The sequence below is a fragment of the Lynx canadensis genome, chromosome C2, assembly GCF_007474595.2.
Source record: "Lynx canadensis isolate LIC74 chromosome C2, mLynCan4.pri.v2, whole genome shotgun sequence".
NCBI classification, from domain to species: Eukaryota; Metazoa; Chordata; class Mammalia; order Carnivora; family Felidae; genus Lynx; species Lynx canadensis.
Window position 1 is genome coordinate 71193088 of NC_044311.2, and position 65134 is coordinate 71258221.

The following is a 65134-nucleotide window of genomic DNA, read 5'->3' on the forward strand; positions in this document are numbered from 1 at the left end:
AGGTCTACTTATGTGATTGAACATGAATTTAAGTAATGGAAATAAAGAATTTCCTATCTCTGAGAAGGTTCTTTCAGGTCACGTAAATACACTTTGAAGTAGCCAATCCAGTTGCGATTAAAGTGCTCTGTCCTTCAACTTATTCACAAAAATGCAGAGGGACTGGATAGATGAATAATTAGCCCCAAGACTCCCAGGAATTTTCCCAGTTTGACCACAACGATGTACTGTTGGACAGAAAAGCTCACATCACTCAATGGACAAAGTCCTGAGTTCTCTTCCTTGAAGAATCTTGTTGCCGTGTGCACACCCTGACCACGGTTCGGTGGAGGGCTGCGTCCTTCTGAAGCACCCCAGGCTGGATATTGAGCAAGGAGTGCTGCAGGGTCTGTCTGGGCAACAAAGCAGGGGGGTTCACCGCCCTGTGGTGCATTCTTCCTCCTTACTACTCACAATGTTCTGGCTTTTTGATAAACTGCACTATCCCAGTCAAAATCTCAAGGTTTTCTTAAGTGGAAAGTAAATTTTCCAACAATATTAAGAGAAATATATTAATGGAGTGCTTTTAGGAGATTATCTGATATACAGTTAGTGCCTTACAAATATTGTTAAGTAAATTAAACTCCTGTCGACGAAAAGCTAATTGCACTTAAAATAGGACAAAGCATTTGCCTCAAGTGGTTTGATATTTGCTGGATTAGAAATTCCATTATTAGGCACACCTGGGTGGCTCAGTGGCTTAATGGTCCGACTTCGGCTCAGGTCATGATCTCCAGTTCGTGGTTTGAGCCCCGTGGTAGGCTCTGTGCTGACAGCTCAGAGCCTGGAACCTGCTACAGATTCTGTGTCCTCCTCTCTTCTGCCCTCCCTGCTTGCACCCTGTCTCTCGCTGTCGCTCTTTTCAAAAATAATAAACATTAAGAAAATGCACAGTACGAGATCCTGACCTGAGCCAAAGTCGGACACTTAACCCACTCAGCCACCAGGTGCCCCAGGGATGGTGCATTTCTAATGAGCTCTTAGGTGATGTAGCAAGGATGTGGTTGTGAGTCTTTCACACATAGGCCTGTAAAGATATGTAAAAAGCATTCACTGTAGGGGCACCTGGGTGGCTCAGTCAGTTAAACATCTTACTCTTGATTTCGGTTCAGGCAGGTCATGATCTTGCGGTTCATGGTTCGTGGGTTCGAGCCCTGCATTGGACTCCTTGCTGACAGCGCAGGGCCTGCTTGGGATTCTCTGTCTCCCTCACACTCTGCCCCTCCTCTGCTTGTGTTCCTCTCTCTCTCTCTCAAAATAAATAAGCTTAAAAAAAAAAAAAAAAGCATTCAATGCAGTATTGTTTGTAATAAAGTAATACTGAAAGCCACCTAAAGGTCCATCAACAGGATGAATTAATTACAGTATATATGGACAATGGAACACTATAGAGCACTTAAAATGGATAAACTATGGCTACATGTATCATCATAGATAAATCTCAGAATGTTGAGAAAAAACGGAAAATACAAAGGTATTTGCACATTATGATGCCATTTACATTAATTTTGAAAGCATAAAACAACAACACTGTATTCTTTATGGATAGATATGGTATTAACATAATATACAGAGAATAATAAATACCAGATTCAGATTGTGGTTTATCTGGGAGGGACAAAGATCAGAACTGGGGAGAGGTGCACAGTAGGCTTCAACTGAAGCTATGTTTTATTCTCCTAAAAATAACAGAATATAGCAAAATGTTAGGATTTGATGGTGCTGGGGAGCTTGATGATGAGTGCCTGTATGTCTATTTCATTGTCTTCTCTACTTTGCATCTGTGAAATAATTTCTAATTTTTAAAAGTTTTAATTAATGTATACCCTGGTTCAGAGCAACATTATTCACCATAGCTTAAAGGTGAAGCAGCCCAAAAGCCATCAACAGGTGAATAAACAAAATGTGGCAAGTACATATACTGGAATATCATTCAGCCTAAAAAGGAAGAAAATGTTAACATACACCACCATATGAACCTTGAAAATATGCTAAATAAAATAAACCAGTCACAAAAGGACAAAGAGTGTATGATTCAACTTGTATGAGCTACCTATAGTATCAATGTCATAGAGAAGAGAGTAAAATGGTGGTTGCCATGGGGCTGGAGAGAGGGAAAAATGGGTGTTATTGTTTAAAAGGGTTATGGAGCTTTGGTGTGAGATGAAAAAAGTTCTGGAAACAGCTGGTGGTGATAATGTAAGACAGTGTGAATGTACTCAATGTCACTGAAGGCAGACGTGAAAATGGTTAAAAATGATAAATTTATATTATGTACATTTTACAACTTTTTTAAAGTTTGTTAATTTAAAAATCGAGGGTCAAAGAAGAACCAGTAAAAGAACATTTTGGAAATCATATGAGGGAATACCATGTAGTCAAAAAAGAGTAAGATCCACATGTGCTGGTAAAGAATGATTGCCAAGGCACACTGGTCACCAGAAAAAATGAAATGTGTATGGAAGGCCACCATTCATATTGCATAGAGATCTCTGGAAAATACCTAAGAAACTGGTAACTGCCATTGCCTCATGAGAGGAAAACATGGCAGCATGAGTTCATGGGTGAATACTGCCTTATCTATTCAAAACCTCAAACCGATTTTTAAAGAAGATCAATTCTCTAAGTTCTCCATGCTACTAAGAGGACTAAAAATAAATAACTGGAAATCACACTTAATACCCCAATTCTGAGTACTGAAGAGTCAAGTGACATGCCCGGGGGACACAGGTGACAGAATTGGCACCGATTATCCTAGAATGCACTTTTTCTAAATTGTTTGAAGTATTTAACGAGACTTTAAAAATGTCTACTTCTGTACTGCCAGCTTATTGAAGCAGAAAACATCATATTTTCCCCAAAATAAATTATGCTTGGGAAAAAGTTTTTGTATTTTGCATTTTGTAGTTTAGTTTTTATATTGTCAGCATCATTTCCACATATATTGTAACATTTGCCCCTATATGTATTTTATAACTTTAACAATCTCCTTTGATAAGACATTTTCTAGTCCTTTCCTTCCAATTTGAGGCTCTCATTGATCATTATTCTATTTATCCTCCGTATTTGTTGTTACCTATCCAAATATGCATGGATAATGGATTCTTTAAAGCAAAATAGACATTTTTTAAAATCACAAAAATCATACGTACACACATAATGTGCATTCTGATTCCCAATCCACCATTTTTCCCATTCTGCATACTTTAGCACCTAAAGTTATAAAAGAATACAGCCCTTGTTATTTCCTAACATGATGTCTGCCCTTACATTATTTATGGATTAACAACTCTTCTCCTCCACTAGATGGTTTTTAGCCAAAGATCCTGCTCCCAAAGTAGTGTACCAACCACATTCAAACTGCTAAGATTTAGAGAGTCCACAGGGTGGCACTAGATACCTTTGGTCAAAGTCCATAACCCAGTAAGCTATTTCTAAAAAAACAGGGATAGAGAAGAGCCTCTGGCATTAGCAAAGATTAAAATTAAGCTACTATGAAAGACATCTTGTTCCTGTCTGGAGGGATGGCTGCCAGCCAAAGTATATTTGAAGCTCTAATTACATACTTAAAGACAACCAAAGTACCAAGCAGACGTTATAGACTCCTATGATGAAGCATATTTCTTCCAGTGGCAATATCCATCTGTTCCTTTGAACGTACTTCATTATACATACATACAACCATACTTCCGTACACTTCCTCCTAATACGCTTTTCTCTCTCTATCCATGTATCTCCACATCTTTCTCTCTTACACACACATACACACATGTATCTACACACCATGGAATGTACTTTTAAGTGATTTTTTTTTTTTGGCAAAGATTCATAATCACATCCCTATTAAATATTTACAGTTCACAACTGTTGCCTGTCTTCATCTTTTTGTAGGTTTCTACTTTTCAACAGCTTGTGAATATCCCACAAGTAGGAATAAAAGTTGGTGGATTAAGTTTCAACTCAGATGATAAAAATCTTAAAATTCATCACAAAAATACCTATTTCTGATCTCTTTACAATCTTATATTAATTTATAACAGACTGTGAAATTTCATTACTAGTCTTTTACATACAGGCAATTGTAAAGGATAACACCCAGCAATTGATCGTGAATAGATTTTCAGCAAATAAGCTTCAGAAATGTCTGAAGAAAGAAAAGCTGAAAAGCTCTAGTGGTTAAAGACTCTCTTTTTGATGCCCATTATCATAGCCTTCTTTTAAGTTAAAAATCTCTTAGAGATGATTTAATAAAATGTGCTGCCTTGAGTATTTTTGCAACACACAGACAGATTCAATGTGATCTATTCACTTCATTCAGAAACATTTTTTTGTGCAGACACAAGAATTTTTCCCACGACAGTAAGTGTATGTGTCTTGCATCCTGATTAAACAAACCATAACAGCACCTTCCAGCCCTATAATCTACTTTTTAAAATGAGTATTTAAATTCAAAAGCACATTGCATATAGTAACCCAGAGTACTTAAATGACCATAGCTCAATATTGCATATAAAGGCTAATTAATAAGCGTATTTTATATGTGAAACACTCAAAAGATTAATGGGTAGATCCCTTTTTACATTGTTTATTTCAGAAGCAGTGATTATGGTCCTGCTAAGCCCAAAGTTCCTTAGAATTTGAAGGAAAGATAAATTTAAAATACTCAATAAATTAAGAACTTGCTCCAGGCTCAGGCTAACTCCAGTGATATACAGAAGAAGTCGTGTGAGCAGCTAGGTCAATTCTACCGCACCCAAGAGCTGACATACTCTGTATCATTCAAGAAGTCTGGCAGATCATATGCGACTGATGAATGGGAAACCTAGTCATTGACCATCAGCATTGAAAATAACGCCGCAGTGCTGACAATGTACCTTTTCCCTGTGATCTCCAACTCATAACCAAACAATTTGCAGACAAGACTCAGAAACTGTTTTATTAAATTGAACACAAAATGCCTGTTATAATAATGTCAAGCTTTTATCAGAAATCAGTACAGAAGTGAGGATACCAGCCAAATGAGCCATCAACATAAGCAGTGTAAATTTTAAATAACTTTTGGATTTCTATATTCGATATGCGAAAAAAAAAAAAAAAAAAAAAAACCAAAAGAGCAATTTCAATTTCACAATTCACAGTTGTGTAAACCACAGTTGATTGGTTTTAATCCCATACTTTTGCCATTTTATGGCCCCAGAATGCAAAGATTTCCAAGTCAGTGACTGGCACTTAGCCCCAACAGCATACACAGATGTTAAACCCCTGAATGACATTTAGAAAAATTTCAGGAAACACCCCAAGTTTCATACAGTTCTGGCTGGCGCTTTTTAGCCATATCCTTTACTAGATATTTTTCTAGTGAACAGCAAAAGCCAATTTTAAAAGTTTGCCGTGCCATTAAATAAAGTGTTCTAAAGTCTCCCTTGGTTTTTTATGATTTTATTCTCTAATTTAAAACAATAACTACACTAAAATGCAACCTTAACAGTGAAAGCAAAATCAGTTTTGCTTCTGGATCTAGAGCATACATCCAAGACAGGCAACGTATTGCCCTAGCAGATGCATGGAATGCTTGAGAGCAGAATCGGACATGCTCTAGTAAGGCATTTCAAAGCAGACACACCATACCCAAACTAATTATTATGGTCAGCTGAGGATACCACAGGTGAACGCCAATGTACACAGAATTAACAAGAAATTCTTACAAAATGACACACTGATTTACAAAACCACAGAAAGGTGCTCAAGTACCAAAAGAAGGCAAAACAACGACCGCCGCTCTAAAAGAGTTTTGTTCCAGGAAATGCCAGATTTGCAGAGTAGAAATAAACTTCGTGTGTGCTTTGCCCTAGGATATCACTCCATCCTGACACATGGGGTTACTTTTCCTTAAAAAAATATATCATGTCGACAATATACATTGAATCAGTGATATAGAACATTATTTTCACTAGTGAGGGGGGTCACTTAAGCACTTACATAGAAAAAGGAGTGAGTCCATGAAGGTTATTCAAATGCAAAAAGAAATCTCATAAAACCTGCATTATAGTCAGTATTCAACAGTGAAGTGAGATTTTTAGTAATTACATTGGCTTAATTGAGGAACATGACCATGAAAAAAAATCTTTAAGTTCAAAGATCGTAAAATGCCTAAAAAACGAAAGTCTAACTAGTAAAAGTACATACTTTCATTTTAAGGTCCCCAAAGGAATGTTCAGTTATTTTGGAAGCCATGATTTGTATCATACAAGCACAAGAATAGGAATCAGGAATAGTCAAGTTTCAATTCTGACTTATTTGTTCAATCTTCATGACCTGGAGCAAGTCACTTAAATTCTTCAGATTTTATCCACAAAAAAATTTGGCATAAAAATAAAGGCATAGGTCAAAAACTTTTTTCTAGACGTACTAGAGTAAAGCTAAAGATGCTTACTAAGGCTTACAATTTCAACAACTCATTGTACAGTACAATCGTTTTGATCCTGCTAATTATGGCTAAGAGGAAGCATGGACAATTACATTCTCAGGGAATTCAAAGTCCTTAAATAAGTTAATGGTTTCAACTTTCTAACTACAAATCTGTTCTTCCTCAAGTTGTTTAAAAACCACTATCATCTACAGGTTGACTTTCCTCCTCTCTACATTCTGGTGGAGCAGGTAAAAGTAATGACAGAGATGTAGTATACGTGGAGAAAAGCAGCAATAGATTAAATGAGGGTATACACTGATTAATAAACCCCAATTGGTAATTTACAGTTTTTTTAAGAAGCTGCATAGTTCAGCAAAAATACATCATAGAAGAGGGGTAAAGAAAAAAAGTTCTTATCATCGAATTTTAAAATGTGTGACAACTAAGCATTTAAAATGACCAACCCCCAAAATGTCAGGTTGGAAAGGAACTGTCTTCCTTTATGCTACGCACATGTAAAACAGAAAACCTAGAAAGCTAAAGTTCACGAGAGAAAAAAAAAAATGCATGTTATTTGGTTCAGGTTATCAACTTAATACACTGCTTTTTAAAAGGATATTAAATTTAAACAAATAATAAACTCTAGTTAATGCTGAAGTGTGTAAGGGAAATGTACTGTCTGAAATTTACACTGAAATATGGATTTTAAAAAAACTCCATGGATGGATGGATACAGGGATGGATGGACATGTGGTAATACAAACCTAGTAAAATGATGATGGTAGAATTTACTGGTGCATATATGGTAAAATTTTTCAACTGCAATGTACTTTTAAATTTTTCATAATAAAATGTTGAGGAAATGTTAATATTTCTACAATAAAATTAATTTAGCAGTGTGTTTAAAAGACTCAAAGTACCCAGGCAATTTAGAATTTAAATTAACTGAAGTAGGGATTTTTGTTTTAAAAGTCCTCACCCCTGATTTGTGAAGATCCTTTCTTTAACATAGAGATGAATTAACACGATAAGTATTGTGGCAAGGGTAAGATAGTCTCTTCACACATCTCATTTGCAAATAAATAATTCTCTCCTCTCTCCTGGATATACATGTTGGGAAAAGACCACTGGAAAAAAGTTCTTCCAACATCAATGTCAAGCCCTTTCAACCCACCACACTACTATTCACTAAATATAAACGTAACACAGATTAAGGTGAAAAATAATCTGACTATTGCCAGCCTGGGATAACTGGATTTATTTTCAGGGGTATGGTTCCTGATCAATAATGTTAACAATTTACTCAATATCAAATTGAAATTGCACTAAGCAAAAAAAAAAAAAAAAAGACGTAGAACCAATTCACACAGACCTTTGCTATTCCAAGCTTCTGTTTTATGAATTGTGATTAATGGCAATAATTCTATCATCTCTTCTCTCTGTAAAATGCTAAAACTTGCTAAAGGCACTCATATTCTGGGCTTAACGGAGACATGGTCACATGGGACCACAAACCAGTATTGTTTTTTTGGTAGCTACCCAGAAGGGAGTTTACAAATGATCTTCCCATTCATAATGGGAAGAAAAGGTCAAAGAGCTATCAGTAGGAACGTCGTATGAGAAGCTATTTACACAGCTATTTGTCCATTCAGCTAGACCGATAGTAATAACTTACGATGGTAGAGGTCCACAACCCCCCCCCAAAAAAAAAAAAAAACAAAAACCCCAAAAAACAAAAGCACAACAAAACACTATTATGTATGAAACTCCTGAACAATGATTTGGCTGTTAAAAAAAAAAAAAAGTTGGCAAGGTGGAATATTTTTCAAGCATTTGTTCAAAAGCCTGCATTAAACTTTTGCCTATATTGACAAAATATTTCTATTTCTAAGGAAGCTTTATTGTTCTTAGTATATGCCTCACCAAGTTCTTCAAAGAGCACTTCCAGCCTACATCCTGATATTAAGGAAACAAAATAGGTTCCAAATATACCATCCCTAGACCTCTCTGTAGAGGATACTCCGCCTAACGGTTACATGTCCTCCCCTGAACACAAGTAAGGCTCTTTTTTACACAGGTCACTGGACAGTCCTCAAGCTGTCATTGCTCATGGTCCCAGCCAATTCAGGAGTGAAGAAATCCTAAATCCCACCGCTAATCTTTAGAATCTATCTACGAGAAAGATTTACCAATATATATACGTATGTTTATATATAAACATGAAATATATATTTCTCCATTTATCTTCATTGAAAGTGTAGATAGGTAGCTATAAGCAAGCATTATCAGTTCTATAGAACAGCTTTATAAAACAAGGTGGAAGATTCATGCTTCCCTTTAGCATGTTAAAGTCAGAGGAACATAAGGATGATCTCAGACAGCCATGATTCTTCATTCAATCTCAGGGTTTCAAAAATCCTAAATGGTTTTCTAAGTTTACCAACTAATTACAAGGGGAAATAATGAGGGAGTTGGAGAAGTTACTTTTTCTAAATGAATGGTATAAATATTATTCATCTTGCAGAATCCAGTGCAATAAGAGAAAAGCAGACAAATGTAATAAAAAAACATGCACATATTTTAAAGTTGCAGTACGTAATATACAAAGACAAAGACCAACAAAGTATTTTCTGTTCAATGTGGAGTCAAAAGGATACATGGCACACATCAATTTTGTAGCTTAACTTTTTGAAAAAACACTTCAAAGGCATATACAATCCAACCTTTTAATTGGAACATGGAATTTTTCCTTTACAACTTCTTGCCCTCAATATCTTAAGAGTTTCTAACTGTCATCTTCTAACCTTGACTTTGAAGGACAACTTACACAAAGATAGTCACAGAGAAAAGAGACTTTGATGCTAGAGTTCTTGCAGATGATTACTGAAATCTATTTGTTTGACTCAAGATTTTCCACTGTTTAGGCCTCTGTCCATCCTTGTATACAGCATATAAAAAGATACTAACATGACTCCTGGGGAGCACAGGGTGCAAATTCTAAAGCACATTACAGAGCGGGAGTGGACTTCACAACATGAAACCAATGGAGATCACTTATCACTGCAGCAGGAACAACAGCCTTCTTCGACAGGGGAAAAAACCTGTCTACAGGGAATGTATGAATATGAGAAATTGTACCATGCAGAGATGTGTTTATTTAGGTATTTCCTTTCTGACACCTCTGTCACCCTTTGTTTCACCTATGGAATATAGGAGAATATTGCAAGATAACAAGCCCAAAACAACCCACTGTCACAGAGATTTGTGGGTTTTTTGTTTTTTGGATGTGTATGTAACCTCTATAAATGATCATGGAAGTTATCAACTTCCTACAGTTTGGAAATTAAGGAGCAAACTGAGTTATTGTAGGCAATATGGTATCTAAAGTGTCATATAAAACAAACACATAGCTCTTTTTTTAGTGCAAAGAAATAGAGCAAGTAAGAAATAACACTATAAATCTAACTTTTCTTTAAAGAAAATGCGTTTATGCATTCATAACATCCATTAAGGGCACTGGGAGACTGGAAACCTGAATGTGCAAGGCCAGGAAAAACATCAAGGCCTTTAAGGTCCACTGCTTTTTATACATATGTATGAGATTGTTAAGTGGGGAGAGTGGGCGAAATCCTTCCTTTAATTTATTTGTAAAGGAAAAATGGAAAATAGATAAATGCCACTTTTACAAACTGTAATTCTTATTCACAATCCTTTACTGTTATCTGAAATAAGGATCCAATGAAATTTTCTCTATGGTATCACATAAACATATGTTGTGTATGTATATAAATATATACACACATATATTGTGCGTGTGTACATATACATACACACACACACAGAGACATAAAGAGAAAGAGGGAAAAATGAGATTTTTAAATAATTATAGAACCAAGTGGCCAGCACTGTTATATTAAAATCTACCAAAAAATTATACTTAGCAGCAAAATGAGTAACCTACTGACCAATGAAATAAGCTCTAAATTGCCCTAAACAAATCAATTATATAAAAGGATTATACTATGAGTCACAAGTCTAGATAGAATCTCAATAACGTTATTTCATTCTTCTATTTTGGGGAGAAAAAAAATTACTAAACACTTCTACTATTTTCAAAAAACCACTTCAACCGAAGGGCAACTTGAATACTGAACTAGAGGTTAATCCCAAAACTGAATTTTAAATACCTAATCTAGATTGCTCAAAAACTGTTCATAAGTATTAAAGGAAAAGAATGACAATGATTAATTTCCTTCTCCTCATCTCTTTGCTTATAGAATTCCCAAGGGAAAAAGGAGTTTCATTTTAATTAGTATGTAAGCAATCAAATGTGAATTGACCATAGTGCAAAGATACTACTCATATAAACTTCCTGGTGAATGTGGCCTTTCAAAAGAACTATGGATGAGCACCAGTCTTATCCATGTAACTATAGTAAGTAGATAAAATACAAGTATGAAAGTTCATAGGGTACTCCATTAGTTAATCTAGCCATACACTAGAGCTTCTTATTTTGAAAACAAAAAAACAAATAATAATACTGTTGTAATTATCAGATACCAAAGTACTCCATAATGTATTTCTATTATCTTTTAGAAAGCTAAATTATAAAGAACCAAAGTTCACGTATTTTACTATTGGAAATGATGCTACTAAAATTTGATTAACTTTTTTAAATTCCTCTCTATTTATGAAACAGTAAGGTAGTAGTATTTTCTCAGGACGGCCAACAAACTGGCAAGACAGGAAAGAATGTACAATGTAAGGATCAGTTTATCAAAAAAGTCTGCCAAAACAATGTCAAGAGAACTGAATTTAGGATCAAGACCATCATACAAGTACATGTTATTATCAGTGAATAGCTCTAAAACCATCCGAAAAATATCTTTGTAAAAAATAGCATGTCTATCTTACACTCACTGGATATTGGAATGGGGGCTTGGAAAGCCCATAATATGGCTGGGGCATGAGAATGAGCTTATTTTACAAGCTAATTCAACCAGGACGGGGAGGGGCAAGGGGAGGGGAAAGGAAGAAGGTGGCATTTAAATGAATGAAATCCATGACTGGAAATGAAATTTCACCATTTGGAAGTCTACAAGCACATTGGAAGGTATGAATCCATGAAAATCTGCATTTCAATAATGGGAATACATGATAATGGGAAAACATGTCCTGGGAAAGACCCTAATGCAGTTTACAATAACAGTATATCCTACTGACAAGGCATTGCGTTGAGGTGGTTCCAAAGAAGCCTTGGGAAACCAAAATCTCTGCTTACCTGTTGTCACTGTTATCTGAAGTAAGAACTCAGAAATATTCTTAACAGTACATAAAACTAAAATTGCAAAAAGAAGGTGAAATTTTCAAATAGTTAAAGCTCTAAGTGATCAGCTACTAGTTGACCAGAACTCGGTCAAGATAAAAAGTTATTTCTCATGGGGTAGGTAGGTCACATGCTCTAAGTAGCTCAACACAACTGACCTGAAAAACGCATCGTGACCTAAGAAGCACATTCTTTACCTTCCCCAGTTTTGACATCTCACGGTACCACTGCAGGTTACATATATTAACATTAAGCAGAGGAATGTACTTATATCAAAAGGACCACAAAAGCAGGGCATGTCGACAGAAGGCAAAACACCAGGCAGGCAAAGCTGCTCTCTCTGAATGTAACAAGCACTATACATATCCCAGGTTCTCCATCTCGTTCCTGTACCGCTGCTCAGACACCTTGCTTTTATGTTGCTTGCTCTCTAAATGCTGCCGGGAACTCCATCTCTCTTCGCCAGCCCCGACATTACACATGGAGCAGTAAAACCGGCCACTTGGAGTCACACACATGGCCAGATCACGGGGGATTCTCTGCCGAGAGCGGGGATTGAAGTAAGGACCTGCTAAAGCAAGAGATGAAAGTAGTGTAGTCACTTCAAAATATTTACTCAATAAATGATGGCAGTCTGGCTGATTATCACTGTAATTTGTCACTCTAAGTTCAAATTATAAAATTCACTGAACTCCCAGCTTTAAAAAGAATGCAAAATTCCCAGATTTTCTTAAATTACAATTTTATACAGGTGCAATCTAAAAAGCTAAAATGATTCCTCCAACTATCATCAGAAAGGTTAACGTAGAGCCAAACCCAAGCTCAAAATGGCAATGTCTCTAAAAAGTAAATAAATTTTAAAAACTGTTTAACTTCCAAACATTACATGGAAACTTTTGTGATTATGCTAACTCATTAATCCAAAACTTCGACTTCTAAGATTATCCCAAGAAAATACTGAGAATTTTGCACGGAGATTTGTCAACAAGGACATTATTTATGACCAGTGTTCATATAAGTTTTTATCAAGGATGTGGGGAAAGGAGAGATCAAACACATGATTGAACAATTACGGTAATGGATGCAATGGAAATCCATGCAGTCACCGTAAGTAACGAAAACTCTTTGATTACACGGAAACGTAATTATAATATGCTACTAAGTGAAACAAGAATATCACAAAATATAATCGCATTCTATTTTAAAGAAGTATACAGACAAATGGGAATGACATATACAAAAACGTTGGTGGGATTACTAATAATTTTATTTTCTTCTTTTACATACTGACTTCTTTTTTTTAACTATGTTAAATTGAATTTAATTAGCCTGTGCATTCAAAAAAAGGTATCTAGGGCTCTTGGGTGGCTCAGTCAGCTGAGCATCTGACTCTTGGTATCAACTCACGTCATGACCCCAGGGTCGCGGGATTGAGCCCTGCATCAGGCTCTCCACTGAGCATGAAGCCTGTTTGGGATTCTCTCTCTCTGCCCTCAACTCAGCTTACACTCATACTCTCTCCCTCTCTCTCTCAAAAAGAAAAAAAGTAGGGGCGCCTGGTGGCGCAGGGGTCGGTTAAGCGTCCGACTTCAGCCACGTCACGTCTCGCGGGTCCCATGAGTTCGAGCCCCGCGTCAGGCTCTGGGCTGATGGCTCGGAGCCTGGAGCCTGTTTCCGATTCTGTGTCTCCCCTCTCTCTCTGCCCCTCCCCCGTTCATGCTCTGTCTCTCTCTGTCCCAAAAAATAAAATAAACGTTGGAAAAAAAAAATTAAAAAAAAAAGAAAGAAAAAAGTTAATCTATAATTATGTAAACAATTCTTTAGAATTCAAAATATGCAATGTGACGTATTTATAGTAAACCAAATTATAACTAATGTATTTTACGTTGGGGAGGTTGTTTTTTTGTTTGTTTTTGTTTGTTTGTTTTTGAGAGAGAGAGACAGAGTGCAAATGGGGAGAGGGGCAGAGAGAGAGGGAGACACAGAATCTGAAGTAGGCTCCAGGCTCCGGAGCTGTCAGCACAGAGCCCACGGTGGGGGCTCAAACTCACAAACCGTGAGATCATGACCTGAGCCAAAGTTGGATGCTTAACCAACTGTGCCACCCACGCGCTCCTTGGGAGGGTTGTTGTTTTTATTGAAGTATACCTGACACATCATGTTACCTTAGTTTCAGGTGTACAACATAGTGATTCGACGATTCTATACATTATGCGATGCTCACCACCAGTGTAGCTGCCATCTGTTTACCATACAACACTATTATAATACCATTGACTATATTTCCTATGCTATACCTATTATCCTCTGACTTATTCATTCCATAACTGGAAGGCTGTGTCTCCCACTCCCCTTCACCATTTTGCCAAGCCGCCCTCCCCTCCCCTATTAGCTATTTGTTCTCTATATTTACTTAGCATAATACCCTCTAGGTCCATCATGTTGTTGCAAAGAGCAAGATCTCATCCTTTTTTATGATTAATATTCCATAGTGTGTGTGTGGTGTGTGTGTGTGCACGCACATGCATGTACACACCACATCTTTATCCATTCATATACTAATGGATACTTGGGTTGCCTCCATATTTGGCTATTGCAAATAATGCTGCAATAAACAGGGGTACATATATCTTTCAAAATAGTGTTTTTGGGGGTGCCTGGTGGCTCAGTTGGTTAAGTATCCAACTTCAGCTCAGGTGATGATCTCGCAGCTGGTGAGTTCAAGCCCCACATCATGCTCTGTGCTAACAGCTCAGAGCCAGGAGCCTGCCTGCAATTCTGTCTCCCTCTCTCTCTGCCCTTCCCCCATTAGCGCTCTGTCTCTCTCTCTCCCTCTCTCTCTCAAAAATAAATAAACATTTTTAAAAAATAGTGTTTTTGTTTTCTTTGGGTCAATACTCAGTTATGTAACTGACTTAAGTTGGACCACTGCTTATTAATTTTCTGCTTTTCTTTTCTACTGTAAGAAATACTTAAGACTTTTCTCAAGATATTATTTTCACTGAATCCTACAGTTTAATCTATTTTATTACTGTTTGGTTTTAAGAATTTTTAATTTCCAGTATGATTACTTCTTTGATCCATGAGTCATTTAGAAGTATTTTAAAAATTTCCAAACGGAAATTTCATAACATTTTTTTAATGTATTTTTGATATTGACCTCTCATTTAATTGTATTCAGGCCAGAGAATATAGTCTAAACTGCCATCTGTCCTAAAGTTATTTTATCTAATTTTTAATTTTTTAAATGTTTACTTATGAGAGAGAGAGAGAGAAACACAGAGTGCAAGCAAGGGAAGGGCAGAGACAGAAGAAGATACAGAATCTGAAGCAGGCTCCAGGCTCCGAGCTGTCAGCATAGAGCCTGACGCAGGGCTGAAACTCACGAGCTGTGAGATCATGACCTGAGCCAAAGTCGGATGCTTAACTGATGGAGCCACCCAGGCACCCTACTTTATCTAAAATCAATACAGCTATCTCAGCTTCCTTTCAGCTGAATTTTTTATCTAATCTTATAACACTTGTCTTTAAACTGGGACCTCAGTAAATTTACACTTACTATAATTACTGACATATATCTGAACTTCTATTAATCCTATTACATTGTGCTTTCTATATGTCCCTTTTTTCTATGCTTCTCTTGCCTTTCCAACTAACTTTTTTTTGGTTTTTTGTTTGATTTACTGTTCACGTGAATTACCTCTGCTGATATGTGTGTGCACTGGAGGCTGTGATGGGGAGAGAATGAAGGACTATTCAGTTCAACTCTCCCTACTGGAGACAATCAGAAAATGCAGACAACATTCCTCTAAAGTGGCAGTTCTAAACTGAAGGTGTATATGAGAATCACTGAGGAAGCATTTTCAAACCACACATATTCTGGGTCCCACTCCCAATTTACTGACTGAAAATCTCTAAGTCATGGTTCAGGCATGTGTATTTTGTAAAAATTCCCCCAAGAAATCTGATTCACCACCCTACTTAAAAGCCACTGCTATAATCTTTGTTTATTTTCCCCCCAAAATGAAGATTTAACATTGTACAGCTTAAACCAAACAGCCCATTTTTATAATGCATTTTACATTTCTCAGCAGGCAAACACCAGGAGCAGTACAAAGGACTATGATCAGAGACCTTAAAATAAAAATAAATACTATACCTCAGCATAAATAAATGAATGAATGAATGAATAAATAAATAAATAAATAAATAAATAAATGCTTGGAAATAAATGCCAACTTGAAAAGCCACTAGACAATTGAACAAAACAATTAGCTAGCCCAAATTCTCAGGACTACTTATTCCCATTAAAGGAAATAAAAATAAAGAAGACCATCTGCAGAATGTAGCCAAGGTATGTGGAAATCCACAGGATACCTGAATTATTCTGTACCGTATACATATTCCTCCTATTAGGCATCATCTTATACTCATTCCCTTCTTTCCGGGTCCGCCGCTGACCCGCCTCAGAGGATTCCCTGGAGAAAAGAAATTTTAAAAGAGTGAGACTTCTAAACAAGGATCCCTTTCAACTCTTTTTTTCTAGACAGTCTTACACAACACTTTGGCCTCAGAGAAAAGTGGCAATACCTACGAGAATGAGTTACTCTGAGCTTCCGCCAGCCGCAGCCTCTTGGCATGATTCTTCCCTTGATAGTGAGCCTGAGCCACAGCCGGAGAACTAAAGGAGGCATCACAGAGCTTACAGTAATCGTTCTCTGTGGCCAGGATCACTCTGCCTCCCGGCTTAAAGGAGCCCATCTGACATCAAAGACACAAAAGACAAAGTTAAAAAAAAAATGTGAAGTTTATTCCCTTCTTTCCTTCAAAGTTCCCTCTAAGTGTTGAAAGATAACCAAAGGTTATGGTATGACCACAGCATTCGGCTTATAAGGAAAGGACATAATTCATTCCAGAAAAAAAAGCAAACAACAACAGAGAGAAAAAAAAATGTTGAAAGACAATGTGGTTTTGTATTACAATCACCTATGTACCGAACTGGTTATGGCTTGTTGCTATCTCCATGGAGAAATTTTTAAAGAAGCATAGAAGATTCAGGGCAGTACAGGTAAGGGCCTAATATCACATTATCAGAAAGGTAAAGTCCATCCAGAATCCACCAGCAAGCCTTTAATGATGCCTACTGCTTTTAGGGCTTGCTACCTAATGCAGAAGGATATACAGACATATATTTACAAATGAGCCCCTCTCCCAAAGAGTCTAAAAATTAGCTACAGATGTAGCTGGGGAAAAATAACCAATAGATTCAGACAACTGTATTCAGCTGAGAAACGAGTTATGAGAAACCTAACACAGTGCCTGGAGATAGTATCTACTCAATAAATACTGTTAACAAAAAAGACAAACTAGATTTTGGCTAGAGGAGAATAAAAATATATAATAAGGAGCCTGGAAAGCATATCGTATTAGGACCAACTGAGGGAAACAGTATTGTTTCATCTGGTCAGAAAGATTTTCTGGGGACAGGATAGCTGTCTCCAAAAATCACAAAGGGCTAGGCTGTGAAAGAAGGTGATGGCTGTTTGCTCCGGAGGCAGACACCAGCTGAAAACAGTCCCCAGCCAGGAGTGACCATCTCGTTCCAGAGCAGCCTTGAGGAATAAGGGCCCTGTAAAACTGCTCAGCCTGAAAATCTGTCTGGGTATTTTCCAGTCCTTTGACTCTGTTTTTACCTTCTCTCATTTACCCCCACAAACTCGTGAGGATGGAAAGATAGCTGGAATGGCTGTCCACACTTTAAATACTGGAAAACTGATGTTCAGACAAGAAAATTATGCTGTCATGTTAGTAGAGGTCCAAGGTCAAAAGAAATTCTTGTTCCACCAATTCACAAAACATGTAATGCCATGGACAAGTTACTTAGCTTACCTGAGCTTCTAATAAATGTCCAGCTGAGACAAATGTTGCTGGCCCATGGATTACATGCCCACTAATAAGGCCAATACCTCTACGTTCTTGGAAGCACTAAATGCAATCAGGGTCCAGGACTAGAATGAGGCAAGATAAGCATTTGCCATGGGCATGAAATTTAAGGGTGTATCCAAAAACTCAGCCATCAAGATAAATATTTTTAACGGAACATTCTTACAAATCAAACCTGATGCCAAAAGAAATCAATGTAAACAAAGTATCAAATTTTAAATACAGACAGGATCAGGAATAGCGCCATGCCAAGCCATATGGCAGCCAAGGCAGAAGGAAAATCAGTAATACCTACCCCATCTTTAAGTTGTTGACATTTTGTTTACTACTGATTTTTTCAAATTAATTTTGGATTTTTACAATATGACATTAAAATATTTATCTTGATAACTGTTTTGGCTCCCTCTTAATTTTTGTGCCTAAGTCAAGTACATCCCTGACCTCATCTTAGTCCCAGCGCTGAATGAAGTGACGCATGAAAAGTGCTTAGCAGAGTGCCTGGCATAGTAAGTGCTCAATTAGAGTTATTATTATCTATGACCATGTATTGTTCTACGGACAAAGACAGATGAAGGAATACAATCCATATTTCAGAGACTGTTACCGAGTACAGGATTTCTTGCCTCAAACACCTGCTTTACCTACTAAAGAGTGAAAAAACTTGGCTCACCAGTATGTGTCATTACACCAAAGTCCAGATAAAGTTTATACAGGCTCTCGCCATAGAGGTAAGAAAGCGGTAATCTGAGAAAACTGACCTTGCTGGAAGGCAAATAGGAAGTCAGGGGATTAACTATAATAAAGATACAAGTGTTTAAGAACCTCTCTTTTCATTCAGAGCTTAGCCTAGACATTCAGAGTTATTTAACCCAGAATTTTGAGAAATGCTTAGAGAAAAGTACATGTACCAATATTTGTTTCATCATTTCATGCATCGCAACCAAAGCCAATGAGAAATCTCGAGGGTTATGGATGTTGGCAAGCTTTACATCCAGCACTACAGTTCAAGGAGTTAAAAGTACCAAGGAGAACCTTTTGGAGTATTTGCCCAACTGTACCTTGATGGGCTCAGGGATGACAAATTTCATCCATGACCACTTGTGCACCAGGACAACTTCCACCCTGACACATGCATCTCACCTGTGGAGGGACCGGAACCGCTGGGGTGGCCACAGGTTCCACCACGCTGCTCATTCTGGCAGCAGGAGGACACTGTTTGCTGCATAGTAATTTCGGAGTTTCTTACCGTGATTTTTACCCTAGAAGTAAAATGAAATGAGTAATCACCATGAAGAAAATCTGTCAAATTGAGTCAATGTACTCACTAAAAACACAGAAATAAGGGGAGAAAAACCCAAGCGATGTTACCTACATTTTATTTTTTCAGATATATGCAACAGTGGGGTAAAGAGACTACTATATCTTAAAGTAAAGAGTCTACTCTTTGGTTCCAATAGAATGATTTATCTGGGAAAGATGAGGGAACAAAGCCAAAAAATCCGAATTTCCTATTATTTCTGGAAAAGTATCGCATTTTCCAGTGATCTATGTCCTCCCACCAACTTGTTGCCATTCATATGCCACTGCCTAAATATGAGTTTTATTACACTCTGATCTAATCTACTTTATAAGTCAGTAATGAATGGATAATCCAGTTATTTTTACAAAAATAGCACTTGCAGAGTATCTTTTACTTGCAAAGGACTCTCCTGTGCATCAGCTCATTTGCTGCTCACAAAATTTCCTGTAAGAGGAATTTGTTAGTATTTCCCACACATGACAGCCCGAGGAAACTCAATCTGGAGACGGTGGAGGACTTGCCCCTGGCACCTTCAGCTGGGGTGAGAAGTGGAGGCCAGAGCTTGGGACAGGCCCTCCGTATTGAGAGCAAGCCCCTTTTGACTATATCAGGATGGCTTCGGGAGGCACTGTGACCTCTACTAAATGCACTTGCCTCTCTTGGTGTGTTTAAGTTGTTATTCACACGATTATATTCCCTGAACTGACAGAAACTTCAAGCCTGTAGGCAAACATTCATTCACCATCTACTACAGGCTAAGCCCTAGAAACGAAAAGACCTAGCACACACTCAAGAGGAGGAGACAGATATATAAGCAGGTAATTAAAGTAAGGCGATAAATTCTACCTTCTGACCACCGGAATGCCCTAAAGGTGCTTTTGCCAAAGTCACGAGACCTCGTGGTCAAACTCACATCTGTGGCTTCAACCACATTCTAACTCTAAGCAGCATGACACCATTGCTACTCCCTTCTATTGTCTTCTGTGACTCCCACTTACCTCCTGACTTCTCATACTCTAACTCTGCAACATCCAAGCTCCACCGTTGGCCCTCTTCTCCATCTACATTATTTTACCCTCATAGCTTTAAAATAATCAACAAGTTAGTAGCTCCCAAATTATCTATCTCCATCCCTATTTTGGACTGAAGGATTGTGTCCCACCAAAATTTGTATGTGGACATCTAATCTGGAGGTGGAGCCCTTGGAGGTGATTAATCACTGTCCTTATAAAAAGAAGGCCAAGGGGGCGCCTGGGTGGCGCAGTCGGTTAAGCGTCCGACTTCAGGCCAGGTCACGATCTCGCGGTCCGTGAGTTCGAGCCCCGCGTCGGGCTCTGGGCTGATGGCTCGGAGCCTGGAGCCTGTTTCCGATTCTGTGTCTCCTTCTCTCTCTGCCCCTCCCCCGTTCATGCTCTGATCTCTCTCTCTCTCCCAAAAATAAATAAACATTGAAAAAAAAATTTAAAAAAAAAAAAAAAAAAAAAAAAGAAGGCCAAGAGCTCCCTCACCCTCCTCATTCTGCTATGTGAGGATCCAGGGAGACGTTGGCTGTCCGTAACGTGGAAGAGGACCTTGCCAGAATCCAACCATGCTAATACCCTGATCTCAGACTTCGGCCTCCAGAACTATGAGAAATGAAACTCATTCTAGCTCCAGGGCTTTTGTACTATGCTGTTCCTTTTGCCTGGATGTTCTTCTTTCAGTTCTCTGCATGGCTAGCTCCTTCTTATCTTCAGGTCTTAACTCAAATGGCATCTCACTGCATGCCATCCTCCCCTACTCTGCACACACATATTCTCTAACACGTTACCACACCGTCTGGTTTATCCTAGTTCCAATTAGCATGATCTGAAATGACATTGTTTGGTTGGTTTTTTATCTCTTTTGTACTTTCTGGAATGTAGACTCCTTAAAAATAAGGACCTGTCTTGTTTACCTCTTCTATCTCCAATGTCTAGAACAGCTTCTAGGCACCGTCTGGTTCAGCCGGTAGAGTGTGCAGCTCGGGTTCGTGAGTTTGAGCCTCACGTGAGATGTAGAGATTACTTAAAATAAAATAGTAAGTAAATAAATAGATCTAGAACAGTTTGTAGCATATAGCAGACAATCAGTAAAGATTTGTTGGCTAATGAACAAGTATTATAATGGAGATAACAAATACACTGCCAAGAGAACGCAGAAAAGGAATTTCTTAACTCTGGCTGAATGTGTCAGAGAAGGCTTCCCTGAAAAGGGGACAATCAAGTATCTTTTAAATGAGCAAAAATTACCAGGCAGGTAAGGAGTGAGGGGAAAGAAAATTGTGAACAGAAGAAATACTGTAAGGAAATACTGTAAGCAAAGCCCAGCCTGCCCTACTGAGGAATCACAAGAGAGACAGTCTTCTGGAGAAGAGAAGGACTTGAGATACATAGTGGGCTTAATGGCGAAACAGATCTTGGACTTCAGAGGCAGCAGGGAGCCCCTGAAGGACTCTAAGCAAAGTAGTTACATGACTGGATTGCATTTGATAAAAATCAACCTGGAATTAGCACGGGGGATAAGTCAGAGTAGATCAAAGCTGCAGCTGGATAGATGGAACAGAGCTAAGGACAAAGCCCTGGGACAATATGATGTAACCGTGTAGTAAGAATGAGGATCAAGAAATGAGATTGAAAATGTCTGGTCCATCAAATAAAATGAAAACCAGACAAGTATGGTATTATGGAAGCTAGAATAAAGTGTTTCAAAAGAAGAGTCTAATTAGATACATTATGACCCAGGAACTGTACTACATATCACCAAACAGAAACATACATATAAGGAGATATCTATAAGTGTTCCTAGGGGGCGCCTGGGTGGCTCAGTCAGTTGGGTGTCCAACTTCAGCTCAGGTCATGATCTCACCATTTGTGAGTTTGAGCCCCACTTCAGGCTCTGTGCTGACAGCTCAGAGCCTGGAGCCTGCTTCGGATTCTGTGTCTCCCTCGTCTCTCTGCACCTCCCCTGCTCACACTCTGTCTCTCTCTCTCAAAAATAAACATTAAAAAAATTTTTCTTAAAGCATGTTCCTAGAAGGACTGTTAGTAACATTGAAAAGTAAAAATAATTGAAGTGTCCATCTACAGGATAATGCATAAATCATAGTCTGTTCCTACAATGAAACACTATACAGTAGTTAAAAATAAACATTCCAGGGCCATGCATGGCAACGTGAACGATTCTAACAAAATGCTGAATGAAAAGAACAAGTTGCAAAAGGAGATATATAACAATAATTTTTTAATATGGGAGTTAAAAATATTAAGAGCCACTACAGTTTACATAAGGAAACAGTATGTAGCAAAAGTACAAAAAAGTAATGGAACAATAAATATCAATTCAGTACCGTAGCTACACTTAGGAGCACAGGAGAGGATACAATTTGGGAAGGGATGCATGGGGGCTTCAACTGAATGGATAATTTTCACTCTTTCAGCTTGATGGCAAATATGCAGGTTCATTATATTATTTTTGTGCTTTTTTATGTCTGAAGTATCTAATAAAAATTTAAAACAATACTAACAGGACAAGAAAAAAAGAGTTTGTTCACCAGGTCAAATGCTACTGTGGGGTTGAGTAACGTCAGGACAGAGAAGTAATGCTTGGATTTAAAATCAGAGGTTGAGTAACTTTGCTAGAACCGTTTCAATAGAGGGGTTAAGAGGTGACATGGAGGGGCTTGGCGAGACAACGGGAGATGTGAAAACAGAAATAACTAGTATAGGCAAATGTTTAGAAGGGTTCTATGACAGGGCAGGGAGCAGACATATAGGGTGGAGAGTGAGAAAGGGAAGTGGGTCAAGGGAAGGCTGGTTTCAAATTTGGGTTTTACTTAGGCTCGTTTGCATGACAACAGAAGGAAGTCAGTAAAACCTGAAGAACAGATGGTACAGGAGCCAAAGCATGTCCGTGAAAAGGCAGAAGAAGACGAGGCACATGGTACTACAGGAACAGCCAACATTAGACACTATTCACAAGTTTCAAGCTGACGTTACGTCCATAACAAAATGACAATCATGGCAACTAATGTTTTTTAGCATTCATGTGATAAGCGGTGTTCTAAATACTTCATATATATGATCTCGTGTAATCTTCATGAAATCTCCATCAAGTAGGTATAATTACCATCCCCATTCTACACATGAGGAAACGGAACTCAGGAGAGTTAAAAACTTGCCCAAGAGTTTCCAGATAGCTAGGCAGCAGGTACCTGGGCTTGTGTGTCCCCATCTACCCTCTACAAACAATACAGAACAGTAAGGAAAACAAATAAAACTACACAAAAGCCATGCCCTCCACATAACCAGAAGGCACAGAATGCCCAGACTTCAACATAACTATAAGTAAAAATGGAGAAAACATCAAATCCCAGGGAGCACTCATTCACACTTCTCACTCACACTTCTGCCACATGCATTCACAGTAAGCAAGAGAGTCTTTCTGCAGGAAAGAGAGAAGAGGAAGCTAGCAGCAGACCTAAAATTGCTTTCAAACCACCACCAGGAAAAATAAACCCACCCTAAGTTTGTAAACACTAAAACATGATCTGGTGGAGCAGAGCACTCACTACTGAACGAGGCTTAAATGTACACATGATCTGAGGCAGCAAAGTGGCTTCTGGAGGAGAAAAAGACAAGAAGAAAGGGAGAGGCACCTTTTGGCACATGGGAGGCAAAGGGCGGGAAACAACAAAACAGGAAAAGCTAGCATCCTACAATACAACAACAAAAATTAGAGGACATACAAACCACAAAAAAAAAAAAAAAAAAAAACACAACCTGAAGAACTGAACTTTGCTACGGTCACAGAAGAGATTGTCACTGAATTAAGACTCTCATAAAGCACCCCAAATCCTCATAATGAACAGATGAAACTAGTCAGTTCTTTATTTATTTTTGAAAACTAATCAATTCTATAAAAAGTTATTACCAAAAAAATTAACACATCTCAGCCAATGAACTCCACCCCCAAAAAAAAACATATGAAACAGAAGAAAACCATTAAGACAATACTCCAATTTGAACTAATATTGTCATTTATTTGGAAATCTGAAACATCACCTTATCACCTTCAATCAGAATCCAAGAGGTACAAGGGAAAATGGACAAAAGAGTAAGAAATGAAAAGAAGGGTAATTAAACTTAGGAAAGAAAAAGAGAATTTTATCAAAAATGAGAAGTAAATGCGTGCCAAAGGAAAACAGACACAAATGAAAATGTACTAAGAGACACCGAAGAAAGACAGAAAAGCAGTCTAGAAAATAAAACAATATAAAGACAAAAATCTTATAAGCTCAGAGAGGAAGCAATGGAAATGGAGGACAAGAAGGAATACTTTATGTAAAACTGGAGCCCCTGAAAGACAAAAAAACAAAACAGCCAAATAGAATATTTGAAACCATATTCAAATAGAATATTTGAAATTACAACCCAAGAAATTGTCCAAAAGTAAATCAAGACCTGAATCTACATATTGAAAAGGCACGCCAGGTTTCTGGGAAAATCAACCTAGAACAATCAAATCTGAAGTATATTTTTCAAAAGGTATGAAATTTCAAAGAAAAAAAAAAAGAAAAGCCTCAAGCTTTCTAGGCAAAAAGACCAAATAACTTACAAATGCATAAGAATTAGAATGGCATCCACAATATGTAAAACAAGGCAGTAGCTGAGAAGCATTTTTTTTTAATGACACGTAATGAAAGTGTCAACCAAAGATTTATGTATAGCCCACTGTCCCTGTGTCAAGGGTCAGGACTACAGAAAAACATTTTCAACATACACAACCTTAGGAACTCAGGACGTGTAAGTCCTGCTTGAGGAATCTTTGGAGCTTCGTTCAACCAAAAAATGACTGGGAAAATTTCAGCAAAAGGGCTGATGGTAAGTGTTTTCATAGATATAATTCTAGATCAAAAACTAAATAAAACGTGGAGATCAGGATGAAAGATTGATGTTCAAATATTACACGACACAATGGAAAATCACGCAACAAAAAACAGAAAAAGGAAGAGGAAAGTAGAACAAGCCCATTGATTCTGCAATAGGTAATTTAGCTGGAATACCATTAAAAACTGACAAACCAGAGGGGGGCCTGTGTGGCTCAGATGGTTAAGTGTCTGACTTTGGCTCGGGTCATGATCTCGTGGTTTGTGAGTTTGAGCCCCGCATCAGGCTCTGTGCTGACAGCTCAGAGCCTGGAGCCTGCTTCAGGTTCTGTGTCTCCCTCTCTCTCTCTGCCCCTCTCCCTTTCTCTCTCTCAAAACAAATAAACGTTAAAATAAAAAACCCTTAACTGACAAACCAGATAATACATTAAATAACTGAACGGGATAGTAAGATCACTTAAAACGTATAAATAATAGGGATATGAGAATGGACTACAAGTTATAGTAGGATGTGATATACATTCCTAAGTATACATTTTGTATAGTTCTTACTAAACACTTCACAAACTTAGAAAAAGAATCAAAGTCAACAAGAATTGGGGAGGACTCAAAATACAAACAGAAACAAACAAACCTTTTGTATAAAAAAATGAATACACAACAATACTGAATGGAGGGGGGGAGAAACTATTCACATGGTCTTAAAGTATCACCCACGATACTTATTAAACACAAAAAGAAAAATAGTAACTTTACAAAACAAGAACCTTATAGCAGGCAGCATCTCTGTAACCTAAGTAACTTTTTAAAGCAATATTTTTACTATATATCACGCTAAAGACAAAAAGAACAATACACAAATATTATCCTCTGGTTAGTAGGTTTTTCATGGGGATGTAGCTTATCAATCCCCAACTATGTATACTGAGAGAGAGAGAGAGAGAGTTGTGGTTAATGAGTGCCTAAGTTTTCACTATCCCAGAAAGAAATTAAACATTAAGAAAAGATGAAAGGCTAGAACGAACACTGTCCTATTGTACTGAAATTGGAAGTTTCAATCTGAACTCAGTTTTCAACATACATGCACATAAGTATATATAAATGTGTGTACACATAAATATATATAACTAGCTCTGCCACTGAGATAATCTAGAAACACTAACATCCCAGTAGCAAAGAGTATGCCTTGCACTCAGATTTTGGTTTCTAAACACCATTTTCCAATAGAAGTATACCTGGCTCCTTGAAGAAGTGGCTAGCATAGGGAAAATACAAGAAAATCCTAGAATCTTTTGTATTCAGGAATTAAGGAAGCATGACAAAAATTACAGGGATGTGTTAAAAGGACACAGGCACTAGTTTGAAGATTCTCACACTTTTCAAATCTGGGACAACAGAAACATCGGAATAATAATGATAATAATACATTATATCCGTAGAATAAATAAGAATCCATAATCTATGGTGATTGAATGAAAGCAGAAAGTTCTTCCTTAAGGTAAAATTCCAACTAATAAAGGTAGAAAGAATAATTAAAACAGAAAAATCACCATTTGGCAAACACCACAGTAATAATCACTGCAGGGAAGAATCATCAATGGATGTTAAAATTACTCAGTGAAAATACCATAAGAAATAAAATACTCACAGAGTCTCAGAGTACCTCCCCACATGATACTTATTAAACACAAGAAGAAAAATAGTAACTTTATAAAGAAGAACCCTGGCAGGCACCACCTTAACCAGTAACGAAAGTCAACAGCACCAATATGCAAAATTTTCATATCATCTCCTTCCCAGTATGATGCACGGGGAATGATGCAACATCACTTCTGTGGTATTTGTGTCAAAAAAAAAAAAAAAAACACACAGAATCTGAGCTTAATAATGAGAAAACATCAATCAAACCAAATTGGGATATTCTACAAAACTACTCTTCAAAAATTGCAAGATTGTAAAAAACAAAGAAAAACTCAACCTGTCTAGATTAAAGGAGACATAACAACCCCATGCAAAATTTCATCCTGGATTGGATCCTGGAACCAGGAAAAGGACCCCATTAGACAACTGGTGAAATGTAGTCTGTAGATTAGATAATATTATTGTTATCAGTGTTAATTTTCTGATTTTGATCATTGTACTATAGTTATAAAAATATAGTTATAGTTATATTTGGGGAATCCGGATGAGGTACATGCAGAAATTTTGGTAGTGTTTCTGGAACCAGCTTGTAAGTTAAAGGTTATTCAAACTGAAAAGTTAATAAAATAGGATAAAACTTGCCCAAAGCCACAAGTAAGTGGCAGAGCTGGGGTCAATCCTGAGCCACCACGCCTCACTGCACCCTAGGAAAAGTCAACAGTATTAAGACCATCTCAGGTACCAGAAACTTTTCTAAATGTCTTACACATACTATTACTAGTGACATCATCATCCTCTTCATCATAAGGCAGAGAGGAGTTAGGATATATTTCCAATGTCATACATCTAGTAACTAGTGAGACTACAATTTGAAGACTAGTCTGACCCCAAAGTCCATGATTTCATGTTCTAAACTAATAGCCTACAGAACAGATACTAGCAAAGGAAACGGTAAGAAAACAAGAGACCTTTAAAAATTAAAGACATAAATGCCAAAGTAAAAAAATTCAATATAGAGTTAGAATTCAATACCTCTTAGAAATAAAGGAATGATGAAAGAGAGAAGAGATAAGCAATATAAAGAATCGATCCAGCTAGTCTAGGCAAGGGCTACCAGAATTGCCAGGAAAAGAGAGAAAGTATAGAAAAGAATTTTATCAAGGAAACAGCATCAAAGAAAATCCCCAGAGCTCAAGAGAAACAGGAATATGCAAATTGAAAGGAACTACTAGCACTGACCAAGGCCAATGGGAAAAGAGGCACAACTAAGCACACCCACACTGTGAAATTTCAGATATTGGGGATCAAAAGGAGAGCCTAAAAGCTTCCAAGGAGAAAAGTTCCAAAATTAAAGTAGGTCACCCACAAGAGAGTAAGAATCAGAGTAAGATTTCTCTTCAGCGATGCTAGATTACAAAAAAAAAAAAAAAAACCACAAAACACACACATGCACACACAATGAGGTATAGCCTTTAACATTCTTAGGAAAAAAAATTTCAACATGAAAATAAACTGTCACATAAGAAAACATAATACACACATTTTTAGACATACAAGGGCTCAGAAAAATTTATTTCTTATTACTCCCTGACTTTATTTTAAAGAGAGAGATGTATTGTAACGTACATTTATATTTATTATTTCTTCCTTCAAGTAATGTGAAGAGGTACTTCATAAAACAAGATTGGAAAATAGAAAGACAGGAAGAAAACATGTATATTTAGAAAAGCGTTGTCCAAGCCAAGAAGAGAAATCTAAAATTGACATCGCTGCAGCAAACCCAGAGGGCATGGGAGGATGGAGGGATCTGGGATAAAGGGGGGATTCCACACAGTGGAAAGTGCGACGCACCGGAGGGGAAAATGGGGATACGATAAAGATATGTTATGTAAGAAAAAGAAGGCACAAGAAGAAAAGCAAAGAAAAACTCTAGGATATACAATAAGCTGCACAATGAAGTCAGGATCCAAATGTGAAACAACTAGTCCAAACTAGAACAGGAAATCAGTGGGTCTAATAAGGATAAATAAAACGGATTGTAAGCAATAAAAACAAAGATTAAGAAGCTAGCAATTGTTATAAATTCATAAGATTCTTCTCCCTATGTTTTTAAAGTATCAGAAACTCGAGGAAAAACAAAAGGTTATTTCTAAGTTACAATCCGCATATGAAACGAACTAAAAAGGGCATGATTTTGAGCAACTGGTGGCATTCAAGAAAGGGTCATCCATTTGAACTTCGCTTTTGAGTAGCATGGGATCGTGACATTGGAAACAGAGAAGAAAACAGTTCTACTGTGGACAATAGTCCCCTACTCATAGTAATGCAAAAGCTGAATGTCAACTTTCAAAAATTGGAATCAACCTTATAAATAGAGCAACAGAAATTTTAATTTGATTATCAAATAAACAAAAATGTGATCAACCTTAACAGTGTTAAAGTAAAACTATTGCCAACACAAGATGAGAGGTGGAAGGCAGAATGGAGAAGAAAAGGAAGGGATAGAAGAGGAAGAGAGAACAGGTGATTACTGCTTTTCATTATATGCCCTTTGTTCTATATGCATTATTTTGAGTTAAAATTTCTTTAAATGTTTTGAGGAAGCTGTTCCTAGTGGCAAATGCTACAAAAGGTCGAGAAAGAACTAGATTTGACCTGTAAGACCACAGGTGACCTTGGAAAGGACCATTTCAGTAGAATATTGGAACAGAAATCAGAATGCAGTGAATGAATAGAAAATGAAGACCAGGAGAGGACAATTATACCTGTCAGAACTCTTAGGAGAGAAGAGAAAAGTTGCCAAAGAAAGGGATTAAAAGCACAGGAAAGGTTGCCGTTGCTATTTTTATTTATATAGAAAAACCTGAGCAGGTTTTAATTTGATAGAAGTAAAGAAGTGATGACAGGTGATGAAATCCACAGTTAGGGCAAGGAATCATCCTCGTACAGAAGGGATATGTACTCTTCTGAAATAAGAAGGAACGAGGTCAAGGGGACTAAGATGGAGAGGCAGAAAGCTGGTGAGACACAGCCACCGGCAGGATCATGGAGACCTCCTGTCTTCTAGTAAGTGCATTTTGACTAAACTCAGTCCACTGCAAGTTCGTTTGGAAAACAACCAGATGGGAGAATTTTGAAAAACATAAAAATTAGCTGCGATTAGAGTTGCTGATCATGAAACCGGGTAGCCAATGTTAAAATATAAATACCAAAATCAGTACTCTAAACTTTGGGATAACATCAATTGCATTCTCTGCATTATCAATTAACATCACTACAATCAGCATCACAACTGTAGAACTACTTTTTTTAACCTGCATTCTGTCTCCCTTTCAAATTAATCTAATTAATACAGTACATTGTTATTTAGCTGCTAAATATTACAAATAGAACTAGATCTATGTTTACGACAAACTTTGGAAATGCACCTTGAGTGAGCAGTTATTTTTCAAATCGACACACAAATTAGCAAATAAATTGGTTGACTTTATTTTCAATTGTGGATGCCCTGGCAAAATTTATCCATTTTTGGTTGCTTGTTTTATTTCTGCTAACGACCTTCTATCCAAAGTAGTTCTTCCTCTGGGCATGTCTGCTGCTAAAACAGTGTTGTGTTACTCCATGCCAGGCTTGCCCTAAGTGACCTGAAGCCTGCAGACAGATTCTAATAAAACGAAGATATGTTTTTCCTCCAAAGATTTTATTTTAAATTAAGATATAACTGAAGCCATAATTGTGAGACTGTAAAAATAGGTAATCTCATTAAAAGTAAAACAACTCAGGGTATTTTGAAGCAGATGGACTGGGTTAAAAAGACCCGGGAATAAAACTAAATCTGTGGTGACCACAGATACACAGGGGTCATTGCGAAGGCAGCCCCAACACAGGAACATCAGGATGTCAGGGAAAGAAGGTGGTGAGTTTAAAGGGAAATATTGAGCAGCTTCCATTGTGTGTCTTGGATTTCTGGAACATGATACAGTTAGACTCTAGCATAACACTGCCCACACCACACTGAAGGTTGTTTATAATACCCTGAGCAATTTGAAACTTTGCGATTTCAACAATGGCACCAACTGACTAAAACGTTTTGAGTAATGTAATCACCGTGATTTATCATTTCACACAAACCTTTTCTAGCTTATAAACAGGCTACCACTGACCCCTTTTATCTCACGCATAAGAGAAATAGTGAATTTGTGGTCTTGGTATCGCTTGGTATTAAAAATTATAAAGCAGGTTTTCAGAAGTAAAACTTTCCATCACCTCATCAACCACTTTGTTTTATTAGCCTACTTAACAATCATTGCTGTTCTGCCCATTTCTGGTTCTTGGTAAGCCTTACTCACTGGTCTTACCCTGGTCTTCAGTAGCCCTTTTCTTTTTAATTTTTTTAATGTTTATTTATGTTTGAGAGAGAGAGAGAGCAGGGGAGGGGCAGAGGGAGAAGGGGTCAGAGGATCGGAAGCAGACTCTGTGCTGACAGCCGAGATGGCGATGCAGGGCTCAAACTCAGCAACTGAACTGAACCGTGAGATCATGACCTGAACCGAAGTCGGATGTTCAACCGACTGAGCGACTCAGGCGCCCCTTCAGTAGCCGTTTTTAATCATTGTCTATTGGTGTACTGTCTATTAGCCTTTGATGCATCTTATAGGCTGACATTTCTGTTTCCCTTCTGTAGTGGTTTCACCCACCTCTAAGTTATGTCCGTGCTCTGACTGTTTATTATTCTGACCTACTCTTTGATCCACACTCGCTCATCTCAACCACATCTATCTTGTTGACATTCAGATTTTACTTCTAAAATTAACTTTCCTCCGGGTGCCTGGGTGGCTCAGTCCATTCAGCATCTGGCTCTTGATTTCAGCTCAGGTCACAATCTCACAGTTCATGAGATCGAGCCCTGCATCAGGCTCTACGCTGACAGCACAGAGCCTGTTTGGGATTCTAAATAAATAAATAAATAAATAAATAAATAAATAAATAAATAAAATTAACTTTCCTTCTATACTATGCTAATAAAATTGTTCCATACTTTCACACGCTCATACATTAACTGCTTTCCCTTGTTTCTCTGTAAAGGGAAAACAAAAACAAAACACCTCCCTCTTTAACAATAACACTGACTTCTTTCAAATCTTTGCTTCTAAGCTCTTAGAAACAAACTTAGAAAAACCCAAACTTTTAATTTTTCATTAGGTTCTACTTTCTTTATACCCACTTGCTTCTCTTTACTCTATTTTTACCCTAGTTCTTGGCTGCTTAAAGTATCCACTATGACAGGCTATCCTTCTCCAACTTTTCCCCTTAAAAATTCTGATTATAGAGACATTTATCTAAATTTCACTTCCCTGTTCTCATGTTTTCTAATTTACATATTTACCATATCATGAACAGAGCTGAAATTAAGTACAATTACTAATCTTACCAACTAAAAAGTTCAGAGCACACATGTGTGCGCGCGCACACACACACGAATGTAAAATCAAAGAAAAAACAACAACAAATAAATGCAGATGTTTCTTATCTAGGTTAAGCCTTATAATCCAATGACCCTCTTCAAATTGAATTCTCTCTATTCATAACCAGAAGCATCCATTACTGTCTATAGAGCCATAACGTGATATTAGGAGGGGGAAAAAGGCAGGAGATACAGATATAATCCATACACACATATTAAAATTACACTGCCCAAGAGTTTTACCTCATAAAAGTAAGCACTCTTCTTTAAAGGGCACACACAGGTAGGTTTTCTCTCAAGTTAATGACTTAAAAACTCAAAACTGTGAGAACTTAAGCTTGATTTTCTGAGTCTTAGCCTATAAAACTGGCCATTCTGCAGGAATAAATGAAGAGGAAAACTAGCACTGAGTCTTGGGTTTGACAAGCATCATCCCGACTCCCCTCAAACAGTAAAAGAGGCAAGGAAGACGCTGTATCAAACACTGTGGTGGAGAGTGTACACAGAGAGAATGAGAGTGGGGCTGGAGAAGGGGAGAAAATGTAAAAATAAAACAGAAGATGCTTCATGCACCAATGAGGACATGTGCCAAGATCTGAGATATAATTAACTCAATCCTCTGCACCTGAGGGCCAAACAAACCCAAACAAAGGGAACTCCAGGGAAGCCACACATTGTCTCTTCCCCCAAATCCCCAGGAAAACAATATACCATCACAATATTTCTGATGTACAATCACCAAGTGACACAGTCATCAGTCTTTAGATCAAAACAAAACAAAAAAGATTTACACTTACAGTGAATAAAACCCGTAAGTTAGAGATGGTTATAGTGGCACGATGGAAGAAATACTTGTATAAGTCATCTTTCTACCTTACGTCTTATTATCGCAGCTACTCGTGCAAGAATAAACAGCCAAATCAATGCTTGACCCAGAAGACATCCTTTCATTCAGTGGTGTTTGGCCCCAGTTGCTTCTCAGGTCGCCTTTTTCCAAAAAAGGAAATTACATAATTGTATACGGATAGCAATCTACAATAAAAAGAAATACCGTACCCTCTCTTTCGAGCCAAAAGTTAGCTTTCTATTTGTTCTTAGGTAATAACACCCTTTAAAATTGTCCTTTCCGCTAGCCATTCTACATGGAGGTGAAAGCTTTAAACCTAGAAATGATTATCAGTTCACACTAACGGGCTAAAAGAAACACAGTATGCTTCCTATGAAGGATAAGGCTCAATATTCCAACGTCATTTTATTCTAACGACAGAAAAATACATGTTTTCCTTAGGAGTGACAGGTTATATAAGAAGAGTCAGAGGTCAAAGAGACAAGTGTAAGATTCATAGAGATTACCTTGCACTGAGATAAACTGTATTAGCTACAAGATAATATTTATAAGGCTAATTCTTATAAACCATTTGAACTGAGCTTGGTACATTATGTTTCAAATACCTATTCACCTGAGGACTGCACGTTGGTCCACGAGCACAGATGATCCACGTTTGCCTACAACAAGTAGTAAGCTATCAAATGTCACACAGTTACGTGAGAGCCCATTCTGTGAAACGTGATGCTCTCTTTTAATGTAGAACCTTAGTGCTTTTTTATCAGACAAACTAATATCTAGTTCTTCACTAAGCCAGTCTTGATTATTCCAGCACAGTTGGTCATATCTGGAGACATGACTTGAAATGGGCAAAGCCCTAAAACATTCTCTCACTAATTCCTGGTTTTCTTTTCTTTCCTTACCTGATAATGAGCCTGGGCTTGCTGCGCTGAGTTCAAGGTGACATTGCAGAGTTTGCAGTACAGAGGCTTACATAGCTCCTCCAGGGCAAGAGTCTTGCTCTCCTCCCTTAGTTAACTCCTCTTCCCCTGCCAGAGGCAAGGAGCCTCCTGCCCAAAAGGCTTCTGTGTGGAAGCTGCAAGGTTCCTGTAGACCTGGCGGCCACTGACATAGGAGGAGAGGATGAGGGCCGCTTAGGCAGAGGAAGCCCGGCGTGTTGCAAGAGATACATTGGGTAGGAAAGCCTGGCATAATCCCAATGGGCGATGAGAAGTCAGTTCTTCAAATCTGAATCAAGAGGGAAAAAAAATGCTCACTTAAAATGTGACCTCAGCAATATGACATGTAAATGACCACACCACCTGACCCCTTCCTCTACTTCTCCAAGCCACCTTTGGGATTTCTTTTTGCCCCCTCTAGCAGACCTCCCCTGTCTGTTAATCCACACTGACACTATGCTCTTCCACTGAGAACAGCTTTATAGATTTCGCTTTATTTTGCTTGGCACAGCTCCAACTGCGGTCCCTCTGCCATGAACATTAATAGCATTGCATCCATGGCTAATTAAATCTAAAAAGTCACATGGCGAAATGGACATCAAAGGTCACCTAGTCCAGACCCCTCCCTCAGGCACACTTACACTTAAATACTCTTGATGATAATTATGCATAGACAAAAACACTAAAGGCTTAAGAACCTTAGCAAATGTCTCTTTCCATCCAAACTAGTCTTTCCATCCAGATGATGTCAAAAAGAGCAAAATAAAGACTGTCATGTCTTGGAACCTGAAAACACTCTGAGAGCTAGCTAAAATATCAAGGAAGTTAGGAATAACTCAGTTACAGTGTACAAAAATAAATAAAAGAGTTCCTTCCCATCACCAGCAATAGTTAAATAGGGTAAGCCAATGATTCCTCCCAGCAGAGGGCTGTAGACAGCGTGTGGGCCACATGCAACTTCAGATTGTCCTCTGTTTGGAATAATACAGGTTTTTGTTTTGCTTTCACTTTTTAAATTGAATTAGTCATCAACATTTAAAAATCAAGAGATTCCTGGCTTCTCCTGATAAAAGGATGATCTGGCAACACTTGGCACCTGGTCCTATATGGACAATTAGCTAGTCAGTGCTGAGAGGCTGAGAGGCCAGTAGCCAGGCTTGCCTTCTGGGGCCACCTTCTTCCCCACTTAGCCTGCTGTCTGTATCTGATGCTACTTGCCTGCTCCCTGTAGGCCCTTAGCATAGGACCCCACTTTGTATGGCCTTACATTCATGAGTCGCCTAAAAAAATCAGAATATTTTCTCTTCTTCTAGCCATAAATTACCTGCATAAAATAATGTATCAACTAAATGTCCTATGAGGTAATGGATCACACTACCATTAGCCCAATTTAATTCTAGTTCCTCATCGGTCTTTCAGCAATTTCCTTTCTCCTTTTATTAAGTAACCGATAATCTCAATTCTGTTTTGCTCCGAAAAGATCCAATATGTTCCAATACCTCTTCAATTTTATACATGGTTTCTCCAGCCTCCCACCCAGCTGGCATCTTCCAACCCTGAGTATCTCAACATGAACCACAGTACACGCTCTGAGTTCCCATGATTCTAATTAACCCAAATTAAAATCCTTACTCCAAAACACACAATTCCTTCCACTCTCTCAACACTACTGAAACTCTTTTCTTGGTCAATAAAATATGGCTATTTTAAACTGCTGAAAATTTCCAGCTGCAATAGAAATGTGTATATTTTCTGACGATAATAGATTTACTAAAATTAACCAAAATTTAAAAAGTTAAACATCTCTTTAGCACAATTATAAGTATACCTGTGGAAACTGCAATCAAGTAATAACTTTTATACTAAATTCAGGGTCTGGGGGCAGCAGAGGATATCAGGGCATGGCAAAATAACGGAGTTAAGAGCAAAATACAAAAATTATTAGTCATGATATTCAACAATACTTCTCATTCATCATAATAATTTATAAAGAACAATATTATTTTATTCTTAAGCAGAAGTATACTGTCCATATCTCTAAGCAACATAAAGAAAAGCAATACAGATTTAGAACCTTTAAAAAGTCAGATTCTCTATAATCATATTACTCTTCTCGATTAATCAAACAAGACAGGCATGGATATTGAAAAAGGAAAACTAAGGAGACAAAGCACTTTTTTCAAAAAGTTAGCTATCTAATTATAACAATTCGTATATTAAAAGACTACACATGCCACCTGTACAGAGACATACTGCTACCAAACTGCCACAAACAAGCTGCCAGTTCAGAAAATGGAGGAGAGTGTTGAAACATCTGGATAAAGGAAATCGACAATACAAACAAAATCAAACACTACTGATTGCCTAGACATGTCTGGACTTGTTTTATGAAAGCTCACTCCCACTTGAGGAAATTCCAGCACGCATCCCCCCAGTGTTGCCTACAGGTTTCCATCAAAATAAAGTCCAGTCTCAAAGCACAAAGGTCCAAGAGGGCCCTTCCAGAGGTGATAAAATCCTGTGCATTACGGAAAAAATTCTTGCCAAGTACGAACTACCCATTATCACATTTTATCTTTATAATTTTTAAAGAATAGCCAGATATTCCAAAATTATTTCTTGTGATATTTAACAAGCAAAATGATAATGTCAACTCCCAAAAAGGATATGTGCATGACAACTACATCAAGTATTACCATGCTTGGGGGGAAAAAAAAAAAACCTAACATAAAAATTAAATCTAAAAGAAATAAAACCTAGTCTTTAGTGAAAGCATTAATGATAGAATATAGAGAAACCCAAAGCGTATGTGACTCGGATCCGTTCAACTACTGCATTAGAGTAAAAGAAACTAACTTGATGGCTAATGTAAATAATATATTCCTCAGACCTTAAAAACCATTCAATCTGATGCTTTAAGTGGCATAAACGAAGGACTTATAGTGGTTAACGTCCTGGTTTGGAAGGGGTTGAGGGAACAATAAAGAAAGTCAAGCTTTCATGGTGTACCTTGTTCGAAGAAAAGGAATGATCATGGCATAGTTTTCATGATCAGACTGGGGCCTACTTTTCACATACTGTATTAAAGACAATCACTTTCTCAGTTGGAGAAACCTACAGAAGAAAGAATACAGTGTAAAGGAACAGGTTATTGGTACCACAGCAAACTAGGGAAGTCTACAGTAATTGGGAATTCAGGAAATGAGGGGAAATGGTGAGCATTACTCAGAGGTCATCAGAACGCAGCGAGAAGTAATGAAAGAGAGAAAAATAGAAAATAATCAGCTGAGGCAAGGTCTATCATATAAGGAAGATTCAGAAGAATGCAGGGATCTGGGGGAGAAGAGGCCTTGGTGAATTGGCGAATGTTTTCCAGTCTCAGCTAAGACGGTTCCGAACCCAAGGGAACCATTTACACGTTTGAATCTAAGCTACATATACTTCAGTATCGCCCACGTATACCTTACATTCCTAATATGTGCCTGCATAAACACGAGCGCGCACACACTCACGCACCTCGATCCCATAAGGATGCCATCACGAAAGATGGAATCCCGGTCTCCCACCGGGCGGGGGCAAGCGTGAGGGCCAAGGCAGCAGCACGCCTAGACCATCCAAAAGGTGCACGTGAAATGCTCAAAAACAAACACAAATATCAGCAGCGCAAGCCTGTCACGTGGAGGGCAGGTGGAAAGCCCGCACCCGAAAGAACCGCTAGCCGCCGTCGCTCCGGGGCTCGTCCTAAATGCCCCGCGGCTCGCGATCGCCGGCACTTACCGGAACCCTCGGGACGCGCGGGGAGTCTGGGCGCCGCGTCCACGCCGGGCGCCCGCCACCGTCTGCCCCGCGCCGGCTCGGCCCGGCTCAACTCTGCCTCTCTCGACGCAACTTTCCCGGCTGGCCCCCGCCAAGCCCCCTCCGCAGCTGAAGGCTGACTGTCAAAAGTCAGTCCAGCCGTACCCACTGGGAAACAGCTGCAGGAAGTGACTGCGGAACCGGGAGGCGGCGGAGGAGGAGACTGAAGGCGCCGGCCCGGCGTCTTCACTGCGCATGTGCCAGGCGGGGCAGCCCGGCCGCGGCGGCCGCGGCGGCGGCCGCGGCGGCTGCACGCGTTGTCTCCAGCATCCCTGACAGGCCGGGTGTGCGCGGGACAAGAGCGGGCACTGCGATAGCAGGGCCCCTGGGGCGGGAATGGGAAACAAGCACAGGGCGGAAGGAGGGTGCACCACCCAGCGGACAGGTCCTAAGTGCTGTTCATCACAAACACGCTGGAAAGTTGATCCAGAGCAAAAGCTTGGGCAGAGCTTTTGCCAACTTTCATCTCCTGTCGTTGAGATCCAAACCTTTTCACTCCAGCCGCGCCTTCAGTCCGATGGTTGCCTCCTAAGCTCCTGCCAAATTGTCCAGGATCCTTTAAAGTGCTGTGACAGAACCTTTAAACTGCACCTCTCCCCAGGATGGAAGAAGAGCGCGGCTGACGGTTCAGAGGTCTCCAATCAGACAAGAGCGCGTGTGCGCGCCAGGGCACACAGACACAACACACACACCCTCTCTCCTATGCTACAGTGGGCAAGAGAAAGAGAAGACTTTCTCCTGACCCCTGGATCCCTATCTGCAGAGTAGGAAAGACCAGGAAGAGGTTATCTAATGCTAGAATGTCACATCATCACGTAGGCAACTTCAACCCCTGTAGAGTTGACTTAGAGAGATGAGCTGAGGAATTTCCAGCTCCAAACTTCTATTAATTTGTAAACTATTCCATAAGAAGATTGGGGGGGGGGAGAGGGACCGAGGATGGCAAAATATACATAAATTTATTATTTTCACCATTTAAGTGTACACTTCAGTGCCATTAGGTATATTCACACATTCATGTGCTTATTTTTTAATCATTAATTAAAATGTCAAGGAGATCTAAATATAGCAAGATGTGCCCTCATAGCAAGCAACTACTGCAGGCAATTAAGGCTGTTTCTTTGACTGAAACATAGCATCCAGTACCACTAACAACAAACCAGATCGACTATTTTCCAGAAATGACTTCATAAATACAGTGACTGTTTAGCAATCATACACACACAGCTAGTATACCCAAGCCATTTGGGGAGAGTAATCTATCATGGTTAAATAGATAACAGAATTTTTCTGAATTGATTCTCCAACTGTTTATACATACTTTATGTGTCAAAATTTTACATGGACACATTGTTTTTAAAATAATAAATGCTGCTGAAATCCACTTTCCAGTCCTTTTTCTGCATGCTCTTTAGCCATGTCACAGTCTACACTCTTTAGCTAGGACTGCAACTGGACTTCTGCTAACCTTCTGACCTGACCCTCCCACCAGTCTCCTAAATAATGAACAAAATAAAGTCACTCACATTTACTTGTTTACTCATGGATGGGCCCCATCCATGGCACTCACCCTCCTCTGTAATTTAGCTCTATCTGCATCTTGAGTGAAAAGTGCTTTTTCTCACCTATCCCTGCATTTCTAAATCCCACCTATCCTTAAAGGCCTCTTCTTCAATGAGCTCCATAGCACTTTCTCTGTACACCTCGCTGACACACTTAGTATTTATTGCCTCGTGTTACAGTTGCTTAAAGAAATGACTAATCTGCCCTATAAATCCCTTAAGCATAGAAAGGATAGCTATCTTGGAGTTTTCAAGTGGTATATTTCATTCTTTTGTGTAGTTTTGTATGTCAGGACAAAAATATGAAATTTAACTGAGGCGTGTCATCCCCCAGCTCTGTACACATACACCTACATTTCCATGTCCTCTACCTCTGGTCTCAGACTCTTCCCAAACAGCCAGAGCACTTCCTTCCCTGCCTCAGGAAGAAAGAAGAAGCAACTCTCAGATGTTTGTTTAATAGATTTCAAGCTCATGGTGTGACAATAGTCTCATAAGTCAAAGGTTTGGTTTTGCAGTAGCTGTACTTCATGAGTTTCAGCTTCTAAAGAGCTGAAAGAAAGACAGACATTAGACCATAATGTATTAGTTTTGCTGTAAAAGCAAATAACGCCCAAATCCCAATGGCGAATTGCCACAAAGTTTTCTTGTTTGTATTAATAACATGCTGTGGATCAGCTCCCTGGGTCTTCTTGTTCCAGGTCCCAGGCTGAAGAAGCAGCCCTTATTTGGGACTTGGCAATTCTCACGGCATATGGGAAGAGCCAGAGAGCTAGTGGAAACACATGAGACCTCTTAAAACTGCTTCTCCAATGTATCATGACATGTCCACTCAAATCCTATTGGCCAAAACCTTTCATAGATCCAAACCCTAAGTCACTGGAGAAGTCAACAGCTTCCAGAGGCAAATCACATGTCAATAGGCATGGAGTACAATCTTACAGGGCAGTGATGGGTGGTGATTTAATTATAAACAGTAATGCAGTCTGCTGGAAAGAGGAACCAATTTTCTCATCCTAGATGTATTAGTGTGTATCTCCCAAGAAGGGACTTGTGCCTCGTCTTCACAGTCAAGATTAGCCTAAAAGAAACTATGGAGTTAAAATAACAGACCCCTAGATATGTTCCTAAGATCTGAAGACAGAAAAGATCTGAGTTCTATTACTAGCACAGCGATCAGGAAAACAACCAAGGTCCTGGGGGTTTTCTTTAATAAGCCAACAGACAGCAGCATGTTGGCATGAAGCATTGTGTATGAAAGCAGAGGAAAGCCCTCAAACCTGTTCTTTAGTGTCTATGGCAATAAAGACCCTTCAAAGAGGCTGGGAGGACTACAAAGGGTTGAATGGCCTAGAGGTCAAAATTAAGGACACACCTGAGTGCATATATCAGTGATCCAAAAGCAATGGAAACGTGGACATCAGCTTCTGAGGTCAAAGGCAAGGGTGTTCACATCTGAAATCAGGTATCTCTTCTTACCCCCTACCTATGCACTCCACCCCAAAGAGTTTAGTTGCTACCCTGAGAAGAACAAGGGGAATCAGATCATTCTAAAGTGATTACATTTTAGCCAGAAATTATGTGGGGACAGAAGAGATTTGTGGGTAACAGAAATGCAGGTGGAATTGACCAAGTGAAGTTTTCTGGCCTTAGGAAGAGCGAGATCTCAACATTGAGACAATTTTCTTTTAAATTTTTTTGCACTCTTGAGTTTTATTACTTGATTTAACATAACTAGTATATTTGTATCACCATGCTCAATTGGATACATGGATGAATGAATAAATTAATGAATGAGGTACTTCTGTTTCCTTCTCGTAATGGGGATTATAGTGCTGACAATTATACTTCATAGGAATGTTGTCTCTTTGGTATACTGTTATGTGGGAAACTCTCAATTTATCAGGAGGAAACTTCCATATTAAAATAAGATAATGATTTTTCATTCTGTTAGATCCCATATGATAAAATCTACACTTTTCATTAGTTTATTTACCAAGAAGACAGTTCTAACACACTTTTGGTGTCATGGTGTGAGCCTATGGGGAGAATCTAAGCCAGAAGTCTTCATGTTATACCCAAATCAAAAAAAGGAGAACACTCGTTTCCTCTCCATGGACTGATGCAATTTGTCAGTTCAGACCCCCTTTGGAATATAAATTTCCGTCATCTTTTGAGACCACATCCTTTACTCTCATGCCCAGGCCATGAAACATTATGTCTTCCAGACCTACTTCCTTCTTTAAATTATCAGAGAAAGCCTCCAAAATTATTTGTCTCTGACACTAACCTTGCTTTTCAACACAATCCTGTCCTTTATAATCAAAGCAGTACAACAAACTCAAATCAAGCAACATAATCTCTCAGGAATTTTAATAACATTTTAACATTTTTTACTTAAAAATAAAGTGTGAAGAATAGTGGGAAAATGGCAACATCACTGGCATGAGTTTTTAACCTCCCTAAATTCCCCCGATTAAAAAAGTAGACAAAGTAAGTAGCAAGCCAAAGTCTTGGACAACTACTACCACAAAGTATCCCCACCACCTCAAAATATAAGTAACAACAGAGACAAACCACCAATAGGCTACAGAGCTGTGTGGTATTAGCAAGAGAAAGCAGAGAAAAACAGCAGGGACACGAGACAGACTGAGAATACCAATCAAGCTGACAGGGATGCACCGGAAAGCTCAGTGGGCCAATTTGAGGACAGCAGCTGAAATGGAGAAGAGCCATGCATAGTCCAGAAGCAGGTGCATGCAATGGGTACGTGATGAGTTCAGAAGGGACTGGAGCATATCAGGGCCCATAAACCCTCAGAGCTAACTAACCCTAACTCCATTTCCCCAACTGAGGAGAAAGTGCTGGGAATAGAATCCAAACGCTGCAGGTGACAGAAATAGGAGACAGGAGATCCAGACTTGAAGAGGGAAAAGAGCCAGGAGATCTCAGAAAGTAAGCCAGCAGCCTGGTGATACTACATGAGGAGAAGGGAAGAGTGAGCTCTGAAGTCGGACACTGAAAAGGTATCTTAAATCACCATCCTCCAGCTCCTGATCGAACCTGTAGATTCAACTGCCAGCTAGCAAGACATAACAGGGCAGAGAAACATGTTAAACTGCACTATGGGGATGCATTCAATAAAATCTAGACATAGAACAAATTACCTGATTTCTTCAAGCTTAAATTACACAGCAAAACAGGGACAGGGAAAGAGACTTGGGGGGTGTGGGGAGAGGGGTCAGTTAAAAGTCTTTAACCTGCAGATTAAAATCTCCCTCTGGGAGGAAGACATCTCTATAGAACTAGGAGCATCAAAGGTCAAGAGAAGACTGATACTCCAGCTCAAGCGGTCAGGAAGAGAGAGAGTAAATTCTTCTTCCTCCATCTTTTTCTTCTATTCAGTCCTCAATACAGTGCGTAATGCCCACCCACATTGGGGAAGGCAATTCACTTTACTCAGTCTACTGATTCCAATGCTAATCTCTTCCAGAAACACCCTGAAATAATGTCTACCAGATACATAGAGATCTCATGATCCAGTCAAGTTGACACATAAAATAAACAATCACAGGGGCGCCTGGGTGGTTCAATCAGTTGAGCGTCTGACTTCGGCTCAGGTCATGATCTTGTGGTTTGTGGGCCTGACCCCCCGTGTCAGGCTCTGTGCTGACAGCTCAGAGCCTGGAGCCTGCTTCAGATTCTGTGTCTCCCTCTCTCTCTGTCCCTTCTCTGCTCATATCTGTGTCTGTCTCCATCTCTCAAAAAATGAATAAGTGTTAAAAAAAAATTCTTTCAAATAAATAAATAATCACATTATGTAAGATAATGAATGCTATTCATTATTTAAGATAATGAATGCTAAAATTGGTTAATTTGTTAAGCAAAGATAACTAATATAAGCATCCCCATTTAAAAAAATTTAAACTATATATATTACTTCAATAAAAATAAAAATATATATCTCACTACTCTTTTTTGTTCTTGTTTTCTTGCCTATTCTTTGCTGTTTGTACTTCCTGGTTAATGTTATAATCACATTGTCAAATTGCCCAAGAAAAACCTCATTAGGATTTTAATCTAAATTGCATTAATTAATTAATTAATTAATTATTGATTTGGAGAGAAGTTAAAATTTTATAGCATTATCTTCCTAACCATTCTGTAATGATCCAAGACTTGTATGTCCTTCACTAAGATTTTGTGATTTTTTTCATCATAGGTACAATATTCGACATATTATAATAATTATTCAAATACGTAAAATATACATTTTGTTTTACTGAATGAAATCTACTTCTTTTAAGTAATTATTGCTGACATATAGAAAAATTACCAAAGCCTTGTATTATGCTCAAGGATTTAAGTAACTTTATTATACTCTTATACTATCACTGGAATCATATACTCTGCCTTGTGAGCAAATCTATCAACATACAAGAGACAAAAATGAGTACTTTTAATATAATGGCAATCATATTTCTTTTCTCTATCCTGTGAGATTTCAGATTATCCAGTTTTGGTCTTAAGATCTACAGGCAGCAGAAATAATTGGCTACTTTCCTAAAAACTCCATATTTCTTCCCTGGCCTAATACCTTGCTCCCTTCACAATCTACATAACTTCTCTGCCAATTCTAAAAAATACTAGAGTTAATTTTTATTTAAAAAATATGTGTTTCTTATTCAGACCAGTTAGTTAGTTTCCCTCTGTTTCTCTGTCATTGATACTACTAATGTGAACTCGATTTTGTGTATCCATTATGAAAAAGAAAGCCAAACCACACTTTTTCTTGACCCTTCACCCTTGCAGTCACTACTCTGTTTGGGAGAAACCATTATGCATCCACATATTCTTTTCTGTGCCATTTTGTGTATGTGCTTATCAGTGACATCCAATAACGGCAAGAATCATACAATTATTTAATGTTGGAAAGGAAGGACACTAATGTGAAATAAGAGTCTACCATATCAGACACTGTGCTGGTGGCTTTATGATCATTACAATAACTCCATTGAGGTAGGTATTAATTTATCCATTTTGTAGATGAGAGAAATGATTCTGAAATTTTGGATTATAGTTTAAAGTTGTTTAGCTTAGGTCTATTGGCCCCCAAAGTCTTGGTTTCCATTCAGAGCTTCTCAAACTCATATGTACATAAGTCACCTGAAGATCTTGCTAAAATGCAGATAATGTCTCAGTATGTCTGAGGTAAGGACTGAGATTCAGCATTTCTAACAAGCTCACGGGTGATGCCAACACAGTCTCTCACTGTAGTCTAGTAGTCTCAATACTAGTAGTCTCAATACCACACTTTGATTAGCAAAACTGAAAGCACGGAATTTAAGATGATCTGACTCATTGGAAGGAGCACAGGCTTTGGAATTTAATCATCTGAATTCAAATTCTAATGCAGTTACTCACTAGCCTTCTAACCTGACATAGATTCTTTCTGAACCTCAGTTCCCTCGTATGAAATGTGGAGAAAATCAGACCAGCTTCACAGGATTGTTAGGATAAAAAAATAATAATAACGTATGTCTCATATGACACATAGCAGAGGCCTCTCCTTAATTTGCCTCTTCTTGGGAACTTAGAATATTGCTATAAAAATTATAGCTGTTTAATACATGTACTTCTTGGTGGCAATGACAGAAAACAACTAAAACTGAGAAGGAATGGAAGGATCTCAGATTTCGTAGTAGTACAACTATGGGAAAGGCAGCTGGGCTCCTAGAAACAAGGACTCAGATGCTGCCAGGAATCTCTCTCTAGGATCTGTTTCTCCCCTAAGGCTAATGGGATTCAGGCTGTTTCATTGCAGTTTTGTTTCTCACAGGTAGAAGGCCTGGATGCCAATAGCTCCCAAACATTACAGCTTAAGACTTCCACCATGAGAGAAGACTGAATCTCAGGCCTTTTTGTTTTTGTTCCAAATTTTAAAACCTTGAAAACAGCATTAAGGAGGGCACTAGTTGGATGACTAATTTCTACTCCTGAATCCTTATTACGCTATATGTTAATGAACTTGGATTTAAATAAAACTTGTAAATAAATAAACAAACAAACAAACTCTTGAAACAGAGTTTACTTGGACTGGAGTGGGTCAAATGTCCACCCTGAATCCAACATCTCTGGCCAGAAAGAGGGGATATTGCTGGAAGTACTAGCTACTTTAACTGTCAATTGGTGATGACTAACAGTGAATGACATTAGCGCCAAAGGAAAGAACTGGAAGAAACCTAGGTAATTGTCTCAGTTGTGACACCCTTTTTCTAAGTGACTGTGGGTAAATCACTTAATAGCTTTGAGTATCATCTTCCTTATATGCGTAATAAATGCTTTGGATTAGATGTCTGAACGCATATCCAAATATAAAATTTTATAAGCCTATACATATATGTGATAAAAATGTAGAATTCCTTTCAGTTTAACTATTAGCTTTTTTTTTTAAGAGAAAGAGCAAGAGCAGAGGAGAGGGGCAGGAAGACAGAGGGAGAGAGAGAGAGAGAGAGAGAGAGAAGGAGAGAGAATCCTAAGCAGGCTCCACACTCAGAGTGGAGCCCAAAGCGGAGCTCAATCCCATGACCCCAGGATCATGACCTGAAGCCAAAATCAAGAGTCAGAGGTTCAACCAACTGAGCCACCCAGGTGCCCCTAACCGTTAGTTGTTTTTTTTTAATCTATCAAATAGCACCATCTTCCATTAGTATGTTTCAAGCTATTAAAGAATGGTAGGCACACCTGATGGGGTCCCAATGAACCATTCCAGTGCTAGTGTTCTTTAACATCAGTCAGTGTGCCTCACAAGTTGCATTTGAAAAGAAAGGGCACTCAAAGTTGATGGAACTATTTATGGTTTGCTATAACCTGTCCCTGGTCTTCACTATCAAATTAGTTCTTATTTTCAAGGAGGACAACATCACCCTCCCTTTGCTTAATAAGCAGGGATCTGGAAAACCATCACCACAGGTAATGAAAACATATCCATAGTATGAATAGAAAAGACCTGTTATAGATGAACATGGAAGGGAAGGAAAAATAAGATAAAAGAGAGAGGGAGGCAAACCCATAAGAGACTCTTAAATACAGAGAACAAACTTGGGTTGCTGGAGGAGTGTTGGATGGGGGGTGGGCTAAAAGGGTGATGGGCAAGGAGGGCACTTGTGATGGGCACTGGGTGCTATATGCAAGTGATGAATCACTAAATTCTACTTCTGAAATCATTACTCCCTAAATGTTAACTAACTTGGATTTAAATAAAATTCAAAAATAAAAAAAAAGACCCTGTTGACTAGCTTCCGAGAAGGTTGCTATTACTTTAGAGGATTATATCACCTCATTCATGTATTTATTTAGCAAATATCAATCAAAGTCAGCTATGTTTCAGACACTGTTCTAGGTGCTGGGACACGCAGAGAAGAAGGCAAACAAGATCCCTCAGTTCTTGGTGTTATATGCTAATTTAAGAAGATAATAATAAATGCTAGTAAACTCATGGATAAAATAATACCAAAGAGCCATAGTGCTATGAAGAAAACGTAGCTTTAAAAAAGCAACTAGAGAACACATGACAGAAGAACCTGAGAGAGGGTCAATGGAGAAGATGTTTCAAAGCAGGTGACAGTTGAACAAAGGCCTAGATAAGCAATAGTCTGCCACTGGAAGATTTAAAGGAAAAGCATATGTCCGAAGGCAAGAACACTGAGGCAGGAATAAGCACGATGTAGTGGAGAAATAGAAAAAGTTCAATACGAATTAAAAGGAGAATAATAGAGGGGCACCTGACTGGCTCAGTCAGTTAAGCGTTTGACTCTTGGTTTCAACTCAGGTCATTGATCTCTTGGTTTCCTGAGTTCGAACCCCATGTCACCTCTGCACTGGCAGTGTGGAGCCTGCTTGGATTCTCCTCTCCCTCTCTATCTGCCCCTCCCTCATGTGCTGTCTCTGTCTCTCTCAAAATAAAAAAACTTTAAAAATAATTAAATAAAAAATAAAAGGAGAGTGACAGAAAATGATGCTGGAAAAGAGGCAAGGCCAGATATTGGAAGCCACAGAAAGAATTTGAGTTTATTCTAAGTACAATGCGAAGGATCAGTTTGAACAGAGAGTAACATGACCTGATTCTTATTTTATCATCACTTTATTAACTGTGTGAAAATGACCTGGGAATGCCTGGCTACCTCTGTGGTAGAGCAAGTGACTCTTGGTCTCAGGGTCGTGAGTTCAAGCCCCACGTTGGGTGTAGAGATTACTTGAAAAATAAAAATTTAAGGGGCACCTGGGTGGCTCAGTCAGTTGAGGATCTGACTTTGGCTCAGGTCATGATCTCATGGTTTGTGGGTTGAGCTCCGTGTTGGGCTTTGCACTGATAGTGCAGGACCTGCTTCAGATTCTCTGTCTCCCTCTCTCTCTGCTCATCCCCCCCTTTCAAAAATAGATATAACATTAAAAAAATAAATATTTATTTATTTTTGAGAGACAGAGTGTGAGCAGGGGAGGGGCAGAGAGGAGAGGGAGATGCAGAATCCAAAGCAGGCTCAGGCTCTGAGCTGTCAGCACAGAGCCAGACAAGAGGCTCAAACTCATGAGTGGTAAGATCATGACCTGAGCCAAAGTCGGATGCTTACCCTACTGAGCCACCCAGGCGCCCCTTAAATTTTTTTTAATTCCAGAAATATGATATTAGTTTAACATTAGAAAACCAATTATGTAATTAAGCCAGTTAGCATATTAAAAGACAAAATCCATGATAATTTCAATAGGTGCAAGAAAAGCATTTGATTAAAAATGCAAGCGCTATTTATGATTTTAAAAGTTAGCGCTTCCACTTTCCAGTCGGGACGTAAGAAGCTTAGCAGTCATCATTTCATACTAACAAGTCAAAAACTGAATAAACTGAAAAATCAACAACTCTCCTCAGAGAGTTGAAGATAAATGAGGTCAAGGGTAAATCACTGTCCCTAAAGTGGAGAGACCAACAAGGGAATATAGAGAATCACAATTTAGTGGACCAAAAACCATAATCAGAACCTCCTTGGAACGAGTGGCTGGAGTAAGCAAAGTGACACTGTAATTGACAAATTACTGGAAGTTCAGTATAGACCATTCTGAGACTTAAATCTCCAGGAAGACCTCATCACAGGGTGGGGCAGAGGGGCACATTTTTGTAAGTTTTAGCTCCTAGAGTTCCACCAGTTTCTCAAAGTGAATGTCAGAGAAAAGTCCCCATGCACTTCTGGCAGTGGGAAGGAAAAAAGAAATCTTTTGAAATGTGCAAGAGCATCATGTTCTTCTTGACAATATCTGCCCTCAGGAGAAACTATTTAAGTAGAGACTAACCTGCTAGGGTCTTAAGAAAGTCTAACTGGCCTGGGAGAAGAGAATTACCCAACTGCAAGCCCACTCTAGCCAATTTGTCCACCTAAGGAGTGGAAGGAAGTGGGGGTGACTAAGAAGTATGTGTGAAGTTCACAGTCCAGAGGCACAGGCTCACTTAAAGACTAAGACCTACTCGTAGGACTGTAGAAACTCCCCCTCCCCACCCACACCTACCGCCACATTACTAAAGGCCTATTTATAGAAGTTCCTTCTGCGCAGTGTATCATGTCCAGATATCAAAGGAAAAAAATTACAGGGCATACTAAAAAGCAAAAAACACAATTTGAAGAGAAAGAGTAGGCATCAGAACCAGACTCAGATATGGCAGGATGTTGGAATTGTCAGAATGGGAATTTAAAACAACTATGATGAGTATGCTAAGGGCTCTAATGGATGAAATAGATAGCATGCAAGAATGCAACAACACACAGGCAATATAAGCAGAGAGATGGAAATTCTAAGAAGAACCAAAAGAAATGCTAAAGATCAAAAACACCATAACAGAAAAGAAGAATTCCTTTTTGTGTTTATTAGTAAACTGGACATACCAAAGAAAAGAATGTCTAAGCTTGAGGATATATCTCAACTGAAACCTCCAAAACTAAAATGCAAAGAGAAAAGAGACTGGGGGTGGGGGAGAGAACCAGAACAGAATGTCCAAGAACTGTGGAACAACTACAGAAGATACAGATCTAATAAGTCTCATCCAATCCAATGAGAAACTTGAAGGCAGAGATTGCCCAACAGAAGTAGGCAGGGAAAAAAAAGCCAGACCTCAGTACCCCCATGTACCTAGTCATAGGCTAAAGAGTGCAGCTTTGTCTCAAATGCTGCAAGAGATTCTGAAGGTGCTACAGTGGAGGCTGTCGGCTAACTGCACACCTCACAGGTGAATGGCAGCTTCTTTCTTAAAGGGAGATCTAAGTGGCACACCTCCAAGGCTGCCACAGTCCATCCCTTGCACCAAATAGATCCATTGTTTCACACTCATTTAGGCAGCAGCCTCTCCTCTCCTGCTAAGGGAGAAAATTAGTAGAAGGAGGTTAGTGGGAAAAACTATAGCCCCATTCTTAGAAATGATCATTAGACTGTGATGGGCACTCACCCTCTAACCTCCTCCATTCCCTCTCACCCTCAGCTGTCATCCCTGCAGGTCTCCATGGCTTCCCATTGTGTGATCTACCACCTTCCATTACTGAGGGGTCTGAGCCCCAGGCAACATTCGCTTCCAGGCTGTGGTTGTTTGTACTCTCCAGTCACGATCCAATGGCAAGAGAGAACCAAGAAGCACCCAAATGGATCACTTGAGTTCCACATTGTTCTTCCCACATTGTTCCCCATGATATAACAGTATCCTACTGATCAGAGATAATTACCCCTGCGAAGCTGAAGACTCTCTTCCACCTGCAGATTCCTAGGTAGAAACTGTCTAAATTGCATAGGCAATATCATATCTTGCAGTTTCAATGAGATTATAGCTGTGTCTTCTGGAGAGGTGCGCCCCTTTAGGGATCAGGACCTCTATCCCACAGTTGCAGGGATAGGAAGTGCTATTCCTCCAATGGATCATTATGAATATGATAAGTGAGGCTTCGTCCTATCTCAATCCCTTGGTCCTCAGTTCTGGGCCCATGTATACTTCTTATGGGAAACACAGTGTCCAATGGAGGGCCTCTAAATCATATGTACATTCAGCATCAGGCAAGACGATGCTTCAGTCTTACAGAATATTGCATTTGAACATTGTCTATTCTCATGAGGACCTTCTAGAATGAAAGAAGCCCCATATAGTCAACTTGCCACCAGTTGGTTGATTGGCCCATCAAGGAATAGAATGATATCAGAAGCTCAGCATGGATTGTTCTCTGTTGCTTGGCAGTTTGGATATTCAAAGGCAATAATATCTAGCAGCTTTGGTAAGCAGAGCTATCAGGCCCATAAGAGAGATTCCATCTCTCTGCCACCATGACAATTTCATTTGTGTCATCATTCAGTTTCAAATGGCTGATGAGAAAAGTTGACCAGCACACCCAACTATATTCAGGGCTTCTTCTAAAGTGAATGCTTTCTTGTGGGTGTAGTTCAGAAATTTTCACACTTCATAACTATTCTCATACACCCATCCCACATCTCTCTACTCCTAACTTTCTTTTCTCTGATCTTCCAGTGTTTTTTTTTCTTTCCAGACCAGTGTGCCAGCCCATTCACCATTGCTCATGAGCCTGTGCATATTCTTTCCCTGGATAGAACAGTATTTTCAAGGGGTGCCTGGGTGGCTCAGTTGGTTAAGCCTCTGACTCTGATTTGGCTCAGGTCATGATCTCACAGTCATGAGATCAAGCCCTGTGTCCAGCTCCACACTGGGTGCAGAGCCTGCTTAAGATTCCTTACTGCTTCCTCTCCCTTTGCCCGCCCCTGCTCATGCTGCCTCTCATAAATAAATAAATAAATAAATAAATAAATAAATCAGTCAGTCAGTCAGTCAGTCCTGTCAGGCATTGTCTCCTTCTTCACACTGAGGGATGTAAGATGAAGCCGTTTGTCTTTACTTTGGTGGAAGTTTCTTGGGATGCCCCTGACAACTAGATCCCTAAAATTTGTATTAATGTGAATCATGATAGGGATCTCAGAGTGTATATGTGTTATGAATACCTTCAGCATGCTAGCAACTTCTTCTTTATCCTGGTCAATCAGCATAATGTCATTGATGCAACAGCTGAATGTGAAGTTATGTGGGATGCTAGATGATTTGGATTTCTATTGACTACCTTATGACAGGGAATAGAAGAATTAGTACAGCCCTGAGCCCTGAGTTGTTTTTGTTATACATTTCATATGAGCATATATGATCCTCTTTCCTCACTGAGATGAAAAAGAATTTATTCGCCAAATAAATGGACACACATGATATACATGCGGTCATATTCATCTGTTCTAGCAAAAATACTACAGCCAGCATGACTTATGAAGTCAGACTACTGCTTGAGGTAGTCTGTAGTTATTTTCCAGGATAAATCTGTTTTCTGCAGAGGTCCAAACTGGTGGATTAAATGGAGACCTACAGGATCACATATGTGCATCCTTTAGATATTTAAGTGAGGTACTAATCTCTTCTGTCTTTCCTGGGATGCAACAGTTTTCCAATTTACTATTCTGGCTGGACACAAGCGTGGGAAATTTAAAGGTTCCACTTGCTTTTCCCAGTATGAGAGTTCTTACCTCACAACCAAGACACAGTATGTTACTATGACATACTTGACATAACCAAGAATATCATTCCCAATTCAAAAAATAAAAATGAACACCAGGTAGGTCTGCAGTTTAATGGACCCATAGGAAGCCAGGCTTCGACCAGGATTCCATTATTACCCAGCCCTCCTGTGCCCTTACTATAATAGGAGGGTGTTATGGATTGAATGGGGCCCCACAAATTCATATGTTGAAGCCATAACTTCTAGTATGACTATAGTTGGAGATGGGTCCTGGAGGAAAAAATAAGATAAATGAGGTCATAAGGGTCTTACTACCTGTGGTGTGCAGTGGTCTTCAAAATGTTTGGATAGTCCCTTTTCCTCAATGAACAGTCACCTCAGTAAATGGCCATAGATCCCTTTAGGCAAGGACTCAGACTATGATCACAGGATATACTTCCTGTGGTACTTTAGGGTCCTTCCTGTTAGGATCTGACCACTTTTCAGTCAGTGGGTCCTGGACCTGAAAATTGACTCATGTCTGGACAGAGAGTCTCTTCCTTTTTTTTCACTGAGATAAAATCCAAGTAGCATAAAATTCATTGTTTAAACCATTTGAGTGTACAATTAAGTGATTTTTAGCATATTCACAATGTTGTACAACTATCACCACTATCTAATTCCAAGATATTTTCAAACCTCTAAAAAGAAACCCTGTACTCATTGAGTAATAGGGACTATTCTCCACCACCCCCCACTCCACCAGCCTGGACAACCCCTAATCTACTTTCTACCTCTATGAATTTGCCTATGGTAGACATTTCATATAAATAGAGTCATATGTCACCTTTGATCATTACTTTTTAGTGGAAGATAACTCAGCCTCCTGTTCATCCATTGCCACTCTCTTTTGATCACATGTATTAAACAACACCCTCATTGTCAACTTATCTATTTTGTCCCTAGGGATACCATGCTGTATTAACCATCTCTACAATTCTTTGTAGCTCAAGCCTGTTACTATGAATTGAATGTTTGTGTCCCCTCCCACCAAAGCCATATGTTGAAAGCCTTAAAACCCAAAGTGATGGTATCTGGTGGAGACTTTGGGAGGTAATTGGGTTTAGATGAATCCCCATGATGGGATTAATGTCCTTTTAAGAAGAAAGGGGGACCAGAGCTTCTTCCTCTCTCTTCCATGTGAGGATACAGCAAAAAGGCTGTCTGCAAACCAGAAAGAGGGCCCTCACCAGAAACCACAACCCATTCTGGCACCCTGATTGCTGATTTCTAGCCTCCAGAACTGTGAGAAATAAATTTCTGTTGTTTAAGCCAACCACTGTATGGTGTTTTTTACAGCAACCCAAACTGAGCAAGACAGCTGCCATTCCAGCCTCTCTGGACACTATAATAATTTGAATTCCCTGGTTTGCAGCAGATAATCATTACCCCCAGGGCTCTACAGCTTTGAGGCCCTATTGTTCCCATTGCCACCATGAGCCAAGCTATGTGGCAACCACTCTTATCATTAGTCACAGCCTGCAAAGGAGAGTCACCACTGACCTTATTAGTGATGCTCCTCTCACCTGTACATTTATGGTGGCCTTGTTAAATAGTGTGACCCTCTGGGTCTTGGACTGTAATTCCCAGTTGGTTTTTCTAGCAGCATACAATATAAACATTTTGGCACGCCTAATCTCTAAGCCTTTTAATCCCTTCCTCCACCATTAGCCATAGAATTCAGGCATTTCAATTTCATTCAGCATGGGCCCTTGCCTTCTTCAAGCTTCTTGGAGTCACCCTAGCAATATCTTCCTTATCTAGTTTTAAATTTTAGCCTTTTTTTTTTTTTTTTTTTTTTGAGTAGGCTTCGAGCCCAACGGGAAGCCCAGTGCAGAGCTTGAAGTCATGACCCTGAGATCAAGACAGGAGCTGAGATCAAGAATCAGACTCTTAACTGACTGAGCCACCCAGGTGACCCGTAAATTTTAGCCATTTTGATCAAGAAATTTTCCTGGGTCCTGACAGTACATGTTGACTAACTCCTGCAGTTCCTTTGTGGTATGATCTCTTTCTTCCCACATCATGTCTAGTATGTCATTGGACTGGCTATACTGTGATTTAATCTTGGTTACTGGCCTGAAAGCCAGGAGAGTAAACAAGGGCAGATCTTGAGGGAAACTTTTGCCTTGCAGAGGAGAGGCTATGGGGAATAAGAGATTGGAGTGCTAACTTTTTTTTTAAGATTTTATTTTTAAGTAATCTCTACACCCAATGTGGGGCTCAACTCACAACCCTGAGATCAAGAGTCCTGTGCTCTACCAGTTGAGCCAGCCAGGTGCCCTGTGTACTAGCTTTTAATAGGGAGGGCCAAATGTGCTAGCTCTGAGGGTTGAGAGGAGCCTGGGGATTCAAAGTCGTTGAGGTTATCCACACAAATTGTCAGGGACCCAAGCTTCCCAACAACAGCCCCAACCTTAGCACAGCAGTCCTGCCTTAGCTGAGTAGTCAATTCATCTTTGTAGCTTGGTGATTCAAACTTTTAAGTCCTAAGTATGGTTTTTATAATCTCTGCTCTGTTAATTTAGGCAACAATGGACTTTAGGCGTTACCAAGGAGGTCCTATGACCTTCACACTTAGTTTTCAATTCTTTGTTAAATGCCCTCAACATTCCATTATCCCTCTGTTGTTGGGGCATCAATGCAACTTAATAACAGCCAACCAGTTTCATATCTTTGTATGCATTGTCCACACACTACCTGGCAACTTTCCAAAAACCTGAATAATTGCACCATCGAAGATGTTCTCCTCCACCAGAACATTTTCCTAAATCACCACTGGTGGAAGTTTTAGCAATTTGGCTGCCATCTTGTACATAAACTATCTTTGCCTTGTATACCACCTGGAATGGGGCTGCTATTGCCAGCCAATTGATGAATGATCCAATCCGCAGGCTTCACAGCTGGTGCCTTACTACATTACTTCAGGTGCCTGAGTAGACAGACACCAAGGCAATATTAGGAGGGCAAGAGGTTTATTAGAGGTTGATGTCTGCAAAATTTAAAGGGAATGAAGCAGGACTAGGCAGGAAAACCTTCAAAAAACACTGCAGATCTTGGGGAACCTGGGTGGCTCAGTTGGTTAAGCGTCCAACTTCAGCTCAGGTCATGACTCACAGATTGTGAGTTCAAGCCCCACGTTGGGCTCTGTACTGACAGCTCGGAGCCTGGAGCCTGCTTCAGATTCTGTCTCCATCTCTCTCTACCCCTCTGCCACTCATGCTATGTCTCTTTCTCTCTCTCAAAAATAAAAATTAAAGAACAATGCAGATCTGACAGTCTTAATCGCCTGATCGCAGACTACGAGGATAAAAACTAGTAGAACTTCTAGATGCTAGTAGAACTCTTGCATCCTACTTCAAAACATGTATGTTTGTGTATAGAAACAATGTTTTAAATTAGTTGCTGGGGGTGGGGGAAGAAGTGAGTAAAGGCGTGTCTTGTGGTAAATGGACAAAATGCTATAGCAGTGAATGCATTGATTTTATAAAATTGGATTGAAGCAAACTCCTACCAAACACATTTTTAATTTCTTGTCAATTTTCTCTTCTCTCCTGAGGTGACAATATTTTGGAGACCCCAGAATCCCATAAATATGTGAATAGAGACTGAAAAGATGTTTGTTTGTTTCTACTACATCACAAGATATGAAGGGAAATCATTAAGGGGAGACACTCAAAATGTAGTCACAAATATAATAAGGTGCAAGCAGAAATTCAGGCTAATGTCAGGCATTCTATGGGAACACATCACTAGTGACATAGGAAAGACTGATAGGCTCCTTAATCCAGGGTCAGTACCCTTTACAATCTTGGGATTACTTGTCAAAAGACGTTTTTAATGAAGAAAGTGAGATTTATCCTTAAATCTATAATTTTTATCACGTGGAAATTTAAAAGCCTCCAATGGTTCGTGATCCTCAAGATCAACTTCCTTCACATACACTCGTTTTTCATTGAAGCAATGCTATTGTTTTTTATTTTGGAAAGTTCACAGCCTGTTATTTTTACCATTCTGTTAAACATGCTAAGTAAAGAGGCAAATTTTTTTCAGATGAAATGTTCTTAGCAAATGATGCAGGATCAGTTAATAAATTCAGGAGATAAGCACTCCTGCAGCTTTATATATGATGCCCATTTATTCATTTTTTTCAGTTGCTTCTCTGTTCACTTAAAATTCACATATCTTGTCGAAAATATTTTTGTTTGCCCTTGGCAAATAAAGATGACTCCACAAATATTCTCATTGTCAACAATAGTAAAGAAAAACAAATGAAAACCTAGATCAATAATTTGTCTTCAACATATCGTTATATTTGTTTGAGTACATGTTTTGAGCATATCAGAATGTGTTTTTTGATGGGATAGTTCCATTATTTCAGCTCGAATACCAATTTGGGGGGCCAAACATTTTCACCAAATCTATAATGCCAAATCTTCACCAAATTTTCTCCTACTCAATAGCTTCATTGCCCACAATAATTCTGAAATTGATTTTAAATTTTGTTTTTGTTTACCTTCTTTAATTATTTTCTTTCTTCAGTTTTTAAAAGTCACTGAAAAATGGCTGGTGGTATGTACTCAGAATTTACCCCTGTAAGTCATACTAAGGTTCAAGCTATTTTGTATCTCTGTAATAGTAAGACTCATGCTGAGAGATGCATCTATGGCAGAGACATATACTACTCACCAAATAAACTTGGGCTTCTCCACATTTCCTGATACACTTGCAGGTAGATAAGCCTGTGTGACTAGCTTTGGGCTGGGATCAAATGAGGTGTTGTACTGTTCAGCCCCTGAGAGTAATTTTCTATCACACAAAACCTAGCATCTGAGTGTATTCTACCTTTTTTGATTAACTGCTGCTTCTTACTGTTGCTGACTCACAACCTATGACTGGAGTAAGGCTAACTCCTTTTTTTCCTGCCAACAAGGGAGTCTTTAACGAAAATGCCGCTTCCTCACAAGCTTTGATCATTTCCATTATTTTCTCTATTTGAGTATGAACAGTTTACATATTCATAGGTTTTAAGCTTAATCATCAAATTTTTCATTTGCCTCCAGCAATGTGTGGCCCTAATTGAAAATACAATTTTAAATATTACATTTTTAAGAAGATGAAGAGAGGCATTGCAGTCATTTTAAAGCAGAATTTCAGGGGTGCCTGGGTGGCTCCGTTGGTTGGGCATCCGACTTCAGCTCAGGTCATGATCTTGCAGTCTGTGAGTTCAAGCCCCATGTCAGGCTCTGCACTGACAGCTCAGAGCCTGGAGCCTGCTTCAGTTTCTGTCTCTATCTCTCTCTGCCCCTCCCCTGCTCTCACTGTCTCTCTCTCACTCTCAAAAATAAAATAAAAACATTAAAAAAATTGTTTTTGATAAATAAATAAATAAATAAATAAAGCAGAATTTCAGGTATATTTTTATTACAAGGGAACTAACTCACTGCCACAGGAAGTAATATTAAGGGTTACATTTGGTTATGGGAAATTGTGTTAGGAAGTTGGGCTGATTTGTAAGAAAATTATTTTCTATAATTAAAATCATAAATAAATAAATAAATAAATAAATACACAGATGCATGTAGGGGTTTGAAAAGAGGCCATCTTGTTCTTCAAAATACTTAATGTGTGGACTTCCACAGGCTGAGAAATCACATGGTCCAGTTCTAAGCACTACAAAGCGGAAGAGGCAGAGGTGGATAACAGGGAGGAAGTGGACTCACGGCCATAATGCACCCAACTGGGAGGAGGGAAGGGCAAAATAAACCAGACTTCTTCAATGATACAAAGTTCGAATTTCCCAGTAATTCCTGGTATATAAAAATATTAAAATGTGCAAAAATCGAACACATGTAAAACAAAATTGGTAAAATACACAACACAAACACACGCAAACCATAACAAGGTAACTGCTGATTGTTCTTGTAGATTTATGTGACACAATGTTTTAATAAAAAATATGCACAATTTTTTCTCTATAATATTTATATAAATTTAATGCTTCAGAAAGATGGGACATGTTAATTCTTTGGTTTTATGTATCCCCAGAACACTGATATGTATACTTTTAGGGATAAAATTACCCCAATTTGAGAAGCATCACTTTAGTTTTCCTAAAAATTATCTTTGTATTACACTCTTGAATACTTTGGGTCTTGACTGATTGTATAGATCTCTCAGATCACTGCTTTCACTTAGTGTTACTTTGTTTTTATGCCATTAGTTTACACTAAAGAGTGACTTAGTTCAGGTTGCTATAACAGAATACCAGAGACTGGGTGACTTAAAAACCAGAAATGTATTTCTCACAGTTCTCGAGGCTGAGAAATCCAAGATCCAGGTGTCAGCAGATTCCGTGTGTGGTGAGAGCCCTTTTCCCAGTTGGCAGATGGCCATCTTCTTGCTGTATCCTCCCTTGGCTCTGCACAGAGGTGGGTAGTTCTCCGGACTCTTCTTATGAGGGCACAGTTCCCATCATGAGGAACCCACTCCTATGATCTCATCTAAACTTAATTACCTCTTCAAGGACCCACTTCCTAATATCATCACATTGGGGGTTAGAATTTCAACATATGAATTTTGGGAGGACACAATCACTCAGTTCCCAATAAGAAGTAACGTAAAAAACATTGATATGTAACTCATACTAGAGCTCTTTTAGATTGTTGAGATCACCTTTTATAATTTCATATAATGTCCCCTTTATGTAGTTCCATGAAATAAATTTCTTCTATATCTCAGTCTGGGGTGGTCAGGAACAAACTTTTCCCACAAAACTTCTTTGTTTCTTAAATTAATAACACTGAATCCCTAATTTGATCATTGTGGCACCATCCACCAAGGTATCTCCAATGATCCCCATCTCCTGATATTCACATTCTTGGGTAGTTTCATCCCACAATGTAATAGGGTTGGTCTATGTCACCAACAGAATACCATAGAAATAATAGTATGTCATTTCCAAGACTAAATCATTAAAAGCAATATGCTTTTGCCTTCTCTCTTAAATCACTCACTCTGGAAAAACCACCTGCCATGTTTTAAGGGCACCCAGGCAGTCCTGTGGAGACAGATGGGTACCACCAGTGCAGGGCCCAATGCGGGGCTCAAACTCATGAACTGTGAGATCATGACCTGAGCCGAAACCAAGAATCAGACGATTAACCAACCAAGCCACCCAGGTGCCTCTATGGTGTGGGTTTTTTTTTTTTTAATATTCTTAATCATACCATTTTCTCATTTCCCCTAGCATTATGTGTTTCTGTTTGGTTTTGTCTTATTAAATGTTCCTGTGCATGAAACCACTGACTGCAGGAACCTCTCAGCTCCTAAGGAAGTATTGAAGGACGGTGAGGAAGATGGCAAAGCAGTGCACAAATCTCAAGGCAGAGGAATGTCTGAGGGACAAGAACATACATACTTTCAATACACTCTGTTTTCATAACACTAACTACAGAAGCAAAAGCTTAACAAACTTGCATCGCAGGGCTTCCCTTCCCCAACCTGGTTGAGTTCCATTATTCCAGAGAAGTAGACTGGTTCCTATCTTTGACCCTTGGAGACAATACAAGAGATTACCCAATCTTTTTGCTCACTTAACATTATCTATAGTCTGAAGAGTATCATCAGATAATATATGCACTCTTTCAAATGCATAGAATTGGTATGCATAATGAATCAAATTCCATTAAAAGTGGTCTAAATTCATAGCAGGTTTTTACATATTGTGTCATCTAATTACTAGATACAAAAATGTCATTGCTATGAGATGAGCATCTCGTTATTTTTTATGTTTTTAAAAGGGGACCTTTGAAATAATAGGGAACTAAGTAAATGTTTTTGGATAGATAATAGGATCCAAAAAGAAAAAAAAAATGGAAAAGAAAGAGTGAAGTGCTTGAATCTTCTTTCCCATAATACAAGCTCCTGGGAAAAGTTCTTAACTGTGATAGACTCTCAATCTGACACATAACTCTTTATTTTCTTTATAAGGTCAAGTGGTTCCGTGCTGCTATCTCCAAATGAAGCAAAATTGCCTCACTTTTAAAGGTGAAATTCTTTCTATTCTCAGATAATCTGAAGAATGTGTTCATTAAGTCTAATATCCTATTTATGAGCCGATAATAAGACCAATTTTCATAAACCACTCCAGAAAATCAGTAATTACTTCATAAAAAAGAGCTCCAGTTTCCACAAGTAATGCAAGTAGATGGTTACAGCCTACAGCTTATCAGTGAGGAGTCAGGATATTCAGCGTCCCCTGTGGTGTTCTGAATGTTTCAACTTGCCTCCAGGACTGTCCTGTGCCTTCCAGTTCATTTTATCTCACTGGAGCACGAGGCTCTCTGTGACAAACTGCATAGTGTAGACTCACATCTTTCCTCACACTGGAGATTGTACCCTTTTACTAACAGAAACACATGTTCAGACTTAATATAACCAGCTTTTTGAATCGTGGGAGGATGTCTGAAGCTCTTCTGCTGCCTCTTAGCAGATGGACCTAAGAGGAGAATGGCAACCAATTAACCTTCCTTATTTCTCCAACAGCTCTTCCACTGCTCAACCCTCCCTCTTCAGGAATTGTTTTCTAGCCAAGGTTTGCATTCCTTTCAAATCTGGAGAATATATCAAGTTCAATAAATGGTAAGAAAAATCACTGCATCTTGGAAATGGAAAGGACCCAAAAAATTTTTTTTCTAAATTAATTGCTTGAACTTCTAAAAAAAAGGAAAGTGGGGCCCAGGGTGGCCTATGTGTCTTAACTAGTGTACCACCACTCGTAACAGGAGCCAGGATTAGAATTCAAGGTCTCCTGGTACCAACTTAGTTTTTCCCATGTAGGAATTCATCATGTTAATGGTATAACTCAAGAGAGAAGTGGGGAAAAGAAGGAAGATGAAATATTCTAATAAAGCATTCCCATTCTAAATTGGTACCTCTCAGAGGAAACTCTGAGGGGCCCTAAGCCTGGAAGGGCAGGAAGTCCTCCTTCCGGAGTCTCTTCCATCACAGCAAGTGCTGGCTTCAAAAACAACTTAATTTTACACTTGCCTTAAAAGTCTAGTAATGATGTCATGGCAGACCTACCCAGCCAACATTTCCTTCAGGGCCACAGGTTTTCTAGAACTGAAATAAAAAACAAAACAGTATTTTCCTTTGCACAGAATACAAAAGAAAGGAGAGAATGGAGGGAGAAACAGAAAATGACATAACCATACCTATATGACCATTACAGCCAGCAAATAAATTAAATAGTATTTTCTGAACTTAATTTACTTAGGATATTTTGAATTACCAAAAAATGATATGACTTACCTCATCTTAAAACATTAAAAATCATCATCAGGAAAATATTAACAAACTTGGGGCAGATAGAGTACAGAACCAAGGAGACAGAAACACAGGACAGAGGGTATTCCAAATTGCAACTAAATTCCATTACATTACTTTAGAGTGTTCTTAATTTTTAAAACTACGTTACTTATCTTTTTTTGTACCCACCATCCCTTGAATTTTATATCAGATTCTTTCACTGATTTAGCTTTAATACATAGACTCTAATCTGAAAAATCATCATTATACACTATTAAAGAGCACCATCTGGGAATACAAGGTGGTGCAGCCACTCTGGAAAACAGTATTGAGGTTCCTCAAAAAAACTAAAAATAGAACTACCCTACGACCCAGCAATTGCACTAATAGGCACTTATCCAAGGAAAACAGGTGTGCTGTTCAAAGGGACACATGCACCCGCATGTTTATAGCAGCACTATCAACAATAGCCAAAGTATGGAAAGAGCCCAAATGTCCATCGATGGATGAATGGCTAAAGAAGACGTGGTATATATATATATATATATATATATATATATATACACACACACACACACATACACAATGGAGTATTACTCTGCAATCAAAAAGAATGAAATCTTGCCATTTGCAACAACGTGGATGGAACTGCAGGGTATTATGCTAAGTGAAATTAGTCAGAGAAAGACAAAAGTCATATGACTTAACTCATATGAGGACTTTAAGAGACAAAACAGATGAACGTAAGGGAAAGGAAACCAAAATAATATAAAAACAGGAAAGAGGACAAAACAGAAGAGACTCATAAATATGGAGAATAAACTGAGGGTTACAGGAGGGGTTGTGGGAGGGGGGGTGGGCTAAATGGGTAAGGGGCACGAAGAATCTACTCCTGAAATCATTGTTGCACTATATGCTAACTAATTTGGATGTAAATTTAAAAAAATAAAAAATAAAACAAGTTATAAATAAATAAATAAATAAATAAATAAATAAGAAAAAAGGAGCGCCATCATTTATGATACTTTCGCACTTTTTTTTTTCAAATTTTAATTATGGCTTAAATTTTAAAATGAATTATGAAGGGAAGTACTCCTCAAAAACCAACAGAGCAACAGGTTAATTAAGAACAACATTACAAAGAATATACACAAAAGGACAACAGGTACGTGAAAAGATGTTTAACATACTAGTCATTAGAGAAATGCAAATTAAAACCACAATAAGATATCACCTGACACCTGTTAGAAGGGTCATCATCAAAAAGACAAGAGATAACAAATGCTGACGTGGATGTGGAGAAAAGGGAACCCTTGTGCACTGTTGGTGGGATTATAAATTGGTGCAGCAACTATGGAAAACAGTATGGAGGATACTCAAAAAATTAAAACTAAAACTACCTTATGATCCAGCAGTTACACTTCAAAGAATATATCCTAAGGAAACAAAAACACTAACTCAAAAAGACATCTGCATCCTCATGTTCATAGCAGCATTATTTATAATCCAAGACCTGGAAACAACCTAAGTGTCCACTAAAAGATGAATGAAGAAATTGTACACACACACACACTGGAATACTACTCAGCCATAAAAAATAATGAGGAAATCCTACTACCGGGGACAACATAGATGGAATTTGAAGGCATCATTCAAAGTGAAATAAATCAGACAGAGAAAGACAGCTGATAATCTCACTTATGCATGCAATCTAAAAAATATTCACAGAAAAAAGATCAGACTTGTGGTTCCTCAAGGCAGGATGAGGGAGAGGTGAATGAAGGAAGGTGGTCAAGAGGTACAAACCTGTAGTTGTAAATCACATTTAAGTACTAGGGATGTAATGTACGACATGATGACTATAGCTGACACTGATGCATGATATATAGAAAAGTTGTTAAGAAAGTAAATCCTAAGAGCTCTTACCAAAAGGAGAATTTTTTTTTCCTTTTTCCTTCTTTGTTTTCTTTTTATTGCATCTATATGGGAAAATTGATGTTAGCTGAACCAACTATAATCATTTCACAATATATATAAATCAAACCATTTTGCCGTATGCCTTAAACTTATACAATAATGCATATCAGTTATTTTTCAATGAAACTGGGAAAAATTACATCAATTTTATTACACTAGGTGGCAGCAAATAATTAGGAGGGCCAAATAAAGGCAAACATTTGAGTATCTCATAAATATTGAGGCACTGGATTGAATAGAGAAATTATATTTGAGACAGAAAAATAAAACTTCTATATGACTCCTGAACATTCTTATTTTTTAAATGTTTATTTGTTTATTTTGAGAGTGAGAGAGAGGGCATGAGCCGGTGGGGGGGGAGGGGGGCAGAGAGAATGGGAGAGAGGATCCCAAGCAGGTTCCACATTCAGCACAGAACCCCACCCAGGACTCAATCGCACGACTATGAGATCATGACCTAAGCAAAAATCAAGAGTTGGAGGCTTAACCAACTGAGCCACCCAGGAACCCCCTGAACTCTTTGATATTTACCATTTATGTATTCCTTCATTCAACAAACATTACCAAATTATTTAACAAACACTTTAACTTTTACAAAGTGCAATGTGATTACTTCATGCTGATTTTATAATCCTTAAACAGCACATGAGGACTTAATTTGTTGCTCTTGTATAGGCAAGAACTGTGTTTTCTCTTTGAATACTCTGTGCTACTATATAACTGATACATAGTAGGTTCAGATTTCACATTCAGTTACTTGTTAGCTTCCAATCACAGTATGAGAGTTGTACCTCTGTAGCTTTGCATATCATGTTCTGTATCTGGAGTTAGTCCAACGCCCCCCATACACACTGCACTATTAGCCCTTTCAGATCAGCTTCAACAACCATCATAAGTAAAGCAGAGCTCCTTCTTCCCTGTTCCCACAGAATTCTGAGAATGCCTATAATCGTGGAGAGTTCTGTGTTATGTTTGACTGTCTCTTCCACTAGACTCTGAGCAGTGTTTTTATATAGCCACTATCCAGGACAGTTTCTTTCACGAAGAGGTCTTCTGTAAAACTTTGTTGAGAGATTTAGGTGTGTTACAGGAAATCAACCTTCTGTGTCAGAGGTCTGATAATAACTTACAAATGTAGATACCAATATTTTATAATGTGATGTGGTAACATATGGATAAGACTTGTGAAAGTGGCCAATAAGCCAGAAGTGCCTCCAAGACAGTCTCAAGGTTCATGATAATACATTGTTATATAATATTAATACTAAAGAGAAATATGAGGTCAAGGAGGATAAGCAGAAAAGGACAAGAAGAATGAGAATAAGGATAAGAAAGAGAGAGGAGGGGAAGCAGAAGAAGAGGAAAATAGGCACAGAACACTTCACCAGGCACTATTCTAAGGGTCTTATTTCATTAAATCTTTATCCCCCTAGGGTAGATACTATTAATATTCCCATTTTATAAAAGAGGCTCTTAAAATGTGGGAAACTTATCAAAGTCATAGACGATAGGTGATGGGATCTCCAATGATTCTGTAGACCTTTAGCTTTGTCTGGAAACCACTGTCATACTAATTCCACACTCAATCTAATATGCAAACAATACGTGGGTTATCTTACCATAACCATATAACTTCTTGGCTTATCCATCATATGACTTTAGTAAAACAGTGCAAAATCACCATGAGTACTTCTAACTTATGCTACAATAAAAATCTTTGCCAGAGATAGTGTGGATTATGGAATTTCAGTGTGGTGATAGTTAACAAAATCATGAACGAAACAAACAAAAACTTCTAGAATATATTCATAGATCTTTTTCTCTTATAGGATATTCAATTTTTTCTTCCAACTTTACTTTTCTTGAATCCTGTAGCAGACACTTGCCATTTGTCTCCTCTCCTCGCACTTGACTCCCAGAATCTGTATCCCCTTCCATTTTTTTTTTTTTTTGGCTTTTTGTCAACCATCCTGACTCCAAAAAA

General features: G+C 38.6%; 1 protein-coding gene across 1 annotated transcript; it reads right to left on the reverse strand.

Moving 5' to 3' along the window:
- Nucleotides 1-10273: 10273 nt before the first annotated feature.
- Nucleotides 10274-37780, reverse strand: ZMAT3 (zinc finger matrin-type 3). Its single transcript, XM_032594707.1, is given in 10 exon segments — nucleotides 10274-12345; nucleotides 16152-16252; nucleotides 16369-16535; nucleotides 18858-18931; nucleotides 18934-18976; nucleotides 33777-33866; nucleotides 33868-33920; nucleotides 33923-33943; nucleotides 33946-34101; nucleotides 37590-37780. Coding segments are annotated over 9 exon segments (864 nt in total). The 5' UTR covers nucleotides 34046-34101; nucleotides 37590-37780; the 3' UTR covers nucleotides 10274-12130.
- Nucleotides 37781-65134: the final 27354 nt, after the last annotated feature.